This window comes from Octopus sinensis, linkage group LG3 (genome assembly GCF_006345805.1).
Source record: "Octopus sinensis linkage group LG3, ASM634580v1, whole genome shotgun sequence".
Lineage (NCBI taxonomy): Eukaryota > Metazoa > Mollusca > Cephalopoda > Octopoda > Octopodidae > Octopus > Octopus sinensis.
In genome coordinates this window covers 146,217,475-146,282,137 of record NC_042999.1, presented here as the reverse complement: position 1 = coordinate 146,282,137, position 64,663 = coordinate 146,217,475, and the positions used below count along the sequence as shown (strand labels likewise).

The window sequence follows — 64,663 nt, the reverse complement described above, 5'->3', positions numbered from 1 at the left end:
TCTTTTACTTGTTCAGTCATTTGACTGCAGCCATGCTGGAGTACTGCCTTTAGTCGAGCAAATTGACAACAGGACTTATTCTTTGTAACCCTAGTACCTATTCTATTGGTCGCTTTTGCTGAACTGTTAAGTTACAGGGATGTAAACATGCCAACATTGGATGTCAAGCGATGTTGGGGGAACAAACACAGACACACAAACATATACACACACATACATATATATACGATGGGATTCTTTCAGTTTCCATCTACCAAATACACTCACAATGCTTTGGTCGGCCCAAGGCTATAGTAGAAGACACTCCAACATCTATATGTATGTATGTAGAGTATGAACAACAAGCAGGTGAATTAGTTTGGGAAAACTGAAAAGGTCTATTATATTTCAAGCCTAAGCTCTTCAACAGAAAGGAATAAGAGAAAATAAACAAAGACAGTGAAAAAGACTTGCAGATTTCAGTGGTGCAGCATGGCAAATATATATATATATTATATATATATATATATATATATGTATATATAAATTATATTAGAGATAAAACCACTATTAGGCAAATCAAAATATATATAATATATATATATATATATAATATTATATATATATATAAATATAAAATTTATAAATATAAATTAAAAATTCTAAATTTAAATAATTTAAATTTTAAATTTATATATTTTGTATATTATATTAATTATATTTATTTTTATGTATTGGTTTATGTTTTTCACTGTTTGATTTGCCTAATAGTAGTTTTATCTCTAATATAATTTATATTTATACTGTGAAATTTGATTTAATCTTAAATCTAATTTTCCCTCTAAATTTGGATTTACTCCCTAATATTATCATTATTATTATTATATATATATATATATATATATATATATATAAATTACCAAGGACAATAGAGAGTGGAACTCACTTTATTTCATAATTCTACTTTTGTTTCATTGTTGGAGTCGACTCCAACAATGGGAGCAACTTTGTTCAAGCATGAAGGCATGCTGGCAAAACACTGCTCCTCTAAATAGAAACCTTACCTGTCATTGTGGTTTTGTGGCAAGAAGCAAAGCAGACCTAGCCATCCACTCAAGAAAACATATAGTAAATGATCCACAAGCACTCAAGCAAAATGGGCCCTCGACTTGTTCTCTCTGCCAAAAGGTTTGTAAGGCACCAGCAGGCCTAAGAGACATATTTATGTCCATAGAACATGATTAAACGCTTTATTTTACTGAACCCTCATTTGTCGTTCTCGACAAGAGAATCCATCATGTATGTATATACATGTATACACACACACACACACCACACACACACACACACACACATATATATATATATATATAGCTATATTAAATCTCTGAGCGAGATATTAACAGTAGCAATATGCAATTGTAACATATAATTACCAATTAAGTGTGGCATCCTATAAAGTGCTACTGACGTTTATAGTCCCAAGAAGATGGGGCTTTACTCTTTCACTCTTTTACTTGTTTCAGTCATTAGACTGTGGCCATGCTGGAGCACCACCTTTAGTCAAGCAAATCGACCCCAGGACTTATTCTTTGTAAGACTAGTACTTATTCTATCAGTCGCTTTAGCTGAACCACTAAGTTACAGGGATGTAAACACACCAGCATCGGTTGTCAAGCGATGTTGAGGGGACAAACACAGACACACAAACACACACACACACACACACACATACATACATTTATATATATAATACATATGTACGACGGTCTTCTTTTAGTTTCCGTCTACCAATTCCACTCAGAAGGATCTGGTCGGCCTGAGACTATAGTAGAAGACACTTGCCCAAGGTTCCACGCAGTGGGACTGAACCCGGAACCATGTGGTTAGTAAGTAGTCAAAATGCAGAGTGATTGCAGATTTGTTGTTAGCAACATCATAAAAGCTAGGGAAACAAAGAGAAGAAAACGTCATTTGATTCAATGCTCTTAAGGATAGATGGGAGGAACAGGTAGTTGAGAGGAAAATTAATTGCAACGGAATCTTGAAGTGATATACATCACATCTGATTTTTCTGATTCATACATCCTACAATGCCTTGCCATCGCCTACATACCTAGTATGCAGGCAATGTATCAGAGAATGATAAATGCATATGCAGAAAAGTCAGAACAATGAAACATATTCTTTCCAACTGTTCACTGACATTGAATATACATATATATGGAAACATATTCTGGTCCTCAAGGTCCTCTTCAATGCTACAAAGAACCAAATTGAAGAAACGAACCAGAGATTTCATTGCCTTCATGCATTCAAGACAGCAGATCCATTTGAAGAAGAAACTTCCTGCGAACGAGGAAAAGTGGAACAGCTACTGAGAAGTGGCTGCAAATTTACCAGGGTGCCATGACTTCATCCTCATTGCAATTATTAAGAAACCAGATATTATTATATGGTGCGAAAAAAGAAGAAAGTAGTAAATATATTCAGGTTAACGGTTTCTCATGAAGATAACATGAATGCCGATTAGAGTCGAAAGATCGTCCATTATAAAACTGACTTTGAGGAATTTAAAGACAAAGGTTGGAAAGCAGAGCATTTTCCAACTGAAGCTGGATGCAGCGAATTCATTGGACTAAGCATCAGGTGATTGTTGTTGTCTCTATGTCCAACCCATTGTAAAGCATATGCCATCATGAGTGATATCCAGACTGCAGTGGAGAAGGCAAACCACTGGATTTGATTCAAAACAGACAATGAGAAATGACTAGAAGAATATTGAGTGAAACCTAGTAAACAGTTGATCTAGCAAGTGGGGCCTCAGCTCAGTAAGTGGGGCAGTCCGCTATAATACCATCAAGAGGAAGGCCCCGAAACAGCATGCATTCTGTCCTGATGACCCTATGAACTTGCTAACATCTGGTATACGGAGATTTCAACTGGTGACACTTGCATCTGCAAATTGATTGCAAATATAAGTGTATGTGTGTGTGTGTGTGAGAGAGAGAGAGAGATTTAATATACAAAGCTTAAAATAGAGTTACTAACAGTTTCGTGCTGTAGGATTACAATAATTCAGCAGATTTATATGCCATGATATGTATCTCCAAGCAATGTCTGATGCTCAGTGCGTACTGTTAGACATATTTAAAAAAAAAAACCAGGATACTGGTCTATGAGGAAACATGAGAAAAAATGGGAAGAAAAACCCTGAAGTTGATGCAAAAAGCAGAAAGAGAAGAAAGACACACCAGATCAAGTGGGCAAGCTTCAGGTCTCGACATTTACAACTGGAGAGGGCTCGTGATGTGACTTATGTTTCTTCTCATATTTTCTCATAGACCAGCGTCCTGGTTTTTGTAAATACATCTAACGGTATGCACCAAGCCTGAATGATTGGTGGAGATACATGGCATGTATTTGTGAGAATGTGCATCTGAGTACAAAGAATAAACGTTAAGAAAGATAACACAAGGTAAATAGGGTTTGATAAAAATGATATTAGTTTAACGTTTCAATGGGGAATACGAGCGTCTCAACGTTAGTCCTTCATCAGAAGAAAAGATAAAAAAACCAAAACAAAAATCATAGGGGTGAGAAAGAGAAACATTCAGTGCTTGAAAAACAAAGAAAGAAAGACAAAGGGTTAGAAATGACATGGGATTGCTCTAATACGGGTAAGAGCAAATAAGAGAGGGAGGGGCTGGTGTGTATATGAATGTATCGGATGTTGGAATAAGGGTGAAAGGTGTGCATTAGTGAAGTGTGTGTGCACGGTAGGGTGGAAGTTGAGCAGACATAGATGAGATGGAGGGAGTTGGTATTAACAAAGCAATACTTTGAATAATGCAGTCCTGTACTTTCTCCACATAGTTAAATAGAGATGATCTGGTTGGAATACTATTAATCGATTATATGTTTACACAATCAGGTCTGAACTGGGGGTTTAACAACACCAACATCTGTTGAATTATTTCGACCCTGACGAATCAAATCAAACTTGTCAGACGTCTAAGAAAGATAACTCACAAGTATAAATGAAAGGTTATTTCCCTTAGTTTAAATGCAGTTCTGTTTTTCTTTCTTTGTGTGTGTGTGTGGGTGGTATGTATGTAAGTATGGATGAGTGGATGGATGGATGGATAAGTGTATATATTATGTTATATATATATCATCATCATTTATGTTGGCATGGGTTGAACGGTTTGACCAGGGCTGGCAAGTTGAAAGGCTGCACCACACTCCAGTCTGATTTGGCGTAGTTTCTGCGGCTGGATACCCTTCCAAACACAGACCACTCCAAGAGTGTAATGGGTGCTTTATATGCCACCAGCATGGGTGCCATTTTCATGACACCAGTATCCTCCACCACTGTGATTTTCTTGGTTTGATGGCTCTTCTCAAGCACGGCATAATGCCAAAGGTCTCGGTCATTGCCTCCATGAAGCCCAAAGTTCGAAAGTTATGCTTTACCACCTCTTCCCATGTTTTCCAGGATTAACCTCTACCACAGGTTCGTTCCACAGTTACAGATCGGCACTTCTTTACATAGCTGTCCTCATCCATATGCATTACATGACCATACCAGCGCAGTAGACTATTTTGCGCATCACATCTGATACCTCTTATTCCCAACTTTTCTCCCAAGATTCTTACACTCTGTCGAACATGTACACTGACATTGCATATCCAGCAAAGCATACTGACTTCATTTCTCTCAAGGCTACACATGTCCTCGACTGTCACAGCCCATGTTTCACTGCTGTGTAGTATAGCTGTTCGCACACAGGCATCATACAATCTGCCTTTCACCCTGAGAGAGAGGTCCTTTGCTGCCAGCAGAGGTGGGAGTTCTCCGAACTTTATCCAGCCTAATCTTATTCTCACAGCTACGCTCTCAGAGCATCAACTTCCACTACTAACTTGGTCACCTAGATAAAGGAAGCTAACTAATATCTCTAGCTGACAGTTTTTGGAGACTATTTTCAGCACATTTTCGGTGTGTGTACCTGTGTATCTTCTACACACAAAAGCAATTTTCCCTGTTATCCTTCATCTGCTGTTGAAGCACCTTTTATGTGTCCAAATCTTACACCAGGTACATCTTATAGAGTTTCTACATACGCCTCTACTACAGATTGAGCAGGATCATCTACCTGAAGGGATATGTGGTTTGTCTGCCTGCTAACTTACTAAGACTTTGGTTTTTGCTAGGTTAACTCTAAGGCTCTTCGATTCTAGACCTTGCTTCCAGGTCTGAAACTTCTACTCTAGTCCTGGTAGTGATTCAGCTATAAGAACAAGGTCATCAGCATAGAGGAGCTTCCAGGAGCAACCCGTTTTGAATTCCTGTTATTACCTGGAGGACTATGATGAACAAGCGGGGGGCTGGACACTGATCCTTGGTGAACCCCCTACTTGTGCCCTGAATTTTTCACTATATTCATTGCCAATCCTCACTTTACAGGTAACGTCTCTGTACATGGCTTGTACTTCTCTCAGCAACTACTCGTCTATCCATAGTTTCCGCATTGACCACCAGATAAGGGATCGGGGGACCCTGTCAAAGACTTTCTCCAAGTCAACAAAAGCCAAGTACAGAGGTTTATTTTTGGCTATGTATTTCTCATGCAACTGCCTTGCCTGAAATATAGACTCAGTGGTGCTTCTCCCTGACACAAAACCAAACTGCATCTCATCTAGACTAATTTTCTCCTTAATTAGTTGAGCTATGACCTTCTCTGTAACTTTCATCCGCTGCTCCAACAATTCGATACCATTATAATTATTTCTATCTAAGACATCACCTTTGTAGCAGTTGACTATGGTGCTGCTACACCAGTCTTTGAGTATGGCTCCTTCATGAACCACCAGGTTTGTAATATGAGAGACTAGACCATTACCTACATCACCAGATATTTTAAGCATTTCAGCTGTAATTCCCGATAAGCTGGGGCCTTTCCCTGTCTTCCTATCTTTAATTGCTTTATCTACCAAGGTACTGTTAATTCGGATAGCTGGCCCCTCAACTGGGTCAACATTTGTCAGACTCTCCTCATCCAGTCATTTTCCACGTTCAGTAGTCTTTCATAATGGCATTTCCAAACTGCTTTCTTTGCAAAATCATCAAATGTAAGTGTGTCATCATCCATCCGAACACATTTCTCTCCTATAAAATCACCATCTTCTCTCAAACCGAAACACTTCCTGTCTTTGGCCTCACATCACTGAACATAGGCAAACTTCTTTTCTGCTTCTCCCTTGACTAGATAGATCTATCTCCTAGCATCCCTTCTGGTTATTTGATAGAGTTCCCTGCTACCCCCACTCTTCCAGGCCTTCTAGGCCTGTTCCTTTGCTCTAATGGCCCTGACTACAGCATCATTCCACCACCACATCACCCTAGGTCTGGATAGGCATTTGCACCAGCTGCAGATTTTATATATATATATATATATATATATATATATATAAAGTTGGGTACGCAAAAAATGAGAGAAACAAATGGAAAACAAGACAAGTAACATAAAGAACGACCCTTCATCAGTTGTTGGCTGTCCATCTACTCCTCATTTCAACCATTGAATGGCAATATGAGACCTTGAAGGCAGTTGCTCCCACAAAAGCAAAAATAAAATTTAGGATTTTGCAGAGGGTCAAAGTTGGTAACAAAAACAGGATAGTGGAGACATACAAGGAAACCAAACGTAAACAAATATTGAGAGTCATAGCGATCACTGGAGAAATATTGTCTTTGACAAGAGAAAAGATAGAAGAGGAGACATATTACGTGCAGTCTGTATGACAGCACTGAAGGAAAAGAAAGATGATCATGTGAGGAAAAGAAAGTTGGACGATGGTCACGTGTGAGCAACGAGAGAGAGTAAAGGAGAAAGGGATACATAAATATATATCAGAAATGAGGTAAAGGATGACTCGTCCGAGAAAATAACATTCTTCCACTACCCTAGGGATCACTTCTGTACACTCTAAACACTTTGCAATGCTTGATTTTGAAAGTAGTGGTTTTCTGATTGCAGCCCTCCCAAGAAATCAGATTTTGTGCAGCTCCCTCTGTACAGTCTTTGTGGAAACTGGGTTCTCAAGGTGGTCATTAAGCTCTGCAGTAATTTTGGGAGCTGCACTTTTGTGATCCTTTCTAACAACTTGTGTAAGAATCTGGCAGTTCCTTTCTGAAAGTTTTGGATTCCTTCCGGAGTTTTGTTTCCATCAGGAGTTTTTTCCCTCTTTCTCAAACGCTTATCATTACTTTCAATACAGTACCTCTTGATACACCAAACATTTTGGCTGCTTTCATTATGCTAGCGCCTGCCATTCGAGCAGCAACAAGTTGATACATACATACAGATGCACATACATATATACATATGCATACACACACACATATACATACACACACATGCATACATACATACATGCATAGGCACACACACATACACACAAACAAACAAAAAGGAACGCAGTGTAAATAACAGACAGAGTCAAAACTACTGAAAAGGTTGCAAGACGCTAGGAAAATTTTAGGAAAATAAAAATAAGAAATAAGTGGAAACTTTACCAGTGAGTGTGTTAAATTATATGGTACAAAAGGAAAATGACTCTCCCCAGACACAACAGTATATATATGTTAAACATAGACGTCAAATCGCCATTACCACGAAGAATGTGTTCTCAAGAAAAATCTCAGCTGAGATTTTTCTTGACAACACATTCTTCGTGGTATTGGCGATTTGACGTCTATGTTCAGTGTGAAACAACTTTTAATCTTCAGATTTTTTTTAAATATGCTAAGCCACTGGTTTTAATTGATTAATATCAATTTCTACCCTTATTTAATTATATATTTCTTTACTACCCACAAGGGGCTAAACATAGAGGGGACAAACAAGGACAGACAAAGGGATTAAGTCGATTACATCGACCCCAGTGCATAACTGGTACTTAATTTATCGACCCCGAAAGGATGAAAGGCAAAGTCGACCTCGGCGGAATTTGAACTCACAACGTAACGACAGACAAAATACCGCTAAGCTAATTATATATATATATATAATATATATATATAATTATATATATATATATATATATATAAACATATATATACATGTGCCAGACAGTAATTACTCAATTACTCAGGGTAGGCAGTTGGTGACCTTTATGTTGTAAAACATACGAAGCAGATTTATTTCTGCTTTTATAGCACATAAAGAAAACATTGTTGTAGGAATGTATGCGGCATGTGTACTACAGCAGTACTACGCATAATTTAAATACTGAGATTGAAAAACAAGGATAAATTATGCCTAACTAATCTATAAAGAAATAAAATATTTTGCATTTTATATATAGTGATCATAATTTTATTGAATTATGTACATATTTTGCCATGAAAGGAAAATGTTGCTATCAATTTATTTTATCCAAGGTAGGCACTGCCTACCTAGATGGCACATCCCTAGCACACACGCACACACACACACACACACACACATATATACACACATGTACATACATATATATATATATATATATATATATATATGGTGTGTGTATGTGCATTTCAGGAACATAATTGTATGTCACTTTATTACTAAATTATAAATGGGAAATTTACATGTGTTTATATGGGAAATATTTTCTCTTAGTTGAATTATACATAATGGTTCTCCAATAAATGAATCTATTCATTATGAAATAATGGAATTAAGCCATAAATGAAATGATTAAAGTTCAACATGTTTTGGTCCGTTGAATTCAAAATGTGATATATAACCATCCTTATCAATGTCTTCATACATAAACATTAGGTTCATTGATTCAATGTGATTTGAAGCTCCAATAGTTTTGTCCTGTTCCCGAAAGAAGATTTGAACCTGTCAAATAAACAAGATACATGAGGGAGTTAAACAGATTCAACCATTTGTTTTTTTAACAAGTTTGTAAGTATTATATCATCCAACCATCCATCTTCTCTGCTCTTTATTCCTGGGTGAATCATCATGGCGATAGAGTCCTAAAACACCTCCTCCTTCAGGAGCAACCATCATTACACTTTCATTATACCAAGTAGAGAGAGAGAGAGAGGGATGAGATGGGAGAGAGTGAGAGATAGTGAGAGAAGAGATTGATATATGATATCACATTGATACTCTCAAAAAGCAGGTGTATTCTGTCAGAGAAAATGAGCTGCTAATATGTATGTGATTTGTTGTAAGAGATATACAACACTGTTCTGAAGCAACCATCATTAATTATTTCCAGCTGGATTCCCAAGCTTGACCGAACTGAAAGCAAGGAGATTATCCAGTCATCTCTTTCTTGTTCAAACTTTTGGTCTCCTGATAGTTGGGTCAGCTTTCCTGTGACATTCTCATCACATGTCTGCAGTACTTCTCAGTGCAGAGAAATAACAGCTTCACCTGGAGAGATTCCTATTCTTTGAGCTGTACACCCTGTCTAGTAGCATTATTCTAGAGATTCTTCAGAGTAACCTCATTTCGCCTGCCCGTGTTTGTTATGTCTTTTCATCATTGCCCAATAGTCAGTTTTTAAGCATTATATTTTAAGTATTATATTACGTATTTGAAAATCTGACTGAGTGTGCCATTTAGAATATAGCACTTAGTCCTAGACAAATCTCCAAATGCATAATTTGGCTTGACCCACACTGTGAGAGTTAATCCTCTGAGTCTCAGTGTCAGGCACTCAGTTGATTTGTAAACAGAATCTCCCACTTTGCAGGTAGCAGCTTTCAAAGTCTACCTCCTGCGCTCAACAGTCTGGTAGTGGATTGAATCTCAGAGTCAACAGTTTCTCCAGTCATTGATTAATTTGAAACAGTTGTAAATATAAGACTTGATTACATCACTTGGATCTTTTCACTTTGACCGGCAGATTTTTAAAATAATTTCTTTGTAACTAAACACTTTTAAACTTAATATACTGGTAGTATGTTACATAAAACATTTTTTTCTCTTGGCTTTCTTGAGAAAATTCTGTAGTTTGTAAGCTATTTGTTGTTTAATTTCTTGCATTTCGGCAATTTCAACCAATCAATGACATCTATTGAGGTGAATACAATTTATATGTATAGGTGCAGCCATAGCTGTGTGGTAAGAAGCTTGCTTCCCAACTTCATGGTTCCAGGTTCTGTGCCACTGTGTGGCACCTTGGACAAGTATCTTCTGCTATAGCCTCAGGCCCACCAAAGACTTGTGAGTGGATTTGGTAGATGGAAATTGAAAGAAACCCATGTTATATATGTGTGTGTGTGTCTCCGTATGTGTGCATGTCTGTGTTTGTCCCCCACCACCACTTGATCACTGGTGTTGGCATGTTTATGTCCCTGTAACTTAGAGGTACATCAAAAGAGACCAATAAAATAAGTACTAGGCCTAAAAACATAAGTCCTGGGGTCAATTTGTTTGACCAAAATCCTTCAAGATGGTGCCCCATCATGGCAGCAGTCAAAATGACTGAAACAACTACTGGATGGAGGAATTGAGGTTTAAGATTTGGATTTAACTCTGCATGACATGGTGGCTATTTACACCAGAAACGTTAGCACACCAGGCGAAATGCTTAGTGGAATTTTGTCTGCCGCTACGTTCTGAATTCAAATTCCGCTGAGTTCGACTTTGCCTTTCATCCTCTCAGGGTTGATAAATTAAGTACCAGTTATGCACTGGGGTCGATATAATCGACTTAATCCATCTGTCTGTCCTTGTTTGTCTCCTCTGTGTTTAGCCCCTTGTGGGTAGTAAAGAAATAGGTATTTCGTCTGCCATTACGTTCTGAGTTCAAATTCCGCCGATGTCGACTTTGCCTTTCATCCTTTCAGCTCGATTAAATAAGTACCAGTTATGCAATGGGGTCAATATAATCGACTTAATCTGTTTGTCTGTCATTGTTTGTTCTCTCTGTGTTTAGCTCCTTGTGGGTAGTAAAGAAATTGGTATTTACACCATGGTTTAGCATTCTTCTACACATTCTTTACATAAACAAGCTCACACATATGCATAACCATGCAAATTATAGATATATATACATGAGTGTGATTTTCTATATGTGTATATATATATATATATATATATATATATATATATAGGTGCAGATATGGCTGTATGGTAAAGAAGCTTGCTTCCCAACTACATGGCTCAGGGTTCAGTCCCATTGTGTGGCACCTTGGGCAAGTGACTTCTACCACATCCTCAGGTTGTTCAAAGCTTTATGTATATATATATATATATATATATATATATATATATATGTATGTATGTATGTATGTATGTATGTATGTATGTATGTATGTATGTATATTTGTGTGTTTGTGTTTGTCCTGCCACCATCACTTGACAACCAATGTTGGTGTGTTTACATCCCCATAACCTGGCAGTTCAGCATAATAGACCAATAGAATAAGTACCAGGCTTATCAAGAATAAGTTCATGGGTCAACGTCTTCAACTAAAATCTGGTGCTTCAATGGAACAGACATGTGACAATGAAAATTTTTTTCCTGAGACTACTTCTGCAGCAAAATGTCTCGTTATGTCCAAATACACCCAAACAGGTTAAATATGATTTTGTGCATAAAACAACACTGGTACACTCTGTAAAGTGCCTGGCATTAGGAAGGGCATCCAGGCGAAGAAACCAAGCCAAAATAGACTATGGAACCTGGTGTGGATCCTGGCCTTGCCAGGTCCTAAAGGATTCAGTTGAAGAAAATCAACATTATTATAGGTCTGGTACTTATTCTCTCAGACTCTTTACTAAACCACTAACTCATGGGGGCTCAAAGAAACACCAGTCATCATAGAGAGAGAGGGAGAGAGAGAGAGAGAGAGAGAGAGACAGAAAGACAAACAGAAACAAACACACACATACATACGTACATACACTGAAGATGTATGTATGGATGGATGGATGCATAAGCAGTTGTCCGAAAATGTCATCATGGTATTATCTACCAATGACACATGACATTGTAGCTAAGACACACTGGTCAGGATGAAGGATTCAAGGATGCCAAAACAACATTCATTCATACATATCAAGTAATTAGATTTACCTCCTCCTTTGACAGTCGTTTGTCATCATTCGCATCAATTAATGAAAAAGTATCAGGTATTTCTGGACCATCTTCAATAGAAACAATTTCAATAACATATGTCAAAATTGAATTCCCAGGGATTCCAGCAGCTGCAAAAGACACACACATAAGAAATATATATTATTTTGTTTCTGAGCACCCTTATTTTATCAATAAAATAGATTTCAAACAATTTCATAAATGTCTGGAAGGAGTATATCTTAAAATTTTTCCACCTGAGAGAAATTTTCCAGGTTTTCTACACTTAAGTATTTGTGACTTCCAGTGTGTCAACAATGGATGCTTCTAATCAATTGAAATTACATAACACTAAATATTTGTAACTTTTTAATTACTAATTTCTAGAGAAAATTAAATTGGTTTGTGTAATTAGCATGCAAAGCCAAATCACTGAAGAAAATCTGAGAAACTTCTCTTTACTCTTTCTCTCTTTTTACTTGTTTCAGTCATTTGACTGCAGCCATGCTGGAGCACCGCCTTTAGTCGAGCAAATCGACCTCAGGACTTATTCTTTGTAAGCCTAGCACTTATTCTATCAGTCTCTGAACCGCTAAGTTACGGTGAGGCAAACATACCAGCATCGGTTGTCAAGCGATGTTGGAGGGACGAACACAGACACACACACACACACACTCACACACACACACAAATATATACACACACATGCATACACACATATATACATATATACGACAGGCTTCTTTCAGTTTCCATCTACCAAATCCACTCAGAAGGCTTTGGTCGGCCAGAGGCTATAGTAGAAGACACTTGCCCAAGGTGTCACGCAGTGGGACTGAACCCGGAACCATGTGGTTGGTAAGCAAGCAACTTACCACACAGCCACTCCTGCACCTTCTGGTGATTGAAAAAAAGATTAAAAGGATCCAAAATATATGATTTCAATTCTCTGAGGAAAAAAAGATTTCTTGTATATCAGTGATTCTCAGCTCAGTCCCTTTAACTAAAGAGCATTTTACAAATGTTTTGTTTTGCAAATAAATAAATAAATGAAGATAGGAGAAAAGAAACAATTAAAAGAAAGATTTTTAAAATACTAATATAATCACAGCAGAAACTAATTTTGTACAGTAGCTTATTCTCCATATTTTCTGATATTAATCCAAGCTGTGTGTACCTGGTTTATCCTATTTTCTTTTATTCTCTTACTTGTTTCGGTCATTTGACAGTGGCCATTCTGGAGCACTGTCTTTTAGTTGAAGAAATCAACCCCTTGTCTTATTCTTTGTAAGCCTAGTACTTATTCTATCGGTCACTTTTGCCAAACTGCTAAGTTACAGGGATGTAAACACATCCACATTGGTTGTCAAGTGATGGTAGGGGGACAAACACAGACACACACATACACACACATACACACACACACACACATATACATGGCGACTCCCGAAACATTTTGGTAAAAATCCCCCGCAAACAAGAAGCAGTTGAGGGAGAGAACAAGTTTGTCCAGATGAAGAAGTGTGGAGGTGTCAGGCTGGGGGTTGGAAGTGTTTAAGTACAAAAAGTCCTTCGTTGTGTGGGATCACCATATATAGACTCTTGACATCAAGAGTGAAGAGAAGTTTAGAGGGGCATGGGGGGAAAGAGAAACAGTTGAAGAGACGGAGAGCATGGTTAGTGTCGTGGATGTGGGAGGGGAATGAAGTCACTAGGGGGTGGGCAAGGACACAGTCGTGGTATTTTCAGATCAATTCTGTGAGGCAGTTCCACGCGGAGACGATGGGGCAGCCAGGGTTGTTGGGCTTGTGAATTTTAGGAGGGAAGGAAGTAAATGGTGAGGGTGCGTAGAAAGCAGACAATGAGGTTGGAGGTGGTGGGAGGGAGATGGGAGGAGGAAATGAAATCATGGATAGCGGAGGACACAGTCTGTTGGTAGTTAGGTGTGGGGTTGGAGGGTAGAGGGCAATGGAAGGAGGTGTCTTGAAGCTGGCGGAGAGCTTCAGTCTTGTAGAGGTCTGCATACCACACCACCACAATTCTACCCTTCTGCACACCACATCATCACGGTTCTACCCTAATCAGCCAGTTTTATGATGATGTCTTTGCGGTGTCGGAGACATTGAGGGACCAAGAGTTTGGCTAGGGAGATGTTAAAATATCGGGGACGCCTGCAAAATTTAAACCGGTTCACAACATGTTGGCAGATGCTTGCAAAATCATCGACTGCCTGGAACTGGCATCTAGTGCGATGGTCAGCAGCCCAGGCTGGTGAAGCAGTTCTCTTCATTAGATGCAAGTAGAGTGTTGTGGAATAGGGCATATAGCCTGATGCAGTATATAAAGCTATGCATATCGGTACAGATCTGAAATTCATTACTGGATGGAGTGAGGGATATGAAGTAGAGAACCATACTGAGAAGAGAGAGCTCCACTGCAGTGAGGGGAACATCAGGAGGAATATATGTATATGTATGTATAATGTTTCTTGTGTATACAGTTAGATGTACAACTGTTGAGTTTAGAGTTCCACACAGAGTATCATCATCCAATCAACTTCCAGTATGGCAGTTTGTTTACTGCTTTACTTAGAAGTATCAACAGTAAAAAACTCAGAAAAAGTAAACGAAAATGTATGATAAATGCAAGATGTAGTTTATGCCATTTTTCCTTATGCACATTTTACCCTTGTGGTTATTTTGCATCCTCTGCAGTGAGTGTTCATCATGTAATTGGATGCTAATTTACAACAGTTCTTGATGGGAACACTTTATCACATTATGTATAAACAGAATCTGATGCTTTATCAGGCTATAATATCATCGTTTATATTCTCTCAATACTAGAAGAAAATCGATGTTACACCTAAATTACATTTTCTCTTTTTTTTTTTGTAATTTAATTAGATTAATTGATGATAGAAGAAAATACTTACGGTTTCCATATTCACCAAACCCATATTTTGGAGGGATAATTAGCTTTCGTGTTTCACCACGACAAGCACCTTTTAAACCAAGCTGCCATCCCTTAATCATTGTTCCACCATCTACTTGAAACTCAAATGGCTCCTTTTGTTTTTCTCTGAAATACATGAAAGAATAGTGATGTTTTCTGTTGATTTGATACAATTAGTTGCATAATTGAAGAGAGATACCCCTGTGTCCAATAAAAATTAGAATTAGGATGAACTACATATATATATATATATATATATATATATATTATATATATATATATATGTATATATATATACTTATAATAATAATAATAATAATAATAATAATTCATTCATTCTTCACCATTCAAACTGACAGAAAGATAGATGCGAATAGGCCAGACGTCATAGTAAAAGACTTCAGAAAAAACTCATACCTCCTCATTGATATGACTGTCCCAATCGATGTAAACGTATCTGTCAAGACCTACCAAAAACTGAGCAAATATAAAGATCTTGAAATAGAAATTAGCAAAATGTGGAACCTGAAGACTAAAACAATACCTGTTGTCATAGGTGCCCTGGGAATGATAGCAAAAGAGCTGATTGCTACCTAGCTCAGATACCAGGAAACCCAAAACTGGCAGAAATGCAAACGATAGTGCTCATGGGAACTGCTCATATCCTACGCAAAATACTTACTATGTAATCTCAAGTTTTAAAACAAACAATATTTTCTTATGGTTTCTTAAACATTTACTAGTACAACACTAAGTACAAAACCAAACATAAGGTACCCTAGGCATAACACCAACATGAACTTCCAGCTTGTTGTCTCTTGAGGTCTCTGGGTGAGACTTGGAGCCAACTTGTACAAATGTAAAGCAAAAGTCAAACATAGAATAATAATAATAATAATAATAATAATAATAATATAATAATAATAATAATAATAATAATACAAATAGAATTAGGTACTTGAAAAGAAATGCACCAGGTAGGGCTGGATAAACCTGTAGTCACTGCCTATGGTTGATAAATATCAAATAGGATATTCAGATTGTGTACACAAAGAAAACCAACACTATGAGTATTTAGTGCCTAGGGACTGGTTCAAAGCACACATTATGTTAACTGTAGGTTGCTGATATACCTCAGGGGGCCCAACATTGTCATAAATCCCTATGATGTATTATAATCAAATGAATAATAACTTCATTGCAAAAAAACGTAATCCTCAGATGAAACATCATTTCAAAAACAAAAGAATATCCCAAGAAGACATCAGGGACATGGTTGAAGACTGTCAAGGAAGCCTCAACAGACTTCCTTTTTTGCAATGAAGTAATGTTCTCATTCTTCTATTAAAAAATGCGTAAGAAACAGCTGTAATAAGCTGACTATTATCCAACATCTGTTATCATTCATTTGATTATATATATATATATATCATCATCATCATCGTTTAATGTCCGTTCTCCATGCTAGCATGGGTTGGACGGTTCGACTGGGGATCTGGGAAGCCAGAAGGCTGCACCAGGCTCCAGTCTTATCTGGCAATGTTTCTACAGCTGGATGCCCTTCCTAACGCCAACCACTCCGTGAGTGTAGTGGGTGCTTTTTACGTGCCACCTGCACAGGTGCCAGGCGAGGCTGGCAACGGCCACGGTCGGATTGGTGTATTTTATGTGCCACCGGCACGGAAGCCAGTCGAGGCGGCGCTGGCATCGGCCACAAGTCGGATAGTGCTTTTTACGTATTACCAGACCAGGGATCCTGGCTGGTTCAATTCGATTTCGATTTCGCTTGCCCCAACATGTCTTCACAAGCAAAGGGGGTTGGCATGGGTGCCTGTCATATATATATATATATATCAAGATAAGCAACAAGGATATCTAGAGGTATCCAAATGATCACTACATGGTATGCATCTAAGTGTAGGATGTTTTATTTGATGCAAACAGAATGTTTGTTTACATATAGAAAAAACCCCACACAAATTGTTATATAGATTATTTACATTATTTACATTTGACAGATATCTGTCCTCATCTTGCTTGTTGTTAACACAATGTTTCGGCTGATATACCCTCCAGCCTTCATCAGGTGTCTTGAGGAAATTTCAAACCTGGATTCTCATTCCTAAGGTATTTTTCGATGTTATTATTATTATTGTTATTATTATTGCCTGGAATCAAACTCAGAATCTTGGGGCTAGTAGCCTGTGCTCTTAACCACTACACCATATGCCCATTATAGTTGTTAATTTGTTATAGTTTTAAATTTGACAGGAAAAGGGAGTCTGATTCACTGGTTTAAAAGTAACACATTTAGTCACGTTAACAAAGGGATGTGGGTTCGACTCCCACACTGATAGGAAAGACTTTTTTTCTGTTGAGGGCTTACATGCCCCTTTATTAGACTATTTTCATTAATCATTGCACAGTGATCGCCATAAGCTTTAAGCTCATATAAAAATACCAATATTATTATTTACAAGATGGTAAAAACAGTGCCGTTTGAAAAAACCATCTGCACTGAAAGTATATATATATATATATATATATATGTATATGTTTAGTAGTCAGGTGTATTTCAGTAAAGAGCCCCCCCAGCATTATATCAAACTACCAAGCTACAAATCTGTGAACATTCATGTAAATTTATATTGGTTTCTTTGCAGATGTGTTCACTGACTTGGTTACATTCAGGCCCTAGTTTTAATAAATCCATTCTGCAAATAATTCGTTCTTATGCCTTTAAGCAACTATTTCAAAACGAGAAACTATTGGGATATTTTCAGCAGTGTCTGAAAATCTAACATAATGTTCACTCTGGTTTCCAACACTTTCCATTGAATGTCTTTACGATTTGCTTTTGTAAAATTTGCGTGTGAAAGTGAGAACCTGTTACTGTCATTGATTGAACAGTGAAGCAACAACATGTGTGTGTGTGTGTTTATACATATAAATGGTTTCTTTTCTTGCATTGATACAAAGGCACATCATTATTATCATCATCATCATCATAATCAACATCATCATCATCGAAATTTTATGTTCCTTGTCCATGCTAGTATGGGTTGGACTCAACTCTGAATATGGGAATAGTTTTCTCAGAGATAAAATCAGTTACAAAAGACAGTGAAAAAATAAATGTTGCTTTCATTGCTATGAGCACCTCAGCAGAACAAGTAAAACAAGTACCAATCTACTAACAACGCTCAGAGTTACTCCTGTTCTTACACGTCAGTACTAAAAATCCACCTACACTCATGGATTTATATCACACATATCTATCTATCTGTCTATCTATCTATCTGTCTGTCTATCTGTTTTCATTACTATGAGCTCTGGTCAACAGAACAAGTAAAACAAGTACCAATCTACTAACAACGCTCAGAGTTACTCCTGTTCTTACACGTCAGTACTAAAAATCCACCTACACTCATGGATTTATATCACACATATCTATCTATCTGTCTATCTATCTATCTGTCTGTCTATCTGCTTTCATTACTATGAGCTCTGGTCAACAGAACAAGTAAAACAAGTACCAATCTACTAACAACGCTCAGAGTTACTCCTGTTCTTACACGTCAGTACTAAAAATCCACCTACACTCATGGATTTATATCACACATATCTATCTATCTGTCTATCTATCTATCTGTCTGTCTATCTGCTTTCATTGCTATGAGCACCGGTCAACAGAACAAGTAAAACAAGTACCAATCTACTAACAACGCTCAGAGTTACTCCTGTTCTTACACTCATGGATTTATATCACACATATCTATCTATCTGTCTATCTATATATATATATATAAAGTTAATCCAAACAAGAAAACACAGAAAAAAAGAGAAAAAAAAGAGAAAAAAAAGAGAAAAAAGGAGAAAAAAACACAGCAACGCAGGACGTGGAACAATTAAAGTATTATTGACGCTCAGGAAAGAAGGGAAGGAGGGTTTAACGTTTCGAGCGGAGCTCTTCGTCGGAAACAAGGAGAAGGAAAGATCCCAAGGAGGGAAGACAGAGGAGAAAATATGTGAGCTGGTGGTGCTCAAGAGATCACATATATATAGTACATATATATATATGTACTATATATATGTGTGTGTACATACATACACACACACACACACCACACACACACACACATATATATATATATATAATATATATATATATTATATATATATATATATATATATATATATAAGTATGTATGTAAATATATTCTTTTATTTGTTTCATTCATTTGACTACAGCCATGCCGGAGTGCCACCTTTAGTCAAACAAATGAACTCCAAGACTTATTCTTTGCAAGCCTAGTACTTATTCTATCAGTCTCTTTTGCTGAACCACTAAGTTATGGGGATGTAAACACACCAACATTTGTTGTCAACTGATGGTGGGGGAACAAACACAATCACACAAACATACCACAGATACATGCACGCACACACTCACACACACACACACACACACACACATATATATATGTGTATATATATACTAGCAGAATTGCCCGGCGTTGCTCGGGACTGAATTGCTTGAAAGTACTGTTAATGATTGCACTGAATTATGATGATTATTCAGGCAAATATTGATATAAGTTTACGGTGGGAGATAAGGACTTAACAATCAAACATGTGCCATTGCATTGTTTTGGGGGAACCAAATTTCTGATGAGCATTATAGGGGCACCAACTTTAAGTTTGAGAAAGTGTGGTGGTAGTCCGGGGTGCTCAAAGGAATTGAGTACCTCTATTGGATAGTTGATGACGTCCTCTGGGTCAGGAGTTGTATCGATAGACTGATATACATAGACTTCCCCAGGAATGAGTTTTGGCATTTCATCATTAATATGGTGAACAGTTTTATTCCTCGGGGCCAGTATAGCCTTTTTGCCAATCCAATCCATATTCTGATAATTAGCTTGTAGATCTGGGAACACTGCATCTCTGAGATCAGAAGGTGTCTTAACAATGGTACAAATGGAATCGATGGCAATATTACCATTTTCATCCCCTGGTATTTTGCCTTCGCCAAGTGCAAGGAGGGTGTGAGGAAATGCTGCTGATGTGATATTACGTCGCATATGAGCACGCATATTGGTGTGAAGTTTGAGAGTTACTTCCCTTTATTTAAAGAAATATGCATTAAAATGGAAAAAATGATGGTAAATTATTTGTAAAATCGTAGACTCATTGTAGATGCGCGCTAATATGCAGAAGGGCTCGATATGAATCACGACTATAAGATACCCGGTTTGGTTAAACTGCATCGAAAAATGTGGGAGTAGTTAGGAAACTAAATCGGAGTAGACAGACACACAACCTTTCTTTTATATATAAATATTTTCGTCCTAAAAAACTTTGTATGGATTGAATGGTTACCTCTATGGAAATATATACATGCACATTATACATACATGTGTGTATAGATGAATATATAAATACATTTAAATATCTATATACACTTTTGGGCGATCTTTCTGTTTCTTAGAGATAACTTTAGATCTTATTTTCGTCCTAAAAAACTTTGTATGGAGTGAATGGTTACCTCTATGGAAATATATACACACACGTTATACATACATGTGTGCATAGATGAATATATAAATACATTTATATATCTATATACACTTTTGGGCGATCTTTGTGCTACTTAGAGATAACTTTAGATCTTATTTTCGTCCTAAAAAACTTTGTGCGGAGTGAATGGTTACGTCTATGGAAATATATACACACACATTATACATACATCTGTGTATAGATGAATATATAAATACATTTAAATATCTATATACACATTTGGGCGATCTTTCTGCTACTTGGATATACTTTAGATCTTATATTCGTCCTAAATAACTTTGTATGGAGTGAAAGGTTACCTCTATGGAAATATATACACACACATTATACATACATCTGTGTATAGATGAATATATAAATACATTTAAATATCTATATACACTTTTGGGCGATCTTTCTGCTACTTAGATATACTTTAGATCTTATATTCGTCCTAAAAAACTTTGTATGAATTGAAAAAGAAAATGAATTGAAATTTTTAAGAAAGGAATTTGTTTACATACATGTGTGAAATGGCAAATGTTTGTGCAGTTGTCCGAAATGGAACCAGGGTAAATGTGTGGAACTGATATATTATAATGAATAGTCCTTCTTGTTGTGAATATTAATTTGATTAATATGAACTGAAAACCAGTGGTGTAGCATATAAGACCATAGGTGATCTTCTAGCAAAAAGGATGACCAGTCTGACTGGCTCATCCCTGTCACACACTCACACACACGCACACACACACACACAGACACACACGAACCCTCACACACACACACACACACACACTCACACACACGCACACACACACACACACACACACACGTTAGCTTACAATTTTATTTATATATTTGCGTGTCTATGTGTGTAAAGAGGAAGTGGGAGTAATATGCAGAGTGAAAGAGTGAAATGGTAAAATATTTAGTTTTCTTGAATTTTTTCTGAAATGGGGGTGAAATTGAAAGAAATTTTGTATGCCATAACCGAATGAAAGTACTTTGAAAAATCATAGGTAAACTCTAATTGAAGAAATTGTGTGAGGAGTAAATCGTTATGTATTTATTTGTTTCTGTTTGCTGTGTTGTTTTTTTTTTTTAGTAGTGGTTTAAGGTACACTTCTCTCGTTTTATATAAATACTTTCACTTTAATCGTTGCACACTTGCAAAGAGAAAGGAGGAGAAATTAGGGTGATAGCATGAGTGAAGCATTTCGCTCCATTTGTGTGTGTGTGTGTGTGCTGTAGCCCACACTAAGAAAAGCACTTCACTTACACACCACAATGTGAGTTTTCTCGAAATTTGGCTTAATTGGGGGTGAAATTTTAAAAACTGTACCTGGCACGACCCGATGTATTCTACTCTTAAAAATGCTAGGTAAATTGTAATTGAAGAAATCCTATATTGTAGATTTCTATAAGAGACAAAGGGAGGCAGATAAAATCTGCCTTTTATAATAAGAGATATATATACAATGACCTTCTTTCAGTTTCCGTTTACCAAATCCACCTACATCTAAGTTGGCCCGAAGCTATAGTAGAAGACACTTGCCCAAGGTGCCACACACACACACACACAGACAAAGACTTACAAACATATATTCACATAACTAGATAGGTAGATAGACAGACAGACATATTTATATGTACACACACATGTGCACACATGTGTATTATGATATGTGCATATGTCACTATATGTGTATATTATATATATGTGTGTGTGTGTGCATGTATATGTGTATGCTTTTGTGTGTACAATATACATACATGCATGCACATGCAGAAAATGCACACATATATTGCAACTTTTCAGTTGGTCATGAAATGTTCTAGTGTTAATTTAGATAATCAGAGTGTATGAATTCATTCATTTTGTACAGTACTCTATGAGCCTACTGATGATAGCATTGTATGTATGTGTTATTTGACATGCATATGCTTGTAAAAGATATTCTGACCTTGATAGATTCTTTCAAACCATTAAAATTTTCTGAAATGACCCCCAAATATTTTCAAATATTTTGAGGAAGTTTTGCATTCTGAGGACAAAAATCACATTCATTTTCACTAGAAATTAATTATAAAAATGTATTTAAACGTACGCAATTTTCACCAATCAGAAGTGCCCATTGCCAACATACAGGAAATCACAACTGTCACCATGGAAATAAACACACACAAGCAAGCACACACACACACAAGCACACAGACACTCACACACACATGCGCACACACACACGCACACACACACACACACAAGAATAAGACAATAAAGTCAAAACCCTTGCAAACTTTCTTGATCAGCTAGAAGTAGCAGCCAATTCTTTCTTAAACAACACCATAATGTCTAACTTCACCATAAAGTTAAATACAGAATGTTTGGCATAAACGAGGTACCAGATCCTTTAATTATGTTCTTTGGCATGGTCCATATTTCACAGACCCTTGAAGGATGAAAGACAATATCAACTCCAACCACTTTATAGTCAATCATAAAGTTATGTAACTATGTACAGGAGGGCAATTTATCTGGCACTTTATTGCAGTTTTTTTCTCCACAAAATTTTCATAATATTCTGTTGTATCTGGGAAGAATCATTCTCTTTTGTGCCTTATAATTTAACACATGAACTCACATAAAGAATCTTGCAAACCAAATCCAAATACGAAATACTTTCATAATAATTTTACATATAAAAATGCTGGTGAATTCAAGAAGCATTAAAATATTGGATAGAATAGCCTATGATACATTTACCAGGTCTCTGCACTCTGAATTCAAATTCTGCAAAGAAACCAACTTCACTTTTCATCCTTTCAGAGTCAAAAATACTAAGTAACTGTTTGAAGTTTTTCAAATAAACTATAAGAGTATTGCACAGCATACCTTCCAATAGCAATTCCAGTCATTTTTTTTCTTATTTTTCTCTTTTCTATTGAGATGATAACACTTGCCATTACACTAGAGCTATGTTATACTCATCCTTGTCCCACCCTGGGACAACATCAATGGTGTGGAGAAGGATGACTTTTAGAGTATAAAAACTATTGGTCTTACACTGATGCAATCACACACACACATGTAATCACATACACACATAAATGAAACATTTTTCACCATTTTGGGTGCAGATCCATTGTCTCATGAGACATACAGATAAACTGGATAATATATACATAGAAAGACAGAAAGGATGATATAAAGAAAGAAAATAGAAAGAAAGAATGAAGACTGAATGAATAAAAAACACGAATCTTACGAATCATCAAAAACTTTTCCATTCTCCAAGTATCCTTTATAATTCACCTTTAACATGTCCCCTCGTTTCACTGTCCTTTTGCAATTTTCAGATACCTTTAATATTTCAATTTTCACATTCTCAAGGGGTTCTGTCGTTTCTTCACAATGACATAGTGTCACCAAAATGCACAGGAAAGTAAGTGGCGGAATAATGTCTTGTGGCAACCTCTTCATTTTTTAACTGCAGAATGATCAAGAAAGAGAGAACTGACATACATCTTTTATTATTATCATTATTATTATCATTATCATTTTTATTATTATTATCATTATTATTATTATCATCACTCTTCATATACATATATTAGACTGTTGGAAAAGAGAAATTCCTAGCATCAAGTTACAACAAGTAACCTTAGATTCCAAGAACCCTTCTAAGTATCCTAGTTGTCCTTAATAACATTGTTTTCTGGAGCTGTACTAAACTGGGTTTACGCTTATTTCCTCTATCCAGCTGTTCAAATCTTTAGGGATAGTTCCCAATGCACCTATAACTACTGGGATACATTTTATCTGCACTTTCCATAGTCTTATGGCTAGGTTCTGGTACTTTGCTATTTTTTCTATAGCTCTCATTTTGATTTTCTTATCATTTGGGACTGCAAAGTCAATTATCTGGCACTTTCTATTCTCTTTATCTACTACTACTAAATCAGACCTCCTAGCTTCTATTACTCTCTCAGTCTGTATGTTAAAGTCCCATGATATCTTATATTTCTTACTTTCTTGTACTTTAGTAGGTTCATGTTCATACCATTTATTAGTATGGCCAAATCCTAACTTTCTACATATCTCCCAGTGGATTACTTTCCCTTGTTTGTTATGTCTTTTCATGTATGTCTGCTGTGCCAGCATGCTATATTCACTTACTATATGAGTAACTCTTTTCTTGTATTCTTTCTGTGCCAGTTATTATTATCTCATTCATTCACTCAACATTTTGTTGTTTCTCTCGTTGCATTGCATTGTCAGATATTGGGGAAAAAAGTGAATATACTTGAACAAGCAAACACAGCAAATATTTGTGCTTCTACAAATGTAAACAAAAAGGAAGCATCAATATTTCAAATAAAATTAATAGTAAATGCAATAGTAACTGTTTTGCTAGCATTACTAATCACCCTGTATAGGCCAGCTCTAAGAAGAGGAAAGACATACCCTCCTCTGGTTCAAGAAATACATTTAAATACAGAGATGGCTTTCTTAGGCTTCCAAAGGCACACTTGAACGGTCAGCCCAATGTATGTGAAATGACGTTTGCTCTATTAACCAAGGTAGAGTCGTATAGGTGTATGAATTCAGTCTTTGAGACCAATGATAAATTTAAGTGATGAATGGAGGTAGTGCATCACACATTTGCCTGCTGCCTCATGCTGCAGGGTTTGAGAAGGCACAACACAAAGAGTACAACAAACCCATTGTTTTAGACACTAATCTTCAGTTTATCATTATATTTATGACACTAGTTATAAGTGCTGAGCTGACAGAAATAATGTGTTGGTGTGACTATATGCATATACGAATTCCTATGCTAGTCCTCACCTCCTCCATTTCTAAATACTGCAAAATGATTCCAGAACTGTACCACATTGTTTTAGCAGCAAAAGAAAGGAAGGCATTTTGTCTGATGCTACAGTATAGAGTTCAGTTCAGTTGCTGTACATGAGACAGTAAGAGCCACCTCTGCTTTATGTCAAGAGAAACAGAGAAAGTAGAGAAAAAGTGGGTGGGCAGACAAAAGTAGACTTAGCAACAACAACAGCAGACATCAAGTGCTGCCAAAAGAAAAATCTTCAGTGCCAGAATCTTCATTTTGATTGCAGCAATCAATCACCATGATTACCATCAAATATAGGCTTTAAATGGATGGTAAACTGTGACTGGAAATCAAAGAGATGCAAAAGATGAAAATGAATTAGCTTAAGCTGAAGATGAGACATATAGAAAAAAGTTCCATAGCTCCTTAACCTGCCTCCTCCATCTGAGGTGATGGATAAGCATTGCTCTCCCAGTTGGTCTCCTGCATATCAAAGGCCATTAATGAGGACATGACACCGTCCGCAAATCAGTCTTGGTTTCTGCTGGGGTCTCTTTCTACTAACAAGTTCCCCATCTAGCATCTGTTTATGGATCCTTCATTCTAATAAGGTGACCAGTCCAACATAACTGGTGCTTGTGCACCATTGCCTCAATACTCAAGATATCAGTATTCCTCAAGACCTGCTTGTCTGGAATTTTTAAGGTCCATTCAATATTCAGAATGCCTCAGATATCTCTGATGGAAGCATTCAAGGACCTTTACATGACATTTGTTAAGGGTCCATGTCTTACATGAGTAAAGGAGCAAGGTCAGTACACCTGCATGGTAAACAGCAATGTTTGTTTGCCTTGTGATGCCATGCTGGGACCAGACACAAGACTCAAAAGACTGGAAGGAATTAGTTGCTCACTGCAGTCTGAAAGATATTTCATCATCCAGGGAGCAAGAACAGCCGAATGTGTTGCCCAGGTAGACAAACTTGTCTACCACTTTCAGAATTGTTACTTCAACCAAGATAGCTGGTTCTACATATGGGTTTCCTGGTGTAGGCTGGAACATTACAACAGTCTTGTCCAGGCTAATGCTGAGTGCAAATGCCTTGCAAGAAGCAGAAATACAATTCAAAAGTTTTTGCATGGTATCCACTGTATGAGTGACTAAGTCACAGTTATCTGCATAAAGTAGGTCATGAAAAAGAGACTGGAAAAGTGTTGAATTGGCAGGTAATATGCACAGATTGAAGAGGCAACCAGATGATCAATACCTGACTAATATTCCCAGAGAGCTATACTTAGCAAAAGCATGAGTAAAAGCAGCAGCCCCGAGTAAAAATACCCAGAGCAATCTTTATAGAAACCACCTAACAAGTAAATAATTCAGTACATGAATGAATATTAAACTAATTCTATGTAATCTTCCTTATCTAACATTGAAAATTTGTATATATACACATTTTATCATGTATAAAGCTAAAATTTAAGATTACTAAAAATGATATTGTAATCAAAATGGTTGTTATATCATTTTTAATAATCTTAAATTTTAACTTTATACAACATAATAATATTGTTTATATGCAATCACCCATAGTACCCTATGATAATTTCCTCTGTATTAACATCATAGGTTTTATTAGCATCTTGCCCCTTTAATTAACATCTTGATTTGGGGTCTTCTTCTACCCAACCTCCTTTATAGACTGTTACTTTATACTAATCCTAGGAACTTTGACAATATTTATGACCATACCCAGCTATGTGCTGTCAACTCACTCCTATCCTCCATTCTAAACTGACATAGTCCTCTAGCCTTAGATTTGGTAATTGATAAAAAGACTAATAAGTTAAAAATGAACCACAATCCTTTACTAGCTATGGCACCGACAAACTTAATACAATTCTTAGAAGTGTAGTATATTCTTAGCTACATTAGTGGCAACATGAACACTTTCCATCTTCTTGCTCTATTAGAACAGATGAGTAAAACTATATTAATGTGTCCAACTGATTAAAAATTCTAATTATTTATTTATGCAGCTGAGGCTAGCCCTGCATTTAAATTGATGCAATGATTGCATTGTTCAATTAAATGGAGCAGCTTGAAACGGTAGTACTGCATCACCTCTTGATATCCTGTTGTTTATATGTGTGTGTGTGTGTGTGTGCTGGTAGAGAACAAACAAATCAAAACTACACATAATTTAACACCAATAACCAAAATAAACAACAAATAGACTGCAAAATCTCAGAGAGCATAAAAGACGGGGACAATAAAGTTAAAACATATCATCAAAAAAATCCTACAAAACAGATTACCAATTAAACAAAGACTCGAGTACTAGAAATCAAACAAAGCATCATGGAAACAGAATCAAAAAGACGCCAGATAAACATAAAAATAATAAGAATATGATTAACTGCACATGCCATAGAAAATCCGCATGTCTGCTCCTGAACTACTGTACTCAAAAAAAACATAGTATATAAATGCATAATCTACACATCTCAACATAATTAAGTGTGCATAGGAGCCACTGAAACCAATTCAAAGTCCATTATCGAAACTACATCTCGTCATTCCAAAAAATAGACGACACATGACCTTGCTGGCAGACCTCATATGGGGACTGAAATAATCAAAAATTAAATACCAAATAGAATGGTCAAACTTAAAAAATGTATATCCATGTACTTTACTATCCGGAAAATGTGACCTTTGCCTTGAGGAAGCACTTAGTATTTTACTGAGTAATGAAAATCTAGTAAATAAACATGAGAAAATTCCAAGATGTAACCACCGCGCCAAATATGCATTTTCCAGAGAGAACAGTGTATAAAACTTATAATTATTATTCTATCTAGCTTCTCCTCTAAAGTTTCAGGTTTTGTGCCTGTTGCAGAAGCAATTGTCATTAATCATCACAACCTCTGGCACCTCTTTTTGTTACTTTTCTGCAACTTTGAATCAACACTTTTTTACCAATATAGTCAAACAATAAATTTATAACCAATAGTTTAAGATTAGTTATTATTGAGTTAGCATATCAATGTTTACACAATAATGCATATTTTCTGTCTGTCTGTCTATTTATCAATCTATCTATCTATTTCTTTTTCTCTCTCAAATTAGGTGCTAATACTATGAAACTGTTCTCAATTGATATTTGATTTTTCTCAGTAATACATAAGTAAGTAGATTCTCCTTAATGTCTCACAAAGTAATGGGCCTCATCTTTGTTTGATGCTGATGTACAAACGAAAAATTACCATCCTGAACCACATCACAAAAAGACTCTGAAGAAATTATTAAAAACCCTGAAATATTTAGTGCCAATGATGCATTTTGTAACAGACTATATATAATATAGAAAAATAAGCATATCAGCAGGTGATGAACCATGCATTTGAGAATCAGAAACTGTGCTCTGGATACAATTACATTGGAACATCACAAACATATGGAAAAGATGAGTCAACAAAGGAACAATGCACATAGAAATCACAGCTAAATGTCACCTAAATCAAATTGCTCTTAACACTAAAAAACCAACTTAGCAATGCTTCAAATCAATGGTCCCTGACCTTTTTTGCATCACAGACTGGATTCATGTAAGACAATTTTTCTATGGATTTGAGGATCATATGCATTACAGAACACAATAACATGCATAATATGTAATTAATTATTACATATTAAATACATATATATTGCATATATAATGCAAAAATATTTTGTAGACTGCAATAGTCTGCAAAATAGAAATAAAATATTGAAATTTATTCTTTTGGTGTGCCCCAACACCAAATGATCCTGATCTGATACTAGTCTGTTGCCTACTTGTTGGAGACCCCCTGTTTTAAATTGTATAATGACATCAGGCTAAACACAGCAATAACACATGAAAAAAATGAAACACAGACTTACTGTTATTCAGTGATGTTTTCAAGTGTGAAGTGAGAAATGAGAGAAAATCCACCCAGTTTACTCAGATCTATTCTAGAGGCTTCAGTAGATGTCAATGTTAGCAGCTCATTGTAACATTTAACAATTATGTTCTGATTCTTGGCTATCTGCTGGTCATAAGCTCACACGTCTCAGTTTATAAGGGCATGTGTGTGAGTGTGAGTGTGTGAATGTGTGAGTGTCGGAATGTGTGAGTGTGGGAATGTGTGTGTAATGTGTATGTGAGGACAAGTTAATCCACAACTAAAGAAGCAATTAAATGCTTTACACTAATTATGTGTGTGTATGATGTACGTTTATATGTATGTACATTTGTATGTGTGTGTGTATGTCTATGTATATAAAATATTCACATTTTTCATGCCTTGAAATATTCACATAAAACCCTCTGTCTTTCTGTCTCTCTCTCTCTCTCTCTCTCTCTCTCTCTCTCCTCTCTCTCTCTCTCTCTCCTCTCTCTCTCTCTCTCTCTCTCTCTCTCTCTCTCACTTTCCCACATTGTTTCTATTGTATGTGAAAACATGGTGGCTGTGTTTCTCTGTATCGATATTTATGAATAAATACTGAAATCAAGAAACATATATATGTAGGCACAGGTATAGTTGGGTGGTAAGAAGCTTCCTTCTTACCATCCAACTATGGCGAGCTGGCAGAAACGTTTGAACACCGGGTGAAATACTTAGTGGTATTTCGTCTGCCATTATGCTCTGAGTTCAAACTCCACTGAGGTCAACTTTGCCTATCATCCTTACGGGGTCGATAAATTAAGTACCAGTTATGCACTAGGGTTGATATAATCGACTTAATCCGTTTGTCTGTCCTTGTTTGTCCTCTCTGTGTTTAGCCCCTTGTGGGCAATGAAGAATTAAGAAGCTTCCTTCTTGACTACATGGTTCCAGGTTCAGTCCTACTGCATGGCACCTAGGGCAAGTGTCTGCTATTAGAGCCCCAGGGCAACCAAAGCCTTGTGAGTGGATTTGGTAAACAGAAACTGAAAGAAGCCCATTGTATGTATATGTATACATATATATATATATATATATATATATATATATATATATATATATATATATATATATATATATATGTATGTATGTATATATATATATAATATATATATATATATATATATATATATATATGCAAAAAGGTTTGAGTTCAATTAGAATAAATTTTACATTGGAGAGGTCCAAAGTTAGATTTCTAATAAAGATTCTTCATAGTAAATTTGTAGCTTGTTATTGCAAGTATTTTATTAAAAATATGAAAATTTTACAAGTATAAGGTGTGTTATGAGCATTTATAAAACACAGTCCTATATAAACACAACAAACAATTAAAGATGGAGAAGAGAAGATGCTAAAAGGTTTATAAAATGTTTTTTCGTTGATTTAAATTTTATAAAACTTTTAACACCTTCTCTACTTCATCTTTAATTGTTTGTCAAGTTTATATAGGACTGTGTTCTATAAATGCTCATAACACCTTATACTTGTGTGTATGTGTATATATATATATATATATATATATATATATATACGAGAATTAAAGAATGGAGTAGATAAGATCCGGCCTTCATATGGTTCATACCAAGAGGAACCTCGGAATTGGTAAATATCCAAGTGAGGTGTATACCGCAGGCTACTCTTCAGGCCAAGGATATCTTGATTAAATGGAAGTTTACATTGTCACAAGGAGGTACATGTTCATGCATGGTAGATTCACTCAGAATATATATATATATTATGAGAATTGAAGCTCCCCAAAGGTCAATCACAAAAAAGATAGATGGCATGTCAGACCTTGACTACTGGGGTAGACTAGAGAAGCTGAAATTGTATTCACTCCAACGACGCCGTGAACGCTACATTATCTGTATGATGTGGAAAATATTCCATCAGCACTGTCCGAATGATGTTGGCATCACCTTCAAAATGCATCCAAGGCTTGGACCACGTGCCATCCGTCCACAACAAAAATCTAAATCGCATCACATAACGACAATATGGCACAACTATTTCACCTCAATTGGACCCGCTCTCTTCAACATTACACCAGGACACGTCAAAAAAGAAACTGACCACACAAAATTCAAGAAGTCTTTGGACAAATTCCTTCAAACAGTACCGGACAAACCACCCACACCCGGATATGTCTCCGCAAACAATAACTCTCTGCTCGAATGGGCCTTGGTGCCCAAATCCTGAACTGAAAGACTTCGCCAGGTGGTGCTATTAAGTTAGACATGGCCTGGGCCAATACTGGCCAAAAACCTTTCTAAGTTATTCTAAGTTAAGTTATTCTATATATATATATATATATATATATATATATATATATGTATGTATGTATGTATTTATGTCTGTCCTTATGCCACTTTAATGCTTGACAACCAGTGCTGGGGTTTTTATGTCCCTGTAACCTAGCAGTTCAGCAAAAGACACTGATAGAATAAATACTAAGTTTAAGAAATAAGTCCTAGTGTTGATGTGTGTATATATATATGTATGTATATACATATATGCATGCACACACATATATATATGCATCCATATATGTGTGTGTATAGAGGTGGATGTTTATATATATATTTTATATTTTACTTGTTTCAGTCATTAAACTGTGGCCATGCTGGGGCAGCTTTGAAGAAATTTTAGCTGAATGAATCATCCTCAGTACTCTTTTATGTTATGGGGATGTAAACATACCAACACCTGTTTTCAACACAGACACAAAAAGACACATGCACACGCACACACACTCACACGCACAAACACACACACATTTATATATATATATAATAAATATTAGGGAATAAATCCAAATTTACAGGGAAAAAAAAGATTTAGGATTAAATCCAATTTTATAGTAAAATATTATATAATATTAATTAGAGACAAAACCACTATTTTGCAAAACAAACAAGGAAAGACTTAATACATAAAATTTTAATAAAATTTTTTACTTTTTATTAAAATTTTATATATTGATTAAGTCTTTCCTTGTTTGTTTTGAAAAATAGTGGTTTTGTCTCTAATTAATATTATATATATATATATATATATATATAGTCCTCTCTGCTGAGTGGGTGGTGTTCTGTTCAGAAGGGTATCCGGCTGTAAAAATCCTGCCAAAACAGTCACAGAAATCTAGTGCAGGCTTCTGCCTGGTCAGCTCCTGTCAAACTGTCCCACTCATGCCAGCATAGAAGGCAGAAGTTAAGTGATGATAATGATGATGATGATGATATATATACATACAAGCTTCTTTCAGTTTCTGTCGACCAAATCCACTCACGAGGCTTTGGTCAGAGTATAGTCATTCAGTCCAGGGTAAACAATTAATTTTCTCTTCTATTCTTGTAAAATTTTAAAATTTTGCTTAGTTACTTGATCATCATCATCGTTTAATGTTCACTTTCCAGGCTGGCTGAGTTGGATGGTTTGACTGAGAACTGGCAAGCCAGATGGCTGCACCAGGCTCCAAGGAAAATGATACGAAATCTTCTAACTTGATCTCTACATTCTATGCGTGTGTGTGTGTGTGTGTGCGTGTGCGTGTATGAATACATGCATAGTTACACACTGCCCTACTACATACATTATCTGCCAACCTAATAACATCCATGGACATTAAAACATTATGAAACTATTATATAAATATTCCCTCATATAAACATGCAAAAATTAGTCTGGATAATTCAGTCTGGCACCTTTCCCTCTGGTTTATGTCTGTTACAAAGCCATTAATGGCTATTATTGTTAAGGAAGATCCAATGCTATTGCTGATCTTTATCTATGGCAATCTATCATCTTCTCACCCTTATTCACGGCCAGGAAACAGAACTAATTTATAACCAATCCCCCCTTCTTCTTCTTTTCCTCTTCTTCTAATTCTAATTCTTCTTCTCCTCCTCCTTCATCATCATCATCATCATTTTTAGCATCCACTTTTCATGCTGGCATAGGTTGGACGGTTTAACTGAGGACTGGCAGGCCAGGAAGCTGCACCAGGCTCCAATCTCATCTGCCAAGGTTTCTACAGCTGGATGCCCCCTTTCCTAACACCAACCACTCCAAGAGTGTAGTGGGTGCTCATTGATTAATGCACATGATGAATCTGTTTAGCATGCAAACTTAAAGGATTAAATTGGTCAGTAGTCCAATATACTCTCACATCATTTCTAAATCCCTCGAATCAATATCTTTCAATAGTATGCTGCTATACTTCTGCTGGTAGAGTATCACCTAAAAAAACAACATCTAAGGGAGTATTACCCGAAGAAGTGGAATTTATTATATAAAACATGATATTATATAACATTATATAATCTTGCAGAATGTTATGTGCCTAATTGTAATGATGTCCTGTGTTAATAAAATTCTTATATGGAAACATTTCTAGTGGTACTTGAAACATCTATTCAGTTCATCTTTATTACTATAATTGCCTGCAGTCAATTACTCCTTGGATACATACTTGGATTCTTAGGATTGCCAGATGCCAGCAATTTGCTCCTTCAGCTTGGCCTTCACCACTGATTTGAATGGTTGATTTACCTGAAAATTTAAAATTATACTGTGAAGCCAAAACGTGCACTATGCTTCACTGTTGATTTGCCTTCATTTAATTTGATATATCCACTCATTTTTCGTTATAAATTTGTGTGTGTGTGGTCTAATGACCCTCCATAAAAATAATAATAATAATAATGAAATTATTGTATACAGTGCTCAGGTGCACCACAACTTGTCAGAAAGTGTGTTTAAAGCATATGCAGTAATGTACAAGTGTCTGGGAAGTGAATAGCATATGAGTCAGATACATGCTTGCGTGTGTATGGAGGGGAGAAAAGCAGGTGTAGTGTTGGCGAATCTCAGGAAGCATGGAAGTTTTGAAGGATGCAGTGCTTCAACAACTAACAACTGATGCCGGCAGTCTGTGCCATACTTTAGCAACTCTTAGCGTGAAAAACATGTTTCCGAAAGTCATGGGAGCTGTGTTGTTTTCTGACTTTGTAAACATGTCCACGGCTGTTAGACAGGTGGAGTTTGAAAAGGTGCTCAGAGTTATTGTTTGTAAGATGGTTAATAATTTTATGGGTGTCTGCCAAGTCAGATGCCAGACGTCGGAGTTTCAATGTATCCATGCCCAGGGAAATAAGGCATTCGGAATATGGCAAATGCCTGATGGAGGGTACTCTCTTGGTTACATGTCGCTGAACGGCTTCCAGACGATTAATATCCCGGTCAAGATAGGGGTTCCTGACCGGTGAGGCAAATTCCAGGTGAGGTCGTACCATAGCTATATAGATAGATAGCCGGAGAGCGGCTCACAAAGGACTTGGTGAGTGATGCCAAGACACCCTCAGCCTTCTTGGCAATTTTAGCGATGTGTTTTGTCCAACGCAAATTGCTGTCGACAATAACGCCCAGGTCACGTTCACACAAAGACTTTTTGAGGTTAGTGTTGTGGAGGGAGTAAGTAGATGCTGGGTTTTTCCTCCCACTGTTTTTGTTCAGTTTCCTTGTATGTCTCCACTGTCCTGTTTTTGTTCCCATCTTTGACCCCCCACCCCCATAAATCCCAAATATTATTTTGGTACTTATAGCAGCAACTGTCTTCGAAGACTCATATTGATGTTCAGTGCTCAAAAGGAGGAGTAGCTAAACAGCTATCAACTGATGAAGGGTTGTTCTTTGTGTTACTTGTCCTTTTTTTTTTATTTGTTTCTCTTGTTGTTTGCATATTAAACACATTTGTTTTTGTATTTCACATTGTTTACTGTTAGTGACATAATATATATATATGCATATATAACCAAAAAATAAGCAACAAGAATGGATCGGTAGTTTAGTACAATTGTTTCATACTATAACAATTTATTAATAGCCAGATGTATTCATCCTTACTATGTAAGGGGATATCCTTAGGGGAAAACTCTATATTTAGTTTTCCTCTAAGGATATCCCCTTACATAGTAAGAATGAATACATCTGGCTATTAATAAATTGTTATAGTATGAAACAATAGTACTAAACTACCGATCCATTCTTGTTGCTTATTTTTTGGTTATAATCACCCCACATAATTTTATGGGTAATACCATAAAAAAATTCTGGTGCATCTAAGCTAAGTACCATATTCATTTAAATCTAAATTGCTTTGCTGAAATTATATGCATATATACATATATATAAATATATCATCATCGTTTAACGTCCGCTTTCCATGCTACCATGGGTTGGATGATTTGAACAAGGTCTGGTGAACCAGATGGCTGCACCAGGCTCCAGTCTGATCTGGCAGATTTTCTACAGCTGGATGCTTTTCCTAATGCCAACCTCTCCGAGAGTGTAGTGGGTGCTTTTATATGCCACCAACACGAGGACCAGTCTGGCAGTACTGGCAACGGCCACGTTCAAATGGTGTTTTTTACGTGCCACCTGCAGAGGATTCAGTCCCGTGGCACTGGCAACGATCTCGCTTGAATGTTTTGTTCACGTGCCCCCGGCACAAGTGCCAGTAGGGTGGCATATGTTTATATATATATATGTATATATGCAAATATATATATATCATATATATTTCGTTTTGGGATTTGGTTTGCAAGATTCTTTATATGAGTTCGAGTGTTGAAGCATATTCTGTTGTGTCTGAAAAGGTTGCAAGACGCAGCGAAAATTTTAGGAAAATAAAAATAAGAAATAAGTGGAAATTTTACCAGTGAATGTGTTATATTATAAGGCACAAAAAGAAAATTACTCTCCCCAGACACAACAGAATATAATATATATTATATTTATATATATATATCATCATCATTTAATGTCTGTTTTCCATGTTGGCATGAGTTGGATGGTTTGACTGAGTCTGGAAATCCAGTGGCTGCACCAGGCTCCAATCTGATTTGGCAATGTTTCGACAGATAGATGCCCTTCCTAATGCCAACCACTCCAAGAGAGTGTAGTAGGTGCTTTTTGCAGGCGGTATAGGTGCAGATGTGTGTGTGTGTGTGTGTGTGTATGTGTGTGTGTGTGCATATGTGTGAGTGATTTATACCTCTATTTGTCCCCCATCATCACTTAATAGCTGATGTTGGTGTGTTTACATTCTTGCAGCTTAGCAGTTTGGTAAAAATGTCTAATAGAATAAGTCCCAGGCTTTAAAAAATGTAAGCCTTAGAGTTGATTCATTCAACTAAAACTTCTTCAAGGCAGTGCCCCAGCATGGCGACAGTCTAATGACTGAAACAAGTAGAAGATAAATATAAACACACACACACACATGCACACATGCATGCACACACACACACACGCACATGTGAAACACAGAAAACAATTTTTTGATATTCTGAGTTTTGCATATCGATTGTTTTAATAATTTTTCACATTACAGGGTGCTCAGAAAAGAAAGCACAATAACCTATCCAAAAATAGATTATGGCTGGGAGATAACAGTTTACACAAAGAAGTTGTACTCAGCATCCACCACAATCTCAAGATGGCTCCAGGATCTGGTGCACACATTGCTCACTGAGTCCTTGGGAAGATCTTCAAACACCTCCTTGATCTTGGCCACTAGCTTGACCTAGGTATTTCAGGTTGAGTGGCTGGTGTCCTTCTTAATTATGCCTTACATACAGTAATCCATGAGATTAAAATAAGGGGAATCAAGAAGCCAGAAATTGAGGCTGGTGAAATCATAGAAATTCTCTAACAACTATGGTAAGAAGCCAAACCCTTCTACCACACATATGGCCTTCTAGCAACAGCCCTCTTGAACCAGATATTGATCACATTTTCCAGCAGCTTCGCATAACAATCTTCACTGAGCCTAAGGCCCTGTTCAAAGATGTGGGGATGAATTCTGGTGTGTAGACACAGTCAGAATGCCTGTTGTATTGCTGTCTGATGGCTACAGCTTCATAGACTCCCTTGCAGCTGTCCATAACATTCTTACAGCCTTTACAGCATTCATAGAGCCCTAAGCAGCAGTCCATGAGGTTGGTATTTTTTGTAGTTGTTGTTAAGCAACAAGACGGGTAAGGGTGATTAGGTGATGGTCTAGGGCTTAGGGGCGGGAGACCACAGACCTTGGAAAAAAAAATACTTTGGTCGTCTTGTTGTAGTCGAGGGCTCTTCATTGATGCCTGACACCACTGGGAGGTGGCCCTCGAAGTCGCTGGAAATGGAGATCTCCAGGTCCAAATTCTTGAATGGCAGGTTGGGATATTGATACCGGGTGCAAATTATCATGATACAGGTAACTCTTTTACAGTATTCAGGTGGCTTCCAGTGCTCCATGTCAGCTAACATTTTCCCAACTACAACATTAATTTTTTAGTATCTCCAACAACACTAACTGTTCCCCAATACTTCAAGGTGTTCGTGAATAGATTTAGCCCAAATACCTTGTATGTGACTTTATAGATTACATTGTAGAAATACAAGACTTTAACATAGCTCGAATATTGAGACTGAGCTTGTTTAGAACATCACTAAGTGATGCATGTGTATGTGTATATATGTATGTGTATATATAAATTCATGGGTTTGCTTCACAACCACATGTACTGGGTCAGACCTATAATGTGGCACAGTGGGCAGGTGCCTTGTACTAAAGCCCCAAATCAACCAAAGCATTGTGAGATTTCATAGATGTGTGTGTGTGTGTGTGTTGTGTGTCTTTGTTTCTGTGTTTGTCTCCCACCACTGCTCAACAACTTAGTGGTTTGACAAAAGAAACTGATAGAATAAATACCAGGCTTTAAAAAATACATGTTGGGGTTGATTCACTTGACTAAAATTTTTTTAAGGCATGGCCACAGTCTAATGACTGGAACAAGTACAATATAAGAGATAAAAGCTGTATGTACACACACACACAAAAAAAAAATACACACATAGATGTGTATCATTCACCTTCAGTAGTGGGTAAATATATTATTAAGTGAGAATTTACAAAAAACAAAAGATGAAGACGGGTGTGTAAACAACAAACAGATATGTTTGTTTAACGCTCGGGAAGTGAGAAAGTTTTTTACGGTTTTAACCTACACTCTTTGACAGAAAGGAACACAGAAATAAACGGGGAGAGAAAATAGAAAAAAGTATAGTGGCTAGCGATCTATCATGACAAATGCCGGACCAAGGGGTCACACAGGAGAGCTAGGATGAAGGGGAGATAATAAAGTAGTGGTGTTCTCAAAACGAAGGTGCGTGTGCATGTGTATGTGAGAGCGTGTATGTGCATGTGGAAGGGGGCTGGTGACATTGACATATTCTGGCAAAGGGCACCACAATTAAGGGGAATATTATGCTTCCCTGCTGCAGAAATTGTAGGGTACCATTGAGGCAGAGAGGCATCGCATGCTGACCAAAAGAGTCCACCTCCTCCGAGACACAGCTCCAGTTCACAATGAACATGTTGCCCAGATGAAACCCCTCTCTTGCAGCTATGAAATCCATCCTCATCCCCCTTACTCTGCTGACCTCACATCATCTGACTTTCACCTCTTTCCAACCATGAAGTCTTTTTTAAAGGAGAATTACTTTTCAGATGATGATGAACTTATTTCGTGGTAAAGTCTTGGCTCCTGACACAACCTACTGACTTCTACAGACGAAGTCTTCACAGCTGCATAAAGCAATGGGAGAAGTGTGTCACCATTGGTGGTGGCTATGTAGCAAAAGACTAATAATTATGCCAAGTTTCATTTATCCCAGTCCTTGGGAAGTGGATTAGGGGAAATCTTTAATAAACATCCCTTGTATACATATACACGTATACACTCACACACATATATAAATGCCTTCTTTTATACATTAGAACAAAAACACATTACATGAATAAAGAACTGACATATGGGTGTTTTTTGAGTAGGTGAGTATATATACTGCATATGAAGTTTATATGGGTTTTAGTTTAAATTGATCAATCAAGTTGGGCGAAGAGAGAAATATTACTCACTAATTGCAAAGAACGTTAATTGTCAAGATGCCTTTTTGCTTTTTTTTTTATTGTTTCTTCAGATCTTGTTTCCTTCACCTCATTCTTATTCTCCCATAAGAACAACAGAATCCTGGGAATACATTCCTGTGAGTCATTGTTTGAGTGTTCTTGAGAGCTAACTAGAACTGGATTGATTAAGACTAATTAATATAAATGTGTCTAACTTTAGAAACCTACAGTGTTGGTAGTTTTCACTCTGAAGTCAACTATGCTTAAGACCAAGTTTTGTAGGGGAGTAATTAGAATCAACACAGCTAATTCAGTTATTAGTATTAATATTATCAACATCAAATGATGGTGTGTAAGTGGAATTGGTAGGACATTGGATGAAGTGCCTTGTGGTGTGTTGTGAGGCATCTTTTTGTTTAGTGATATCCTACACCTTATTTCTGATAAAATAAAGACCAATCAAATATCGAGTTTTGCTAAACTGAATTTACTATTATTAGAAATGGGACTTAGGTGCAGTGTTGCTCCAAGTTAGAAATTAATTTTGCCAGCATCCCTCTCTCTCTCTTTCGGAGAGGCACAAGCACCTACACGTACATATACACACACGGCAGTAACTTCCGCCTGCCGAATTCAATCACAAAGCTTCGGTCGACTCGAGGCTATAGCAGAAGACACCTACCCAAAGTGCCACACAGTGGGACTGAACCCGAAACCATATAGCTAGGAAGCAAGCTCCCTAACAACACAGCCATGCCCTGAAAGATGAAAGTGATCCAGTGAGATCTGAACAGAGAACAACTGAACAAAATTTTATATAAATTTTATTTATTCTGTTATTTATTTATTTACTTATTTATTTAATTACATCAGCGCATGTTTAAGTTTTGTTTGTTGCTTTTTAACTCCAGGTCAGCTCTAACAGTACAGAACCATATTCAGATGCATTCCAGACACATGTTCAAGAATAGTGTCCTTGGCCTGCATTATCCAAGGAGTTCTTTATAATAACAGCAAAGAGTGATTTTTAGTGGGATACAGCAGTTTATTTTCAAGTATTAAATCCCTTCATTGAGAAGCAATAGAAATCTGGTACCTATTTTATCAATCTTGGAGTGAAGGTGAACAAAAAAAAATCAAACACCAGTAAGAGATTTCAACTGTGAAAGCAAAAAAAAAAAAAAAGTGGGGAAGAAAAATTGTTACTAAATCTTCATGACATCTGGAATAGGTGTCTTCAACTAAAGCCTTGGGCTAGCCAATGCCTTGTGAGTTGGTTCGTTTACATTCATTTGGTTTGTTTACATCCTGTTGATATCCTGTTGGTTTCTTTACATCCCTTTAACTCAACAGTTGAATAAAAAAGACAAAGAGATTGAGTACTATCATCATTTATCATCATCATTTAATATCCATTGTCCATGCTGGCATGGGCTGGACGGTTTGACTGGGCTGACACGCTGAAAGGCTGCACCTGGCTCCAGTCTGATTTGGCAAGGTTTTCTATGGTTGGATACCCTTCCTAATGCCAACCACTCCAATTGTGTAATAGGTGCTTTTACATGCCACTGGTATAGGTGTCATTTGCATGGCACTAGTGTGCATTTACATGTCACCAGTATGGGTACCAATTTGTGTGACACCAGTATTTGTCATGACTATGATTTTGCTTGGCTTAATGGGTCTTTTTCTCAAGCATGACACAATGCCAAAGGTCTTGGTCATTGCCTCCGTGAAGCCCATCACTCAAAAAGAACTCAGCCACTCTGCCTCCGTGTGGCCCAATGCTCAATAAATGCTCTTTACATGCCACTAGCACGGATGCACTTGGTTTGACAGGTCCTTTCAAGCACAGCACATTGCCAGAGGTCTCAGTCACTAGTCATTGCCTTTGTGAGGTTCAAAGTTCAAAGATCATGCTTCACCACCTCGTCCCATGTGTTCCTGTGTCTACCTCTACCATAGGTTCCCTCCACAGTTAGAGATCAGCACTTCTTTAAACAGCTGTCTTCATCCATATGCATCACATAACCATACCAGTGCAATCATCTCTCTTGTACATCACATCTGATCCCTCTTATGCCTAACTTTTCTCTCAAGATGCTTACACTCTGTTGAATATGCACACTAACATTGCACATGCCGTGAAGCATACTGGCTCTGTTTCTTTCAAGCCTATGCATGTTCTTGGCTGTTATAGCCCATGTTCCACTGCCATGCATCATAGTTGTTCGCAGACAGGCATCAAACAATCTGCCTTTCTTTCTGAGAGAGAGTCTCTTTGTTGCCAGCAGGAGTAGATCTCTGAACTTTGCTCAGCCAAATCTTATTCTCACAGCTACGCTCTTGGAGCATTCACGTCCACTACTAACTTGGTCGCCTAGATAATGGAAGCTATTTACTAGCTCTAGCTTGTCTCCCTGGCAGTTGATGGAATCTATGTTCTGCACATTTTTAGCGATTATTGTACCTGTGCATCTTCCACATACAAAAACTAATTTTCCTGTAAACCACCTTCTGATGTTATTGCACCTTTTATGTGTCCTAAGCTTACACTGGGTGCATTTTATGGAGTTTCTACCTACACCTTTTCAACACATTGTGCAGGGCTATCTAACTGAAGAGATTTGAAATTTGTCTGCCTTCCTACTATCATTTTGGTTTTTGCTCAGTAAACTCTAAGGTCCTTTTATTCTAGACCTTGCTTCCATACCTGGAACTTCCCTAGTTCTGGTAATGATTCAGCTATAAGAGCAAGGTCATCAGCATAGAGGAGCTCCCAGGGGCAGCCTTTCTTGAATTCCTTGGTTACTGGAGGACTATGATGAAGAAGTGGGGGCTGAACACCGATCCTTGGTGAACCCTTACTTGTAACCTGAATTCCTCACTGTACTCATTACCCATCCTCATCTCACTGGTAGCATCTTTGCACAAGACTTGTACTCCTCAACAACCACTTGTCTATCCTTAGTTTCCACATTGACCACCAGACAAGGGATCGGGGAACCAGATGTAAAAAAAGTAAGTCCTAGGGTCAATTTTGTCAACTAATCCTAGAAAGTATTGCTTCAGCATGGCTGCAGGCCATTGACAAAAATAAATAAAAGAATATATCTTAAATTTGTTTTAATTCTTATGGCACAGGCCATACAGGAGCAGTGCATATCAATTAGGTTATAATATTTACTTTAGACTTTCCCCATTTTGAATTATGTCATTGTCATCATTCTTTAATCATTTAGCTTTTACTTGTTTTAGTCATAGGATAGCAGCTATGATGGAGCACTGCTTTGAAGGGTTTTAGTCAAACGAATTAATGCTAGCACTTTTTCTTTCTCTTTCTATGCCTGGTAATTATTCTGTCGGTCTCTTTTGCTAATGTGCTAAGTTACAGGCATGTGAATGATCCAACAACAATTGGCAAGCAGTGATGGAGGACAAATACAAACACAAAACACACCCACACACACACACATAAATATATGCACACACACACACACACACACACATATGTATACATATATGACTGGCTTCTTTCAGTTTCTGTCTGCCTAATCCACTCACAAGACTTTGGCTGGTCCAAGGTTATAATAGAAGACATTTGCCCAATGTGCCTAGGGCTATAATAGAAGACAGTTTTCCCAATGTGCTCTGGGCTATAATAGAAGACATTTGTCCATTAGGACTGAATATGGAACCATGTGATTGAGAAGAGCAAACTTCATACCACACAACCACACTTGTAACAATGCAAAATTCTTACCTCACAGCCTATTCTTAGAGAAGTTAAAAACTTTTTAAAACAAGTTGTATTCAAGATTAATGCCAGAAATTTGGTAGCACAAATAATTTCAAATACTCAGCCTGAAACTGAAACTGCTGTTGGCAACTTGGCGTGTCAGATACATAACTTCTTACCAGATGGAATTTTCTAGACAAATAGTCTATAACAAACGTGTAAAGTATTATATAAATTGTTTCAAACTGTGTAAAGTTCACATGAAATGAAGCCCTCAGTTATTTGTATAAATGGATTTACTACTAGTTTGCTAAGTCACGAATTCCTGAAATAGTCGATAATTTAATCAATGTAATGTCATGAACTTGTCTAAGTATCAGATATACGATTACTTATGCTGCTGCTGCAACATTATATAAAAGTTACTGATACATATTAGTTTATCAAAATAAGTTATACTAAACATAAAATGGATAGTGTTACTTACATAAGCACAAGTTTACTAACCTGTAGGTTAAGTCTGTAGTTAATTCAATTCTGGAACCCCTCAATGTGATATTTTTTTATCAATGTCTTCTTGCCCACTGAAAATTAAAAAACAAAAATAATAAAGTCAGTCCTGATGAAGTGCCGGCGGCACATAAAAATCACCATCAGAACATGGCCAATGCCAGCGCCACCTTGATTGGCTTCTGTGCCGGTGGCACGTAAAAAGCATGAATCCGATCGTGGCCGTTGCCAGCCTCACCTGGCACCTGCTACACTCACGGAGTGGTTGGCGTTAGGAAGAGCATCCAGCTGTAGAAACACTGCCAGATCAGACTGGAGCCTGGTGCAGCCTTCTGGTTTCCCAGATCCCGGTTGAACCGTCCAACCCATGCTAGCGTGGAGAATGGACATTAAACGATGATGATGATGATGAAAAACAGAACTAAGTATGATTAAATATTTCCCAAATTTCTTTCTGTTACACTACCAATGTGACGGAAACAGTGTAACATAGTGAATTAGGTATCTTATTCTGAAGTAAATTCATCATTGAAATCTTAATTTTTTTCTTTTTGTATCTGTCTGGGAGAGTACATGAGTCTGGTAGAACCCAGCCCTTTTTATACCCTACCCATAAGTCTCACTGCTTAAAGATAAGAAGTCTTTCTACATGGTAGTACATCAACAAAGCAATTTGAAGATTAGCCATAGACACTTGCACATTTCCAATGGTAGGCTACAAACAGCTGATTCCCTGGCTACAATATCATACTTTGAGTTATGAAATTGTCCAAAAATATCATCTAAATTGGCTGAGAATTTTCCCTTTTTGGTTTGTAATGTCTACATATCTGAGTTGGGAATATATACTGATCACAAAATGTCACATTCTATGCTGTTTATGTATGGGACAGAATTATTAACTTTGTTAGCAAAAAGCAAAATTGCTGGTAGATAAGATATTGGGCAGTAGGTTCATTCTCTGTGAATTCATATTTCTTATATTTGTTTCTTTGTCTTTGTTTTGAAAATAAATCCTACTTTTTCCCCTAGATATAAGACATAAATAAATGCCAGATCATTCTGGAGCAGGTTGTTGTTGTTAGTAGTAGTAGTAGTAGTAGTAGTAGTGGTAGTAGTAGTAGTAGTAGTAGTAGTAGTAGTAGTAGTAGTAGTAGTAGTAGTAGTAGTAGTAGTAGTAGTAGTAGTAGTAGTAGTAGTAGTAGTGTTTATCTGTTGATGGATATTTCTGGTCATGAAAAACTCAAAAATTGAGTAAATGTTTCTGAGGCAACAAAATTGAACTGTAACCCATTTTTGTTAGATTTTTCTTTTTTAAAAGCTAAGATTTCATCACAAGACAGATGCAGAACCTAAAATTGCAATTTCCATTTGACTATTTAGCATTTAAACCAGCCACACTTGGCCGAAATGTTCTACCTGTTTTATACTCAAATTGTCCAGATCTTACTTCTCACACCCACCCTACAATATCATTCTAAAAATTGATAATTTTCTGACAGCTACAATTATCTCACAGCTACAAGATAATGCATAATTAATTCAAAACAATATGAATAAAAAAGCATTAATTTTGACAAAATAACATGAATACTAAAGGGTTAAATAATGCAAGTTTGGCAAAAAAATTATATGAATGGCCAATGGCCAATTAAATTTTGTTTTACTCAAGTTACAGTTTTCTTGTTGCATCAATTATTCGAGTAACACCAAGCAATTATGGCAAATGATTATAAAGAAATCCCATTTCTTTAGCAAAAATTTTTCACAAATCCCAATTATATTTATAATATATGTTATTTTTTTCTTCAGTAAAAATAGTCTGCAACAATGATAGATTATTCCCTTTGGTAATAAGTAATATCATGCATCTTATTTCATTAAGTCTCTAAAACACCTGAGAATATTTTTCTTTCATATTGTAATCAAGTATTTGTATTCTGTTTGATAGCAGTAAACTATGAATTTCCTTGACATTTACTGTTTGATGGAGTAGGTTATGAAAGTTAATGCCTAAACAAAAATGTTAAGGAAGAACAGTATTGCCATAAGAAAACTCATATTATGCTATGTAAAAGTATTTTGATGTTAAACCTGAATCTTGAAAGTAACAGCATTAAAACATTAAATATAAATCAAATGTACTTTAATATCAGTGCAATATAATAAAAAAAATAAATTGGTAAACATTCCAAGTTCAGTCTCATAGTGAGGCACTTCTGGCCAGTATCTTTTACAATAGTTCTGGGCCAACCAATGCCTTGTGGGTGAATCTGGGAAATGGGAACAGTAGGAAACCCCTTGTATGTGCTAGATGCATGAAGATAGAGTGAGAGAAAGTTGTGGTGAAAGAGTCAGCAGAAGTTCACCATTACCTTCTGCCAGAGCTGCGTGGAGCTTAGGTATTTCGCTCATAAACATACACATCGCCCAGTCTGAGATTTGAAGCTGCAATCCCTTGATTGTGAGTCTGCTGCTGTTACCATTAGGCCATATGCCTCCACAATAGATAATACACACACACATATATATATATATATATATTATATATATATATATATATATATATATATATATATATATATATATATATATATATATATATTATATATATATATATGCACAGTATAGTAGGGTCAGTTGGGCACTATCTGTAAGAAAAAACAGCACCGTGGTGCAATTCACTCTGCCAAATATGTGGAAATGACATGCTGTACTGCTTGGTATTTGTGCTGGAAGCTCCAATATAAACATTTCAGTGTTTGGGGCAAATCTGAGGACAGTGCAGAGGATTCAAAAAGAGTTTATTACAAAGGTACAGCAGCTCAGAATACTTACTCTGACATTCTGATAAGAAAAGAACTCCTGAATTTGTTGGTGACATCCAGGCCAAATAATATTTTATATATATATTATATATATATATATATATATATATATATATATATATATATATATATATATATATATATATATATATATATATAATATATATATATTAGTTACTCAGTTTGATGTGTCAGCATACTGATAAGCTTATATCAGTAAATCTATAATAATTGTCTTCAGATTTATAATTAGTAATTTAGTTATAATTTAACCTCCCCTAACTGATTATGCTAATTAGAACATTATTTAAATAGAGGTGGTCATAAACAAAATTACAAGTTTAAAATGTTAAGACAAAATGCAAATATAATACAGAAAAAGGAAAAGGAAATATTGTTATTTGAGAATTTGATTAGACAAACGTTATCTGATTCAGGAGAGAAAGAAAATGTTTTATAGCAATTAACAGATGAAATATTTCTCTTCTCTACATTTCAGATTTCATGAATTTGGTGTCTTATTTGATTTGCATATCATTATTGTTGTATTTTATATTTATATGTATATTTTATAGTTGATTACATTGGCTTCCAACAAGTCAATCAATGTTTCAATATATTTCTGATGGCCAGAGTGTCTAGCGGGTGTTTATAACTCAATACAGAACAAATAACTTCATTGATTCTTTTGTGAAGTACCGTTTTCTTTTTGTTGTTTTTCTTTTATAATAGTTTCCTCACCAAAGTTTATATCCTTCAAGTAAATACACTGGTGAAAGATACACACAGATATATACAATCAGATCTGTGTGTGTGTGTGTATGTGTGTGTGTGTGTGTACAGGGTGTGATGGGTAAAATGTCACCATTTTATATTTTTAATTTCACACATGCACATTGTTTTCTTTTGATTTTGTTGACTGCACAGTATAGTAGGGTCAGTTGGGCACTATCTGTAAGAAAAAACAGCACCGTGGTGCAATTCACTCTGCCAAATATGTGGAAATGACATGCTGTACTGCTTGGTATTTGTGCTGGAAGCTCCAATATAAACATTTCAGTGTTTGGGGCAAATCTGAGGACAGTGCAGAGGATTCAAAAAGAGTTTATTACAAAGGTACAGCAGCTCAGAATACTTACTCTGACATTCTGATAAGAAAAGAACTCCTGAATTTGTTGGTGACATCCAGGCCATGATTGACAATGATCACTCCAAGTCAATCAGGTCCATCACCAGGGACATGGGAGTGTCTGAGTTTCTTCAGGCAGGTAGTGCATGAAGACATTCGGTATTCCTCATACAAGATAAGAAAGGGCCAATTTTTATCCCAAGCCATCAAGGACAAGAGGAAAGACTGTACTACAAAGCTTTTGAACAAACTCAAGCATCCCCTCCAACCAAACATGCTTTGGTTTCTCTCAGACAACAAAAATTTCTGCCAGGATCAGATGATGAGCACATGGAACAACCATTGGCTTGCTGTGTCCCCAAAACATGTACCAAGAGAGATAAAAATCAAACATCCAGTCAACATCACAGTGTTTGGAGTGATCACTAGTGACAGCAACATTATGCTTCCATTCATCTTCCCACACGGCCTCAGACTCAACTCAGAGGCCTAAACCAAATGCCTGGAGGAGGTAGTGCTGCCCTGGGTCAAGAGAGTGGCTGCTGGAAGACCCTGTGTCTGGCAACAGGAATCTGCATCATGCCACACAAGCAGGAGAACCCAGTCATGGCTGTAAGACAATTTCTGCAACCACACCATCCCTAACATCTGGATACCTAACTCCCCAGACTGCAACCCACTTCATTATGTGTGAGGCACAGTTGAGCAAGAGACCAACAAAATTTTTTGTAACACCAAAGATGAACTGGAAGCAAAGATTATGGCAGCATATACCAACTTAAACAAGGAGACTGTCCAGCAGAGCTGCAAGAGATTCTGAAGTCGTTTGGAGGTCGTGGTTGAAGCCAATGGCGATTTTATTGAATAAATTTACTCTTTAGAATTTCAAGATATTTTCATGTAATTTTGGTAAATATATCTGTTAAAATGAGATGTATTAATTTCGCTTTTGCATAATTTAGACAACAATTTATTCACTGTACCCTATATATATATATATATATATATATATACATACATACATATATGTTTGTGTTTGTATATGCATGTGTATGTATGTAAATACACATACATTGTGTGTGTGTGTGTATTCAGGTTAGGTCAGGTCACTCCTAGTGTTACTGCTAACATGTAACTTAGTACAATCTGTTCCATGGTCGGGCTGTCAATGACTAAACCAGCAACTCTACTAAGCCTGCTTGATGGTTTTCATTGGATATCCTACAGGACGCAAATTAAAACTCATCAAGGATAGATGAACTATGTTGGGTCAATGGCTATCCAATAGCTGAAAGTGAGAGACTCCATAGTCTTTGATTAGATATAACTCTAGTAGCCTCATTGTATTATTGTAAACATGTTGAGGTGACACTATGAGGATGGACTAGTTGTTTAGAGGGGACAGGAATTTTCAAAGAGATAAAATATTTGAAATAAGTACAATGATTGTATTTCAACACATTTGCAAAAGCAGATTTTTTAGAATTAGAACTTAAGTAGGACATCATTTTATCAGTGAGCAGAAACATGACTGATGCTGCAACAAGGTTCCATTTTATTTTGTTTCTTTGTTGTAGTTAATTTTTTTATCTTTTGGCTTTCACATGTTTTAAATCATTGGACTGCAGCCATGCAGAGGCACCACCTTGAAGGGTTTAATTGAACAAATTGATCCCAGTACTTACTTAAGTTTGGTTTCAGTCTCTTTTGCTGGCAAAACCATCAGGTAACAGGGATGTAAACAAATCAACACTAATTGTCAAGTGGTGGTTGGGACAAACACAAAGACAATACACACAAACACAAACATACATTCATAGGTACACACACACACACACATACACAACAAGCTTCCTCACAGTTTCTGTCTACCAAATTTACTCACAAAGCATTGGCCAGTTCAAGGCTATAATAGAAGATGCTTGTCCACGTGGCCACACAGTGGAACTGAACCCAGAACCATGTGGTTCAGAAACAAACTTCTTACCACAATCAGGGTTGTAAAACATAGGTAAAAAAGGACTGTTATAAAATGCCACTCGGTGAATCAAGACACTGAGATAGAAGGCTTAAGAACCATTAATATATATGATATTGCTGAGCAACCGGCCTTATTTCGCAGATAACTTAGAAAAAAAAAATGTTATATACTTAATTGACACTCAGATTCGTTCTAAAATTATGCGTAAAAGAAAAAGTGAATAATTTCTTTTGTTCTCAAAATAACTGGTTATTGTAGCTGGGTTTTTCAGTTCTCACTCAAAGGTAAAATTTCTCAGCTGGCTAGCTGATCAAGCGTTATATAACTCACTAACCTTGGGCTCATTGTTGCTTTATTATGTCCACGTATATGGGGGCAGGAGTGGGGTGTGAGCCTATCATGCATACATAAGTACATATATATATTTACACAGATCACCTGTTAAAGAGCTTCTAACTCAAATTCTACTTATAATATTATTTCACACTAAAAATCTTATTTGCTCATTTATTTGATTTTGGGGGTTATTTATCAATGAAAACATTTAAATTTAGGTGGAACATCTAGCCCTGTATATTGCATGTACTTCACACACACACACATATACATATATATATATATCATCGTTTAACGTCTGCTTTCCATGCTGGCATGGGTTGGATGGTTTGACTGAGGACTGGTGAACCAGATGGCTGCACCAGGCTCCAATCTGATCTGGCAGAGTTTCTATAGCTGGATGCCCTTCCTAATGCCAACCACTCCAAGAAACTGAAAAGGGTGCTTGACAAAATTAACTAAATTAACATAGAATAATGGTTTCATATTGTTTTATAATTAAGATCTCAACTGTTAATATATGAACGTGAAAGAGATAGTTGAATAACTGTAAACCTGCTTTTGGGCCACGCATTCTTTTATTCTTTTGTCTGTCTCAATCATTTGACTGTGGCCATGCTAGACCACCTCCTTTTAGTTGAAGAAATCAACCCCAGGACTTATTCTTTGTAAGTCTGGTATTTACTCTATCAGTCTCTTTTGCCAAACTGCTTACAGAGACATTAGTTACAGAGACGTAAACACACCAACATTGGTTGTCAAGTGATGGTGTTGGGGACAAACACAGAAACAAACACACAAAATAAATATAAACATATATCATCATCATCATCATCATCATCGTTTAACGTCCACTTTCCATGCTAGCATGATATATATATATATATATATATAAAAGTAGTTTTAGAGACAGAACCACCCTCATCTCAATCAACATGGAAAGATATTATACCTGTCCGAGCCATAAAATATTAAATATGATACTTACTATATCTATTCAGAATCCCATACTTTCCATTTTAAATATATATATATAAATATATTTCTGGTAAAACAGCAGCAGGAGAAATACATAGCCAAACATAAACCTCTGTACATGGCTTCTGTTGACAGTTTCCCAATCCCTTATCTGGCAGTCAATGTGGAAACTAGGGATAGATGAATGGGTGGTTAGAGCTGTACAAGCCATGTACAAAGATGCTGTCAGTGAGGTGAGAGTATAGCGATGAATTCAAGATACAAGTAGGGGTTCACCAAGGACCTGTCCTCAGCCCCTCTTCTTCATCATATTCCTCCAGACAATTACAGAGGAATTGAAAATGAGCTGGCTGCTATGTTGTTGACCTTCTTCTTATAGCTGAATCACTATCAGAACTAGAGAAGAAATTTCAGATGTGGAAGCAAGGTTTGGAATCAAAGGGCCTCAGAGTTAACCTTGCAATAACCAAAGTCTTAGTAAGTAGGAAAGCAGACAATTCACAAATCCCTTCAGTTAGATGGCCCTGCTCAATCTGTAGGAAAGGCATAGGTAGAAACTCTATTAGATGTACCCAGTGTAAGCTTGGAACACATAAAAGGTGCAGCAATATCAGAGGAAGATTAACTAGGAAAAAATAGTTTTGTGTGTGAAAGGTGCACAGGTACAATAAACACTAAAAATGGGCAGAAAATAGACTCCATCGACAGCCAGTGGGGTAAGCTAGAAGCAGTTGATAGCTTCCATTATTTAGGTGACCAAATCAGTAGCAAAGATTGATGCTCCAAGAGTGTAGCTGCAAGAATAAGAATAGAGTTGAACAAAGTTCAGACATCCCCTACCCCTATTGGCAACAAAGGGCCTCTCCCCCAGAATGAAAGGCAGATTGTTTGATGCCTGTGTGCAAACAGCTACGCTGCATGGCAGTGAAACATGGGCTATGAAAGCCAAGGACATGTGTAGGCTTCACAGAAATGAACGTAGTATGCTTCACTGGATGTGCATGTATATCAGAGTATAAGCATCTTGAAAGAAAAGTTGGGCATAAGAAGCATCAGGTGTGGTGTGTAAGAGAGATGACAGTGTTGGTATGGTCATATGATGTGTATGGACAAGGACAGCTGTGTAAAGAAGTGCTGATGTCTAACTGTTGAGGGAACTTGTGGTAGAGGCAGACCCAAGAAGACATGGGACAAGGTGGTAAAGCATCATCTTTGAACATTGAGTTTCACAGAGGCAATGACTAGTGACCAAGACCTTTGGTGATATGCCATACTTGGGAAGACCTGTCAAGTCAAGTGCAATGCCATGGTATCACATAAGTGGCACCCATGCCAGTGGCACATAAAACATGCCATTTGAGCATTAGGTCTCACAGAGGCAATATGGCCGATGCCAGTGTCACATAACTGGCACCCATGCCAATAGCCCATAAAAGCATTCATTACACTCTTGGAGTGATTGGCATTAGGAAGGGCATTCAGCCATAGAAACCATGCCAAATCAGACTAGAGTCTGGTGCACCACCACCCCCAGTTTACCAGCCTTGGTCAAACCATCCTACCCATACCAACATGGACAACAGACATAAAATGATGATGATAATGATGATGATGAAGATTTACTTCAAGAGCAGAAGTTGGAAATGAGTTAATTTGCTTTCTCATTTCTAAACCTAAGGAATTTTATGAATGTAGTATTGAAAAGCTGATTGGCATATGGAAAGGGGTCACAGAGAAGAATGGCAACTAAATTAATGATTAGATAATCAGATATTGTTTTGCTTTATTGTTTTATTGAGCCTTAAAAAAATAGACAGAACTTTTGTTACAACCTGATATATATGTATGTGTGTGTGTGCATGTATATATATATATATATATATATATACACACACATATCTGACACAAGATCACCTCCTCCAATGCCCCCTTTCTTCTTGAAAGTTTTTTTTGTCTTGCAAGTACTTGGTGACCCTGTCTGTACAGGTGTCACTTAAAAGTACCCAGTCCACACTGTAAAGTTATTGGTGTTCAGAGGGGAATCCAGCTGTAAATATCTTGCCATAACTGATCTCACCTGTGCTTGTGCTGCATAAAAAGCACTAAGTCCACTCTGCTGAGCAGAGTTGGTGCTAGGAAGGGCATCCAGCTGTAAAAGTCCTGCCAAAACAGTCACACAAGTCTAGTGCAGGCTTCTAACTGGTCAGCTCTTGTGAAACCATCCCATCCATGCTAGCATGGAAGGCTGACATTAAACGATGATGATGATGATATATATATATAATATATATATATATATATATATATATATATATATCAAATCAAGCTGGCAATTCTAGATGAAAATATATTTTATTTGTTTTTCTGCCTCTGACAGAAATATTTATTAATGTATTATGAATATATTATGTATGGCACTAATTACCCTTCCACTAGATCCACGCCCTCTCTCTCTTTCTTTCTCCCTCTCCAATATATATATACATACATACATACACACACACACACACACACACACACATATATCATCAGTGTTTAACATCCGCTTCCATGCTGGCATGGGTTGGACGGTTTGACTGAGGACTGGCAAGCCAGATAGCTGCACCAGGATCCAATCTAATCTGGTAGTGTTTCTACAGCTGGATGCCCTTCCTAACACCAACCACTCCGAGAGTGTAGTGGGTGCTTTTACATGCCACTGGCACGAGGGCCAGTCCAGCAGTACTGGCAACGGCCACGCTCAAATGCTGTTTTTTACATGTCACCTGTACATGCCACTGGCACAAGTGCCAGTAAGGCGACGCTGATATATATATATATCTATATATATAGGTAAAATATAAGTTAGAAGTTATGCAACCATCTACAGGATAGATGTATCCGTAGGCACTCCTGGTGTATTACCTTACTATGTATAGTCCTAGGTATACAGTAGTAGATAATTTAAAGGTAAAACCGTGTTTTAATATATATAGCATCATTGCCATAATCATTATCATTATATGTTGTTTGCTTTTCATGCTGGCATGGATTGGACTGCTTGACAAGCACTGGTAAGGTCAGTGGCTGAACCAGCTCCCATAGTCTGTTGTGACTTGGTTTCTAAAGCTGGATACCTTTCCTAATGTCAACCACTTTACAGAGTGTACTGGGTACTTTTTATCATCATCAGTGCTTTTTATGTGGCACTAGCACCAACGCCAAAGCTTTCTACCAATACATATATGTATATATATATATATATATATATATATATATATATATATATATATATTATATATATATATATATATATATCAAATCAAGCTGGCAATTCTAGATGAAAATATATTTTATTTGTTTTTCTGCCTCTGACAGAAATATTTATTAATGTATTATGAATATATTATGTATGGCACTAATTACCCTTCCACTAGATCCACGCCCTCTCTCTCTTTCTTTCTCCCTCTCCAAATATATATATACATACATACATACACACACACACACACACACACACACACACATATATCATCAGTGTTTAACATCCGCTTTCCATGCTGGCATGGGTTGGACGGTTTGACTGAGGACTGGCAAGCCAGATAGCTGCACCAGGATCCAATCTAATCTGGTAGTGTTTCTACAGCTGGATGCCCTTCCTAACACCAACCACTCCGAGAGTGTAGTGGGTGCTTTTACATGCCACTGGCACGAGGGCCAGTCCAGCAGTACTGGCAACGGCCACGCTCAAATGCTGTTTTTTACATGTCACCTGTACATGCCACTGGCACAAGTGCCAGTAAGGCGACGCTGATATATATATATATCTATATATATAGGTAAAATATAAGTTAGAAGTTATGCAACCATCTACAGGATAGATGTATCCGTAGGCACTCCTGGTGTATTACCTTACTATGTATAGTCCTAGGTATACAGTAGTAGATAATTTAAAGGTAAAACCGTGTTTTAATATATATAGCATCATTGCCATAATCATTATCATTATATGTTGTTTGCTTTTCATGCTGGCATGGATTGGACTGCTTGACAAGCACTGGTAAGGTCAGTGGCTGAACCAGCTCCCATAGTCTGTTGTGACTTGGTTTCTAAAGCTGGATACCTTTCCTAATGTCAACCACTTTACAGAGTGTACTGGGTACTTTTTATCATCATCAGTGCTTTTTATGTGGCACTAGCACCAACGCCAAAGCTTTCTACCAATACATATATGTATATATATATATATATATATATATATATATATATACATATATATATATATATACTAACAACAACACCAACAACAACAATAATAACATGCCCTGATGCAGTACCAGGATGTAGCTCTCATGGCTTCTGATCTTAACTGATTGGAAGTGTTATCATGTACATTGTTTTGTCTTGGTATAAAAGATGGGCTACAGCAAATATTCTGCTCAATACCACTGATTTGCTTGTCAGTTGCTTGACCTTAACCAGTTGAGCATGTTCCCTGGTGGCTAACGATATGTGCATCTCTGATCATTTACAGAAGTAGTTGGGGAGCATCATAACCATGTTTTGAGAGGAATTCTTTGGGGTTTGGATAATTCACATGGGTGTTTTGTTCATCATCCTTAAACAACCCTTATTCAGGGACCTTTTGAGTGGGATGGGCTATTCGACCTGAAGAAAATTCTAACTGGGCCCCACCTACAAGGTCATGCGCTGTTTATCTTGAGATGAGATCACCATGTCGCGCACATATGGTTGTGATGCATGTGCCTGGTATACCCTTATCAGACGGGTAGTCATGATGGGTATACTGGGCTTCGTATATTTTACTCCAGTGTCACTTTGATGGCATGCACTGCTCTCTCACTCAATAATAATAATAATAATACTAATAATAATAATGATGAAAAGGATTATTATGAAGGGGCATAGCGCTACCTTGAATTCTTTTTTTAAATATATATATACAGCTTCAAATAGGCCTACACATGTTTCTACGCATCAGTTAGTAATTGTTGCAATGGTAACTCTATAATAATACTGGTGTAGTTTCTTCAGGGTCTTCACTTTAATGTTCTATGATTTAACTGTGTGTGTGTATATATATATATATATATATATATATATATATAGAAAAATTATGAGTTAGAGGTTATGCAACCGTCTAAGGGATAAATATATCCATAGGCACTACTCGTGCATTACCTAACTACGTATAGGCCTTGCTTAAGATTAACAGTAGTTGGCAATTTAAATGATAAACCGTGATTTAATATATTCAGATAAGGTAAGAGAAGAAAAGGAGCAACACATAACAATTAGAAGTTAACCATTAGTATTGAATAATCATTCAATACTGATGATCAACTTCTAATTGTTACATGTTGCTCCATTTCTTCTATTACCTTAGCATGGAAAACGGACGCTAAACGATGATGATGATGATGATGATATATATTATTTATATTATTTACATTATTTGCATTTGACGGATATTTGTCCCCATCTTGTTTGTTGTTAACACGTTTCAGCTGGTATACCCTCCAGCCTTCATCAGGTGTCTTGGGGGAAATTTCGAACCTGAGTTCTCATTCCTAAGGTATTTTTCGATGTTGTTGTTATTATTATTATTATTCAGGTCACTGCCTGGAATTGAACTCGGATTCTTGGGGTTAGTAGCCTGCACTCCTAGCCATGGCATATAGCATAGTGGTTAAGAGCATGGGCTACTAACCCCAAGATACTAGTAATCACAGAGATAGGAGATAGTTTCAGTGTAAGGAAATAGAAGGTTCTTTACATTTAAAACAATGGCTTCCTCGAACTTCTTATGATTTAGCATGAGTTATTTTGAACCAAATGACCGTAAGATGCTTTCCAGAGAGAGAATATGAAAAAATGAACCTAAATTAAAATCCATTAAATCTATTAGGTAAAAATCAACTAAATCTATTATGCAAAATCGAAGCCCTGACAACAATTAAGGTGTTACAATGTGTGTAGGTGTATGTGTGAGAGAGAGAGAGACTGCATGTACGTTTATGTTTTTGGATAATACTGTTTTTTTTTTGTTTTTTGTTTTTTTGGTGTTGTTTTTTGAATAAGTCCTGGTGCAGAATTGTGTGTCTGTCATATCAAAAGCTGTCACTTAACATTTCAATAACAAGAGGTCGATAAAGTAAGCACCAGACCAGAATCACTACTCAGGTCAACATGATTGACCAAAACTCTCAATGGCCCAATCAGTCAAAAATGGCAAAATAACACATATATGCTGTGATTCACTTCAAATTTAAACCCACCCAAAGAATTTTCACGAGAAGATTAATTAAAGTTATGAAATGGTTACATTCTTTAATGTTAGACTACTGATGTTGGCACAAGGTGATAAAATTCGGTGGAAAAATGATGAAATGCATTAATCAAGTACAAAATAGATAATTATTTTATTGACCCCCACCACCCCATAAGGATAGAAGGTGGTATTTGAGTGCAAAATGAAAAGGAAGGTAATTGCAAACCTCAGGCACTTTACCAGGTCCATCATCCAAATAATGTTATAAGTTCTGTTTTGGAAATTTAAATATTGATTTCTCTTAGATACAAAGAAAATTAATTTTCATAAGAGGATAATTAATAAAATTAAATCAAGTTCATAACATATACTTAATATAACAAAACCAAATCAATGAAACATCAAGTTGTTTCAGAAATTGAACTCAAATCTTTGAGTTACATCAATATTTTTCTGAAGTTCTAAATTTTTAGTTCCATTGTCACTTCCACTCTATTGCTGACTTCAACAATCGAATTCAAGATCAATAAACTTAAATGCATTGATATTTTGAAAATATAGCCTAATTTATTGAGCAAAATCACACAATTTTGGCATAGGTTTATACCACTCAGTTTTACATTGATGTTATACTAGACTCTTCAATGTCAATGTTTTGAAAATTATACCCTCTTTTAATTACATGATTGCAACATTTCTGTCTCTTCCTTCTTATTAACTCGATAATGATGTGTATTGTGTGTGGAGCATATTTTAATTGAGTATTTGTACACAGGTCTTGTTAAGATAACCCTCATATACCACATAAATATGACATGTACATACATACATACATGAATACATATGTGTGTATGTGTGTGTATATATATATTATACGAAATTTGTGGGTAAGACTGGAACAATGGGAAATAAATCAAGGCAAATCACAAGAAAACCGGCATATGAATGAATGGTCACTTATCCTGCATTCAATATTTCAGGGTTATGATCCCTCTTTGGGAATTAGTCAATGTTGCAAATGTAATCCTCCTCAAGAATTAGCGAATGTTGTTCATGTACATGTGTGTGAGAATATATATATATATATATATATATATATACTGGAATATTGAGAAAGAGTTATTTACATCACGATAATTCATGCCAGATATTAAAATACTGACATCATGACTGCTGTTCAATGCTCTATGAGTGGTGCACAGTTGAAAAGGTGAAAAATAGACCAAATGCTCATCCAGCAACACAGCCCGAGTTTGTGGCCAAGATCAAGGAGGTGTTTGGCAGATCTTCTCGGGGATACAGTGAGGAATGCACACACCAGGTTCTGGAGTTGTCTTGAGGCTGTGGTAAAAGATGGATACGGATACTTTGAGTAAACTGTTATCTCACAACTATCAACTGGCGGACAATTTTAGATTTTTTTTAAATAATTTAATTTTGGATGGAATATCGCGTTTTGTTTTTTCATTTTATGCAAACTGTCAAATTTATCCCGAACACCTTGTATATATATGTATACGTAAGAGTAAAACCTGATACAGTTTGTATGGGTAAGTAGTAAGAAAACGGGGTGAAGTAAATAGATAATCAAAATAGAAGCATGTACATTGACTCGATGGTACGTCGCACCAAGGGAAACCGGTCCTTAGTTCCAATGACAATTTGAACATGACAAGGGAAATAATTCCCGTTTATTTCTGACTTACTTCCCTTAGCTCGTATTGTATGTACGCCGTTGCTAAGGGAACAAGCATGAACAAACGCGATCACATTGTTTTGTAATTATTTATTTGACTGGTTCCACATGTTGATATGTAGTATCGAACACAAATTATAGTTATTATTTGTTATAAGTTGGATATATTAAGAAGTACGTAACGATACTCCGTGTGTCTGTCCTTCCGTTTATGCGATATCGTTGGGCATAAACAACAAAATGATTCCCCGTGTATCAAGAAGCTTCGACAAGAAATCCTCATCCAATGCCAGCCGTAGTGACTATTATTTAGCAGATCCAGAACTATGGAGAGATACGTTACCGCAACCATATCGGATGCTGGATAAAATACTAAATGAGATATTGGAAACCGTTTGGTCTGAAATTCAACATAGACAAGATGTGAAACTGTCCCAGAGAAGTTTCAGAATTGATGATTCATTCATTTCTCCGGTCTGTTGTACCGCCACTCAAACCGTCCAAGTAAATAATACGTTAATCTTGTTTTAATTGATTTTTCACGTAAAGCAGAAATTAGCGCGCGCGCACTCACACAAACCTACTTCCGCTTGTATATATGTATGCTTATACTCACATATATAGGTACACCAATTCTCTTACTAAAAAACAAAAAAACAGTGATCTTTTCCTTTTGAACGGCACTTTGTAACATAATTTCTAGATAACTAAAAAGTTTCAAACTTCGTATACTGGTAGAATGTGTTTATAAAACATTATTTTCTCTTGGCTTTATTGAGAAAATTCTTTAGTTTGTAAGATATTTCGTCTGAAATTTCTTGCATTTCGGCAATTTTAACCAATCAATTACCTCCATTGACGTAAATAACATTCTGTGCATAATGAATATGTCCTTCCTTTGAGAAACAGATTTGGTTTATTTACATTTGTGAAGAAAAAAAAGATACCCTTCCCCAACCCCTAACCCTAAATCTAAAATAGATTGAAATGCAATAGATCGATACTAGGGCCATAATTATGGGTGACATTTTCATTTGACACTGCTAGAAAAAAATCCCATTTTCCGTAGCTGTGTCGTATGAAATTGTCACCCATAATTATAATCAAAACAGTTGTTGCATTGCATTATACTATTTAGTTAGTCAAAGATCGGACAGCTCTCATGGACTAGTGAAATGATTGGGGTTAATGTTCAGCGATGCATTTGTGTGTTCGGTTATAGTGACTTTGTGAGAGATGTAACGAGATATATACTTAGAAGGATGGTTTTAGTCACCTTTTTTTCTCTCTCCTTTATTTTGTCTTGTAGTCAGGAAGATAGGCAATGCTCATAACACATTACAGGCCCTCTAAAACTGATGGGAAGAAGGAAGATATCTTCAAACCAGAAAATCGTCTTGAATGCTTGCAGCAAAATGTTTTCCCCTAATAACACCCAAGGTGAAAGGGGATGGTATATATATATCATCATCATTATCATAACGTGTGTGTTCCAGTCCGAATTGGCATGGTTTCTATGGCTGGAGGCCCTTTCTAACGGCAACAGGTGCTTTTACATGACACCGGCAATGGCCACGACTATGACCACAACTTCTCTTGGTTTGACAATTCTCCTCAGCACAGCATCGCCAAAGATCTCAGTCACTTGTCATTACCTCGTGGGACCCAACATTCAAAGAATCATGCTACCAGCAACAGCCAGACTACAAATTCACGAGTGCCATTTGCATGACATGAACAACGGCCACAACTACAATTTCACGAGTCTTCTCAAGCACACCATATCGCCAATGAATATATGTATGTATGCATACATACATACATCAGGGATGTGCCGCCCTGGTAGGCAAGGTAGGCAGTGCCTACCCTGAATAAAATAGATTAATGGTAACATTTTTCTTTTATGACAAAATATGCACCAAATTCAATAAAATTATGAAGGTTACTCTGATTGCTATGCATAAAATACAAAATATTTTTTTGTAGATTAGGTAGACATAATTCACCCCTGCCTTTCAGTCTCAGTATTAAAGCTACACATAGTATTGCTATAGAACTCATGCTGCGTACATTCCTAATACGCTTTCTTTACATACTATAAAGGCAAAAGTAAATCTGCCTCCAACTCAATTGCGTGCCTGTTTCGCTTTTTTTCGTGTGTGTGTTTTACTATATAAACGTCACCAACTGCCTACTTTGAGTAATTACTGATGGCACATGCCTGATATATATATGGCACATGCCTGATATATGTGAAGGCGTATGGCTTAGTGGTTAGGGCATTCGGCTCATGATTGTAAGGTCGTGAGTTTGATTTCCGGTGATGCATTGTGTCCTTGAGCAAGACACTTTATTTCACGTTGCTCCAGTCCACTCAGCTGGCAAAAATGAGTTGTACCTGTATTTCAAAGGGCCAGCCTTGTCACATTCTGTGTCATGCTGAATCTCCCTGAGAACTACGTTAGGGGTATGCGTGTCTGTGGATTGCTCAGTCACTTGCACGTTAATTTCATAACCGACAGTGCTCCTTATATATATATATATGTATGTTTATGTGTATATATATATGCACGTGTATATATATATATATATATATATATATATATATGTGTGTGTGTGTGTGTGTATATGTATATATATATATATATATAATATATATATATATGTGTGTGTGTGTGTATATGTATATACATATATATATATATAATATATATGTGTGTGTGTGTGTGTATATGTATATATATATATATATATATATATATAATATATATATATATATATATATGCATGTATCACTACCGGAACTAGAAAAATTTCGGGTGGGAAGCTAGGTTTAGAATCAAAAGGCCTTAGAGTAAATGTAGCAAAGACCAAAGTTATAGTAAGCAGGAAGGCAAACTCATCACACACACCCTCAGGTAGGTGGCCCTGCTCGATCTGTAGAAAAGGTGTAGGTAGAAACTCCATAAGATTTACCTAGTGTAAGCTATGGATGCATAAGAGGTGCAGCAACATCAAAGGAAAATTAACCGAGAAGATAGCTTTCATGTGCAGCAGATGCACAGGGGCAATAGACACCACAGATACTCAGAAAACATATTCCATCATACTCCAGGGTGAGAAACTAGAAGTAGTTGATAGTTTCCACTACCTAGGTGACCAAGTTAGTAGTGGAGGCGGATGCTCAGAGAGTGTCGCCACTAGTATACAAATAGCCTGGGCAAAGTTTAGAAAGCTTCTATTCCTACTGGTGACAAAGGGTCTGTCGCTCAGAGTGAAAGTTAGATTGTACGATGCATGTATGTGAACTGCCATGCTTTACGGTAGTGAAACATAGGCTGTGACTGCAGAAGACATGCATAGGCTTGAAAGAAATGAAGCTAGCATGATCCGCTGGATGTGCAATATCAGTGTGCACACATGTAGACAAAAGAAGCATTGGATGTGATGTGCAAGAGAGACGTTTACACTGGTATGGTCATGTATTATGGATGGATGAGGAGAGATGTGTGAAGAAGTGCCACTCCCAAACAGTTGAAGGTATCCGGAGGATAGGTAGACCCAGGAAGACATGGGATTAGGTGGTCAAGCATGACCTTCAAACGTTGGGCCTCACAGAGGCAATGACAAAAGACCAAAATCTCTGGAGATATGCTGTAACTGTAAAGACCCGACAAATAATGTGAGTTCATGGCTGTTTCTTGCACCAGATTCGCATAGCCCCAGCCCATCCAAAGTACCTTGGATTGCAGAACGACCTGCTGTGCTCACCTTAGATCATAGGGTGACATGCTGTGCTTGAGGAGACCTATTGAGTCAAGTACATCAACATCAAAATAAATATCTTATGGAAATTGTAGTTGTGATACCTGTGCCAGTGGCATGTAAAAAGCACCATCCAAACGTGGCCAATGCCAGCACCGCCTTGACTGGCTTCTGTGCTGGTGGCATGTAAAAAGCAACAACCAATCGTGGCCGCTGTCAGCCTCCCCTGGCACCTGTGCCGGTGGCATGTAAAAAGCACCCACTCGGAATGGCTGGCATTAGGAAGGGCATCCAGCTGTAGAAATTCTGTCAGATCAGACTGGAGCCTGGTGCAGCCTCCTGGCTTCCTGGACCCTGGTCGAACCGTCCAACCCGTGCTAGCACAGAAAACAGACGTTAAACAATGATGATGATGATATATGTATGTATGTGTGTGTGTATGTATGTATATATATCTATATATATCTTAATAATGCTAAAACTCTAGGGATATTTGTACCCGAAATATCTCAGAAGCAGTATAATTTATCTTAACTTCTTTTTTGCATATTTATTTTTATACTTAACTTTGACAGTGCAGTACAAATTTTTGTGACATTTGGCTCTCTATTTATTATTGAAAAGAAGTAAACACAATTTTTGTTTGTTATTTCTTGAAGAAATAAAACATGGTTTCCGTATCACCAACACACAAACAAACATACAGAATACACACTCATAATGATTGTCATGGCTGTCAATCAACACAAACACATGTCTGCTATCTGTGACATATACATACACATAATCTTTACATTCTCTAAGAAAAAACACGTTAACTTTTTGACGTACACAATATTTAAATCTTTTAGAAATATTTTTATATGATTTGAAAAATGTAAGTTGTTTGTACTGTAAGTATTCATATTTTAGCTTTCTTTAAACAGTCAATATTTTAATGTTTTCTTAATTACCTCAAGTCGTTATTTTCTGTAAAAAATTCTATTTATTTACTTTTGTTTTAAAGTGAAAGAGAGGAGAATGTGAAAGATGTATGTATATGTATATGAAACAGATGCATGTGTGTGAAAGAGAGAGAGAGAGAGAGTGAAGGGGTGTGTTGTCATGCATACATCAATACATATGCATACATCTTTTCATGTGCATGTGTGTGTGAGAGAGAGAATGTATGTATAAGTAGCACTATCTCTCTCTCTCACACACACACACAGCCATTTCATATACACATTCATACATCTTTCACTTTCTCCTCTCTTTCACTTTAAACCAAAAGTGAATAAATAAAAAATTTTTGTGGAAGTTAACGAACAAAAACCAGCTGACATTTCTGAGAGTCAAAGTGAAATATTACCCCCAGGGAATACCATAACAAACATTTTTTTGAGTGCATTCAGTGTATCTCAGCGCCAAAGATTTGGCTGCTATTTGTAGCACACTCTGCCACCACATAACAGCTATTTGTGATAAAGGACCTGAAATACCTGTTAGGTCGTAGCAGGGCATACAAGAAATAGCATCCAAATTTTTCCTTTTCCGGGGAAAGGAGCTGTTTACATGTGATTTCAATGTCAAATTTGTTGAAAGCATGTGAAGTAGCCTGGAAAAGACAAAAAACCCACGAAACAAAACTTCATTGCTAGGAAACTCACGAGTAATATGTAATTAGTGTTTATATGGACTTGTTACCTAAATACCAGCTTGAACTGCTACTAAAAAATACAGAAATGTTATAGTTGTCTAATGAAGATTGGCTAAAGACAGTGTTTCTATCAAGCAGTTATGTTTATAATAAAATGAAAGTATAAACAGACAAACAACTGGTATCAAATCAGATTATGACATTTATATGCTTTATAATTGATACAACATGAGGGTAGTATTGAATGTTACAGGAGTTTAGATCACTAGAGGTCGATAAAACATTGGTTGAAAAATTTTATAATGGATATGATGTATGCGATCATTCTCCCAGAAGAGTTATACAGTAAGTCTGAGTTATTGGTGATAGGTAAAGCTGGTCATCGTAGGTTGAATCTAAAGCAGGATAAGAAGAAAGTAGGAAGAA

At 36.7% G+C, this 64,663-nt stretch overlaps 2 protein-coding genes across 4 annotated transcripts in view; one reads left to right on the top strand and one right to left on the bottom strand.

The window, feature by feature from the left end:
* Positions 1-8,467: 8,467 nt before the first annotated feature.
* On the bottom strand, positions 8,468-29,538 carry LOC115209848 (FK506-binding protein 2). Of its 2 annotated transcripts, none has more exons than XM_029778416.2 (5): positions 29,364-29,538; positions 23,859-24,080; positions 15,011-15,156; positions 12,076-12,206; positions 8,468-8,876 (listed from the first exon to the last, which is right to left on the bottom strand). In XM_029778416.2, exons 2-5 carry the CDS (start codon positions 24,071-24,073, stop codon positions 8,727-8,729), a joined length of 642 nt encoding a protein of 213 aa, XP_029634276.1. In that variant the 5' UTR covers positions 24,074-24,080; positions 29,364-29,538; the 3' UTR covers positions 8,468-8,726. The 2 variants fall into 2 exon arrangements, with proteins under 2 accessions (XP_029634276.1, XP_036357358.1); XM_036501465.1 differs by having other exon boundaries at positions 8,469-8,876; positions 23,859-24,075; positions 29,360-29,538.
* A 29,341-nt stretch (positions 29,539-58,879) lies between these two features.
* Positions 58,880-64,663, top strand: part of LOC115209878 (WD repeat-containing protein 93-like) — a 154,985-nt gene continuing 149,201 nt past the window's right edge. For both annotated transcript variants that reach the window (XM_036501464.1, XM_029778455.2), the window contains exon 1: positions 58,880-59,337. In XM_036501464.1, the coding sequence (XP_036357357.1) occupies positions 59,074-59,337 (264 nt within the window). In that variant the 5' untranslated portion in view covers positions 58,880-59,073. The remainder of the gene's footprint in view (positions 59,338-64,663) is intronic.

Excerpts from the sequence above, each read along its gene's own strand:
- LOC115209848 (XM_029778416.2), bottom strand. The coding sequence starts at position 24,073 with ATGAAGAGGTTGCCACAAGACATTATTCCGCCACTTACTTTCCTGTGC. Across the intron at positions 15,157-23,858 it reads GGAAAAGTTTTTGATGATTC|AGAAAAACAAAAGGAGCCAT; the intron begins GTAAGATTCGTG and ends CATGTATTTCAG. Across the intron at positions 12,207-15,010 it reads GTTTGGTGAATATGGAAACC|CTGCTGGAATCCCTGGGAAT; the intron begins GTAAGTATTTTC and ends TGTCTTTTGCAG.